The 72,089-nt window shown below is 30.2% G+C and overlaps 6 protein-coding genes and 1 pseudogene across 6 annotated transcripts; 3 read left to right on the forward strand and 4 right to left on the reverse strand.

The window, feature by feature from the left end:
• The window catches only part of LOC114194225, a 753-nt pseudogene extending 436 nt beyond the window's left edge, over positions 1 to 317 (forward strand).
• Positions 318 to 12,424: 12,107 nt separating this feature from the next.
• Positions 12,425 to 19,708, forward strand: LOC114193550 (kinesin-like protein KIN-7N). Its single transcript, XM_028083391.1, has 18 exons — positions 12,425 to 12,633; positions 12,719 to 12,808; positions 13,760 to 13,878; positions 13,976 to 14,089; positions 14,195 to 14,276; positions 14,378 to 14,445; positions 14,543 to 14,620; positions 14,707 to 14,849; positions 14,945 to 15,047; positions 15,137 to 15,217; positions 15,821 to 15,889; positions 15,961 to 16,020; positions 16,157 to 16,297; positions 16,497 to 16,787; positions 17,289 to 17,381; positions 17,819 to 17,977; positions 18,071 to 18,337; positions 19,274 to 19,708. The coding sequence occupies exons 1-18, from the start codon at positions 12,483 to 12,485 to the stop codon at positions 19,622 to 19,624; spliced, it is 2,460 nt and encodes an 819-aa protein (XP_027939192.1). The 5' UTR covers positions 12,425 to 12,482; the 3' UTR covers positions 19,625 to 19,708.
• Positions 19,709 to 24,429: 4,721 nt separating this feature from the next.
• Positions 24,430 to 25,917, forward strand: LOC114195512. The gene is made up of 3 exons (XM_028086011.1): positions 24,430 to 25,050; positions 25,136 to 25,215; positions 25,325 to 25,917. The coding sequence occupies exons 1-3, from the start codon at positions 24,611 to 24,613 to the stop codon at positions 25,879 to 25,881; spliced, it is 1,077 nt and encodes a 358-aa protein (XP_027941812.1). The 5' UTR covers positions 24,430 to 24,610; the 3' UTR covers positions 25,882 to 25,917.
• Positions 25,918 to 26,339: 422 nt separating this feature from the next.
• LOC114194145 (pre-mRNA-processing protein 40A) lies at positions 26,340 to 41,505 on the reverse strand. The gene is made up of 28 exons (XM_028084223.1): positions 41,324 to 41,505; positions 40,377 to 40,425; positions 39,639 to 39,974; positions 39,352 to 39,537; positions 37,529 to 37,596; positions 37,310 to 37,379; positions 36,412 to 36,464; positions 36,259 to 36,316; positions 35,793 to 36,157; positions 35,634 to 35,694; positions 33,854 to 33,952; positions 33,677 to 33,745; positions 33,517 to 33,594; positions 33,262 to 33,348; positions 33,153 to 33,187; positions 32,946 to 33,051; positions 30,920 to 31,000; positions 30,740 to 30,832; positions 30,625 to 30,678; positions 30,429 to 30,545; positions 30,257 to 30,355; positions 29,285 to 29,332; positions 29,101 to 29,193; positions 28,302 to 28,409; positions 28,150 to 28,214; positions 27,937 to 28,039; positions 26,873 to 27,169; positions 26,340 to 26,773 (listed from the first exon to the last, which is right to left on the reverse strand). The coding sequence occupies exons 2-28, from the start codon at positions 40,407 to 40,409 to the stop codon at positions 26,639 to 26,641; spliced, it is 2,997 nt and encodes a 998-aa protein (XP_027940024.1). The 5' UTR covers positions 40,410 to 40,425; positions 41,324 to 41,505; the 3' UTR covers positions 26,340 to 26,638.
• Positions 41,506 to 44,464: 2,959 nt separating this feature from the next.
• LOC114193281 (protein BUD31 homolog 2) lies at positions 44,465 to 46,930 on the reverse strand. Its single transcript, XM_028083011.1, has 4 exons — positions 46,664 to 46,930; positions 45,873 to 45,974; positions 45,589 to 45,776; positions 44,465 to 44,897 (listed from the first exon to the last, which is right to left on the reverse strand). The coding sequence occupies exons 2-4, from the start codon at positions 45,964 to 45,966 to the stop codon at positions 44,742 to 44,744; spliced, it is 438 nt and encodes a 145-aa protein (XP_027938812.1). The 5' UTR covers positions 45,967 to 45,974; positions 46,664 to 46,930; the 3' UTR covers positions 44,465 to 44,741.
• Positions 46,931 to 49,015: 2,085 nt separating this feature from the next.
• Positions 49,016 to 49,918, reverse strand: LOC114193677. The gene has a single exon (XM_028083564.1). It carries the CDS (start codon positions 49,853 to 49,855, stop codon positions 49,406 to 49,408), a length of 450 nt encoding a protein of 149 aa, XP_027939365.1. The 5' UTR covers positions 49,856 to 49,918; the 3' UTR covers positions 49,016 to 49,405.
• Positions 49,919 to 63,025: 13,107 nt separating this feature from the next.
• On the reverse strand, positions 63,026 to 67,206 carry LOC114194340 (growth-regulating factor 1-like). Its single transcript, XM_028084501.1, has 4 exons — positions 66,497 to 67,206; positions 65,570 to 65,788; positions 64,896 to 65,250; positions 63,026 to 64,255 (listed from the first exon to the last, which is right to left on the reverse strand). Exons 1-4 carry the CDS (start codon positions 66,894 to 66,896, stop codon positions 63,409 to 63,411), a joined length of 1,821 nt encoding a protein of 606 aa, XP_027940302.1. The 5' UTR covers positions 66,897 to 67,206; the 3' UTR covers positions 63,026 to 63,408.
• Positions 67,207 to 72,089: the final 4,883 nt, after the last annotated feature.

The following is a 72,089-nucleotide window of genomic DNA, read 5'->3' on the forward strand; positions in this document are numbered from 1 at the left end:
AACCGGTTATGCTTAACCATGCACCAGAATCTTCTTCTCTCCGTGGAGAATGAACGTCTTAGATCCGAATCCGTGACCCTTATGGCTACACTCTCAAATCTTTATCAAATTTTAGCCACCATGATTTCACAACAGTAGTATAGTGTCACTCGTAAACTAAAATGTAACAACAACAACAAAATTAGACTATGTCATTATGTGTATATGAATATCACATTGAGTAGTAAGTACGACGTCGTTTAGTATCTTACTGTACAATAAATTAAGCTCTTCTTCCTAATATACTAAATATCCCACACCATCAAATTTTTGTTGGGTGCATGTGTTCAAGTCAGAATAATTAAGCTTTTCTAATTTCGTCAACTTTTTTTTTTCTTTTAATACAATATGAAATTAATATATACATATATACACACAACATGCATGTGGTGGTTTCGAGAAACCCCACGTTGTTGGAAGAGGAACGTAGAGAGATTTTGAGGGTCTCTCTACTTTTTGGTGTTGTTGCCACTTTGTTTTGTCTTAGGTAGCTTTTGTAATCATATTGTAAAAGATTAATTAGTGTCTAAATTAAGGAGAGGGTGAGTGACAATTATTTAAGTCTCTATATGATGGGAATCTTCAAGGAATATATGTATGTATATATTAAATATATGTGTGTGCATGTATTTGATGTAAATATAAGGTATAGTTATGGGTCAATGATGGAATTAATGTTATATAATGTTGTTTCTTCTTTTTGTTGTGTCTTTTGGATTTGGATAATCGTCAAGTATTGTTGATTTGACTATGACTTGAAGTGGACAAAGATATTTGGTTGATCATGCCTTCTGCCCTGTCCAAAAGGAAATTATTATATATATGAGAAAAAAAATGAAAATATTATATGAAAAAAGGGAAAAGAAAATAAAGAAAGTTGCCCTAAAAAAGTGATTAAAGAAGGAAAAGAGAGGTGTGGCCAAAATTTTAGCAATGAGGTCATAGAGGACCCCCCCAACATGTGAACAACCCTGTTAATCATAAGGGATGGAATTACTTTACTTTCTTTTTTCTGAAGAAAAAAAAAATGAAGTTATGTGAAAAATAGTTTCGTATCAATGTGATATTGGCTACAATCACACCATTCGATCCATGCTTATTGAATTAAAAGTTGGGTTTTTTTAAGTGGTTACATATTTGCATTTTTCTAACCAAGTTGGGTTATAGAAAATATGTTCTTTTAACCAAGAAAAAATGAATGTATATATCAATTAAGATGGATTATTTACTACAAGAGTGTATGGAGTATTTACTACAAGAGTGTATGGAGCGTGGAGTTACTTCACAGATTTGTCCTTCAAATACACCTTGAAGGTTAGAGGGAGAGTAATAAGTATTTAAATTACGTTTGATCTCGACTCCTAAACAATGTGAGACTACTGGATGTACTGAAACAATGTTTAACACCATTTGTAATAATTAATTTTGTTATATACAAGCATATAACATTACGTTGTTGGATGTTTCAGTAAAAGAACTTTCCTGTATAAACTCCATATATAGTAACATATTAAAATTATATGAAGCGCATAAAATCAAACTAAACATAATAAAAGCACATAATATGTTATTATCTTTTTATTGATATTGTATTATGTATATTTGAGATCATCTTAGTCTTTACATAATAATTGTATAAATCATGGAGTGACATCTTAAGATCAACCAAGTACTCCATGGTCATCTTGGTATGTTGTGAAGTCATCTCGACCTTAAGATGACTTGTATATGTTCTCAATCACCTTTAATATATATATATATATATATATATATATATATATATATATATATATATATATATATATATATATATATATATATATATATATATATATCTTACAATGGACGATATCAAGTAAATCTCATCAGTCGACACTATATATGTCAGCCTAGTTACAGCTAAAATCATGTCGATCTCATTATTACATTTCAATATGAATGATATTAAGAACTAAATTATTTACCAATATTATTAAACAAATTAATTCTAGTAATTATCTATATAAATCAGCCTCAATCAGGTAAGAGTCCATAAACATAGTATTTAAATCTAATATTTAATATAAATAACATTATTCACGAGATAATTAATAAATTTGTCATTATTACTGCATTTATTGCATTTCTTATTTCTTGTCTGACTTGAACACAGAGTATCATTGCATGGACAACTCACATTCAATTCTGGCGAAGAATACATACCAACACATTCAAATTGAATATAAGAGAAGAATTGTTGAAAAAGGAAGAAAGAAAATCATAATAACAATCTTTACATAGTGAACTCGTAAGAACATATATAATAAACAACATAACACACTATTTAGAAAATCATGCATTATAATTAACAATATAAAATCTAATGCATAACTCTGTGTACATTGATTATTGAGAGAACCATTTTATTATTTTTGGGTTTAAAGACATTACTTTTTATTCAATTAATAGTGGACAATTGGGATTGATTTTGATAGTCAAAATTGATTGAAAATGATGGTCATCTCTAATGGTCGTCATTATCTTCTTAACAGAGTGATCAGTGGTCTAGTCCAATTTTTTCATCTAAAAACATAAGAAAATTTCATACAATATTCTTTACTATAAAGTAAAACTCGTCTATTTTCACATAAATAAAGGTGATATATATAATCTAGTTGGTTTCACATATATTTCTCACAAAATATTTTATTTCTCTTATACAAATCATAAAACTTGGACCAATACATTAAGTAGTTGACATAAAGAATCTATAGATGGAACCAAAAGTTGCATTTGTTCAATGTTTTCTAAAGTTATCTTTTCTAAAATTCAGTAAGAAAAAAGTAAATTCACATCTTAAAAAAGAAGAGGTGGGACAGATAAACATATCCTACTTAAATGAGAGGTTAGACATATGGGCCAATTTTAATATATATATATATATATATATATATATATATATATATATATATATATATATATATATATATATGTATGGTTCACTTCTCAATGTGTTATTAGAATTGATATATGATATGAATTGTGACCTAAAATTTAATTTTATGGTAAGGTTGATATATAATATTATGTCAATATATAACAATTTTATGGTAACGTATAAGAAAAAAAAAAGGTATATTATTGTGTTTTATTCTTTTATTTTTATTTGTATATATTATTTGATAAATTATTTCTATTTAATATATTTATTATTGTTGATAAAAAAAAGTATTTAAGATTTAATCGTGCTAACTTATTTTCTATTATCTATAACTTAAAAAAGAAGAACTTTAATAATAGAAGAGTAACATATTTATTCTTGTGCGTGATAAGATAAAAAAAAAAAAAACTTCTAACATTATTTTGTAAATAGAGCTGGAATTGTAGAGAAATGAAAATTGGATATCTAATATAATGTTTCAAACATTTTAGCTATTATTATTATAATTATCAGTGAAAACACGAATGTGTATGTATATTTATTTTTTGTTTCTGATAATAAAATTATTATGTAATAATTTTTATAATTTTATTGTAACTAGTTGTTGTAATATATATATATATATATATATATATATATAAAATAAAAAACTTATTATTAGTATTATATTAAAGATAAAATCTTTACAAAATATAAATAAAAATATTTTTATTTATAAATTTTTTTTCCACTGTAGACTTTGATGAAAGATACATGACACACCTTGTAAAGTATGATACATGTTCAGTGTTACATTCTACGAATTTCATCCACAAATCCACCCATTGAACCTTATCACGCGTCATGCCAGCTTTTAAAGGTTTTCATATCTTAGTACCAGTACCAGTGTGAATTTGCAATAACTTTCAACAGCAAACATCATCTTTTATGCTATTTTTTTTTTATTTTATTTTTTTTCCGACAAAGATAAATATTTACACAACAAAAAAGAATATGTATAAATAGTGCTTTAACTCTTACGTACTCACCAACTTGCATCATGCAATCAATTTGAAAAAGAGTGGTAACATCATTAATTAAAGTTGATAAACTAAGACATAATAACAAATCAATCACATTGATGGATTTGTACCTGGACACGTAATTCATTTTCAAACATTTTCACTCAAACGTGTATAAAAAAAATTCTTGCATTTCTAATTTTATTAGATATATAAGTTATCTTATTATAAGGATAGTATTTTCCTTGGCCAACAAGAAAGCAACTTCTACATTAATATGACACATTATAATTCTTCTAATTTTTGGACTTATATTCTTTTTTTATTCATTTAAACATTAAAGTAACTTTATAACTACAGCTGTCATCTACATTATTGTTTAGAAGACAAAAAAAATAGATGAAAAAAGTTCTAATCAATTTATATTTTGCGTATTACATGAATTTACTTAAATTTATTTATAAATTTCACTTAAAGTTTATTTTGTTATTGTGATGAATTTGTTGATCTTAATCATTCCTTGCTCATATCGGAATTATACTAATGGTAAACATATACAATACATCATAAATAGAGAACAAATGACAAACACATAATCAAATAAGATTATATTGAAGTCAATCTACGGTTGTTATGATATTAAGGATACACTCATCAAACATACAATATATGCAATAAGATAATCCATTTGTTTATAATAGGACGAAAAAGTTTCTTCGGTGTATGGTGTTCTTGAGCTTTAAGTCATACAAAATAAGAATTGTTAATACAAAACATTCTAAATACAAATTTATATGTAAAAAGTTAATTTCTCAATAGTTATTCAACCGATGAACACGGATCTACAATTTGTCTTTGTTATTGATTTGGTACTTCCTATAACTTTTACTATATTTTAAATTTTAATGTTAAACATTTGATAGCTAAATTTGAAAATTTATATGTAAACAACAAATATACGATATCAAGGATGAACAAAAATAATTGAATAAAGACATTCATACATTCTCTTTAGATAAAAAAAAAAAACATTATATCAATTTTGAACATAGAACAGATATTTAGACAATTAACTCAATAAAAAACTATATAAACATAATTTAATTAGGTAAAAAACTTTCAAAAGCAAAAACATCCAAATATGAAAGAACATGTCTTTGGATCACTAATGCAAAGATCCTAAAGTCCGACATAAATATTGTTATTTTGTATAATAAAATGATCATCTCACATTTTTCAAGTGAGATACTTTGCATCATAGGTTATATCATTGATGTTATATTAGTGATATAAATGTCTCATTTTTCACTACACTATTAAACAAATTCATATTTTTTTGTCAATTTTGTTTTGAATTTTTTTTTAAATAGAAAATATTTATAAATTTTGTTATGAAAAAAAATTTACAGAAAATTGCTGTCAATTTTTTTGCAAAATATTTTGTATAAAACACTTTTCACAACAAATTTTGTAGAAAATACTTACGAATTTTATAATTTTGTAGAAAATAATTACCCACAAAGGAATTACCCGCCAATTAATATTCTTAGAGAAAATAGCAGGAAAAAGTTTTTTCTTGTAAATTTTTTTAACAAATTTGCAAAAAAAATCTCATGTAATATGAAAATTTTTGGTAGTGTAGTGTAAGCAGTGGCGGATCTTCAGTCAATATTTTGGATGTCAAACTTTTTGTTGATTTACCCTCTCAATCTATTTTTTCGTCAAAAAATGTCAAGTCCTCTAGTTTTTTTTAGTCTTAATTTTGTTCTGATTTTTAAACATTGATGCAATTTGATCATTTTCGTTAAATTTCTTGAAACGGAGCAATAATTTTTCATCAAAATTGACACTAGGATTATTTCAATTACACCAACAAAGGAAACCATCCTTATTCACAACTTCAATTTTGATAAAAAAAAATTTATCCAATTCAAGAAATTTAACAAAAAAAGGATCAAATTGCATTATTTTTTTTAAAATCGGGACCAAAGTGAGACTAAAAAAAATTGGAGGACCGAATTGATATTTTTGAAAAAAATTAAAAACAAAAAATGTAATCTCAAAATTTTTATATAAACTAGTAAAATATTTTATTTATTTTTTTATGATAATAAAAAATAATAAAATTATAATTATTGTTATTATTATAATTATAAAATTAAATATAAATAATTTTTATAATTTTACTATAATTAATTTTCATTTATAATGATTAAGTTTAAAAAAATCAAATAAAAAAATTTTAAATAAAATAAATGATCACTTAAAAATAAATATTAATAAAATAATTAATTTTATTTAAAAATATTTAAAAGGTAAAATTGAAAAATAGATGTGAAAAAAAAATGTTTCCTTATATATAGATATAGATGTATAAAAATGTTTTAAAAAATATTAAAATTACAAATTTTTTAAAAACACAAATTTTTAAAAAATATATATTTATAATTATATATTAAATTATATAAATATAAAAAAATTTAGGGACCATAGCCCTTAGTCACAACAAACCGCCACTGAATGTAAGGATTCTTAAAATAAGTAATATAATACTTTAAATTTTATAGACTAACATTTATAATTTTGAATATGCCATTATAATAGAAAATTAATATCTATTACATACATTTTGTAAGCTTTTATTGAAGATGAACCATTGGACACAAAATAAACTATATAAATTCGTCACGATCAGAGAAAGTATTTTCTTTTATGCATTATAAATTATTAAATGATTTGATTTAGTTTTACTAATTTAGTAGTAACCTTCGTTTTTTACTAAACTAAAATGGACTTAAGTATAATTTGTTGAACTTTAGTAGTTACTATGGCTACAAATTTACATATTAGGTGTAACTATGATTCTTGACATTCCTAGTGTTCATCAGTAATATGTCATCATATAAAAAATTACTAACTTTAATATTTATTGTTTTTTTTAATTTGTAATTAATTGAGTTCAGAAATTTATGTATAACATTCTATCATCATAGGTAGAGACATATGAAAATAAAACCAATTTAAGAAAATAATGTCACATTACTTTGATCTTAATCATGTGACACTTTTTACATTTGTTATGATGTAGAAAAGCCACATATTGTTGCTTTCTGTTAAAACTAAAGAAATATTATATATTGATTATATCTATAATCAAAATATCACATCCAATTTTTACATCAATAAAATTTATCTCAATAACACATTGGATATAGATTATGAAAAATAATTTATGGAAAAAGTATATATTTTATGTTAACAAAGTTAAAAATAAGTTCCAAATAAATTCATGCTAAATATCACTCTTACTGCATGAAAAATTTATTAAAAGAGAAAAACATGAGTCATGATAAGATTACATCATATAAATATTATTTATATATATATATATATATATATATATATATATATAATATCTATTATAAAAAACAAAAATTAATTAAAAACATGAATGAATAATAGTAAATCCATGATTTTTTTCACGAAAATAATTTCGTACTTTGAACTTTATATATCAAGAAAAGGCAAATTCCTCAAATTATTATAAAAATACATCATTAGTCAACAATTTAATTAAGTTTTAAGTTTATTGTAAATTTGAATATTTTTAATTGAATTTCTATCAAGTTCTTTTAGTTTATTAAGTATTAAACATTTTATATTCTTTAATTGAATCTTTGTTGTTTAATCTTTCTGATAATTGAGTGATGTGATTTACTCATTACTTGCTTAATTGTATCTATTTCTTAGAAATGTGAGATTTTGTGAACACTATAAACTGATATTATCGTTAATATAAAACGATGAATGACTTCTATTATCTTCATTGGATACATGTTGCATGTCAACAATGGTGATAGTGAGAGTCTCATAATCGCTATAGGTGATGTCGTGAAAATCAATAAAAGCATGGTAAATGTATTATCTAACACTTTATTTATGAGGTCAACTAAAATTCACCAATTATTTATCAACATTAATATCATTTTTATATTAATCACATAACATCACATTTATTAATATGTGAAAACAAATGAACTAGATGATGGAATAAAATAACATTCACGTCGCTTAGTTGATGAATAAATTTACCCGTTGAGACAACTCAATTAAAAACTATAATTTTTGTAATATTTAATAAATAAAAAATATAATAAAACCTCAATTAAAAATTGGAACTTAATTATTTCTTCTAAATAAAAATTGTACTGTACCTGACCAACTTAACCATATAAGTAACAACGAACAATCCCCACATATATGCCGGAAACAACTAAGGTACACGGCTCAGGCCGGCATAAACCTAAACCGGCCTCAACTCATAACAAAGGTCACAAAAGGAACGGTCAACCTAGGATAGTACACGAACACACGGACAAGGACGACATAAGTCAACCCAGGACAGTACACGGACAAGGATGACATAAGCCAACTAGGGAAGTAACCAGATCAGACCACTCCAAAAGACTTAGCGAAATCAAAGCCCTCTGATATTCAATAACCTGTCATTAGAAACAACAAAATCAATATTAAAATGTTATATGAGTGTGTTCACTTGTGACGATTAATTTGGGGAGGGAGATAATAAATTTGAGTGTATTAGAGGATAAAATTTATATTTTTAAGGGATTTGAGGGTGAAAGTGGGTAAATTTAAAAGTAAAGTCTTTGAATGATTTAATTGATGTGTTAAATTAATAATTAAGTTTAGTTGAAAGAAAAACAAATTTATCAAATTATCTCGGATATTAAAAAGTATTTTAAAATTATATTTAGATGAGTTAAATTTATTTTATAAAAAATATTTAATAAATAAATTGAAAAAAATATTTGTATAAAAAGTAATAAAAATACAATATATTTCCATATTATTTTTTTAGTAAATAATTTAAAAATTTGATATATTAATTATTGTTGTAAGCATAATTTTAAAATAAAAAAGAAACACATATACACATGAATAAAAAGTTTAAATGAGTTGAAGGTATAATGACGTGAACTATTACTACACAGCTTTTGGATGTCTAGCAATGGCAGAACATGTGATTAAATAAAGCTTCATTTAAGTGATGAATTCCATGGATTACTTTCAACTTCAATTAACACAAATATGTTATATGATAATTTTTTTTTCAATCTAGTTTATTTTATTTTAAATAATGGTTCTAGCAAGTAGTTTAACTTCAAACTACCTAATTAACAAAAAATAAGAGTGATGAATAATATTTTTTTTCTTAAATTACTCTTAAAATAACTTAATATATCTTTGTGTTCATTTTTTTTTATTTATTGTTGTTTCATAATATCAATCATTGATTTGGATAATAAAGATGGACATGCACATTGAAGTCAAGTCCCCTTAACAAAGTTACAACCACTTTTTGATGATTGGTCGTTTTTTATCCAAATGCAAAGAATCGATTTGGAATTCAGATTTGTAGCCCCCATGAAATCCACACAGAATCACTCTCGTGAAATTAAAAAATTAAGAAAAACTTTAAAACAAACATTCATATACAAAACTATGTAATTGGTGAGAGTTTAAGAATATTATTATTTTACTAATTGACATGTGATTTTTTTTTTCTTCCATTTTATGTTTGTCTTCTACCTCTAATTTTCCATTTATTTCTTCACAAGCAAGTTTTAAGAACTCAGCAAAAATCGTTGTTTGGTTGGAAAGAGTAAATAAAGAGGTGTCATCTTTTGACCTAGAAACCATTAACTTTAGTTCTAAAAAAAGAAGACATTCTACACTACAATATCTTATAACAATCTATGATTTTGAATTATTTATTTAGGGTGAATCTTCCTTCTTTCTAACGGATAAGAGGGAAAAGTATTTACTATTTTAATGTTTGGGTCACTTTTATGTAAATGCGTATGTTTTGAAAATATATAAATTATGGGACATTCTTTATATATGTATATTATAAGAAAATTTATAAATAATGATAAATTTTAGTGACAAAAAATAATTAGTCATTTGTTGACTAATTTAAATACCAATCTATAATTACAAATTATTGATAACTAAAATAGTTTATAAATTAATCTTTATAGTAATGACTATAGTTAATGATCTCTAAATTTGTCACTAATATTAGTTACCCAATTTTTGTCTACCAAATGAATTAGTTCCTAAATTGATTACTAATTTAGAGACCAATTTCTTTGATTGTCAAAACCTGGTAACTAATATTAGTGAGCAATCTATATATCAATTCACTATAGTGATTAACTTAGACATCAATTTAAAAATTATTTTAGTTACCAATAATTTTTAGTTTATAAGTTGATATCTAAATTGATCACTATAGTGACTAATTAATTTTTGTCATTAAAATTGATCATTGTTTAGAAATTTTATTATAATGATAATTAAATTATTATATATATATAAGTGAAATATTTTAAAAAAATAATTCAGTTAGATTTTAAACTTAATGTTATTTTTTAAAATGTTATTATTATCTATTATTCTAACTAATTTGTTGGAGCTATTAAACTATCTTATTAATTGAGTTAAATTTAAAGTTAATAATATAAGTTTTTATACTAAGTACTATAAACTCTCTTTATATTCAAGAAAAAAATCTCGATATTCTATTTAAAAAATAAGAACCTGGTTTAATCTATCAAACACATTAATAGAGATTATTTTCAATACTCAATGGTGTTATGTCTAAATAAGTAAATATATAAATTATTATATAACTTGAGTTAATTTTTTTAAGGTTTAGGATTTTAGAGTTATAAACATTTTAGACTTAACTTAATTTAACGAATATCGAGTTATATTTTAGTTTATAGTTTTTCTTAATACAAAAGTATCTAATAAATTTTTAATTAATAATAATTTCACCTGTTTCCTATTTTGAAAGCAAATAATTCAGTACTGATCACTAAGTGCATTGGTGAACCGGTATGATTCTAGGTTACCTTTTGAAAATCTTATAAATTTAACATTTTATGTAATACGCGTTGCTTAATAAATAAGAAAAGTAAATAAATATATGATTTTCCACATACTGTTTGAATTTCATGTAGTCATAACCAATAAAAATGCAGTTATTATATAATTTATTGCCAACTTTATCCTCCATGCATTCCTTTATTCATCTGAATTTATGATAAAAAATATTAAAAAATGTAATTGAAGATGATATGAAAAACAAATCTCAATTTAATGGGAAATTATAAAGTAACATGGAAATATTTTAAAATACAGATAAATATAACATCAACTATTACAAATTTAATTAATGCACTATAAATATTTTAGCTATGATAGTAAATATTAATAAAATTAATTATTATAAAAGCTAATAGAATATACAGTAATCAATGCACTACACAAGTTTTACATCACCACGTAATAAACAATTGAATTTTAAACTTATTAAATTTATATAACAAGATTTTAAATTTGTGGATGAGTTTATTTAAAATATATATTTTTATATTATTACAGATTTATTAATACAAAAATATTAAAATTTAATAGAATGATTAGTTATATTTTTAAATAAATATGTCTTCTCTTATAAAATATTAAGTTTGTTAAAATGTTAGTGTGTTCATAGTAACAACAACATTAACCTACCTTGTTTTTTGTAATCCACAATCCATTCTTCTACACCTGCTAAGATAATTTATATATGGTTGTTTCCAACCAAGCCTAGTGTCTTTCTTAATCAGCTCAGTAAAAGCACTCCAAATTTTTTTAACGAATGTTGTTTGTCTAAAATTGAATCCTGTTATAAACACATGTATGTCCCTTTTTTGGATTTTTTTTTTCACAATTTTTCACTTTTTCTTTAACTAAAATGTGTTCATAACTTTTTCCCAATATTTATCTCTTTGATGCATTTAAAAATACGGTCAACTAAGATAATTATTACTTATGCATAATTTTATAATATGACCTATATTAGATCGAATAATGTAAAATTCTAATAAACCAATTTCAAAAAGTTCCAACATAGATATGCCTGTTTCAGACATAGTTCATACTTTGTAGGGAATACTAATTCTAGCTTAAATTAAAAATCAAGAATATATCACTTTAATAATTATTTTAGATTGTTAAGTTAAAGTTAAAGAAAATTGAAATATATATATTTTTTTTAATTTTCGGATACATCTTTTTAAAGATAAAATCATAAAAGTAATTTTGATTTTAAAACGGACAATATCTAATAAAATCTCAGAGATATTATGTAAACGGACATACAATTCATGTGTTATTAATGTCTTTTACCACAATTTTTTTTATTATTTATTTACACATTTTTGATAATTTACTTTTTATATTTTTAATTTTTACTTTTATTCTATCTTGGCGCTCCTGGTTGGCCCACTTGTGTGAAGGTCCAGAAATTAAATTCAACGGTTGGGCCGCGATCGACAAGGGTGTTTCCGTCAATGCACAGAAATTCAAACGTAGTGAAAGAGAGAAAAGGATCGTAGCAGTGCCCGCTCTGTTTGTTGCAGAACAGAATCACTGAGAAAAGCAGCAAAATGGAGAGGATCTGCGTCGCCGTTCGCCTCCGTCCTCCGGTGTCCGAAGATTCCTCTTCCGCCGTTGGAACCTTCTGGAAAGTCGAAGATAACCGCATATCTCTTCACAAGATCCACGGCACTCCTCTCTCTACCTCTTCTTACGGTTTTGGTACGTCATCGTCATCGTCAATTTCTTTCTCCTCTATTTTTTATTTTCAAATCACTCTTCAATTTTCCATTTCTAACTCTTTCAGATCATATATTCGACGAAAGAAGCACCAATGCTAGCGTCTACGAGCTCCTTGCCAAGGATATCATTCACGCCGCGCTCGATGGCTTCAACGGTATCCAAATTCGATACTCGTTCACTTCTAGCATCTACTACTCTTTGTTATTGTTATTTTAGTTATTTTGGTTATGATATTCGTCTTAGTCTTAGCTTAGCTCAAGTGGTAACCAACTGAACAATGCTGTATTAAGATTTTCCAACGATTCATGAAGTTACATAAACTTCGCCGACATTTTTAAAATATTAAGGGGATAAGGAGTGTAGGTATGATTTTTTTAAACATTCAAGGGTGGTTATTACACGATTAGAAATTCAGGAAGAGTCTGTGTAATTTTTGGAAATCCCAAGAATGGCTAATATAATTTATTGTAAGATTTATGTTATGCTTTGGTTGTATTGTTGGAGATCCAACTTCAATTAGGAATAAAGATAAATTATTGTAATACATAAATTTGATGAGATTGAGATAGAGATAAACCAGCTTACTAAGAATTTTAGCAGTGATAAACGCATATTAAAGACTGTGTTTACTAAAGTCTATAATCTTCCCGTAGAGGAGTAAAGTTATAATTGGGATAACTATAGCCACTAAGTTAAGTTGAAATGAAGTGATTTTATGTTTAAATATTTTATTCGAAAATTAAGTCTCATCATCAAGTTTTCTTTCCAATTGTTTCAACTAATAAGCAGTTTTTCAATGGACTAAAAGTCTGAACATTTTCTTAAGCGTAAAATAGGGATAACTACAGCAACTAAGTGAATAGCTTAACGTAAAGTTAGTTTTAAAAGGAATTGATTTTATGTTTAGATATTTTATTCTAAAAGCAAGTCTCATTATCTAGTTTTCTTTTCAATTGTTTCGTTCGACTAATAATATAATTTTCAATGGACTAAATGTCTGAACGTTGACCTAAAATTACTAGTATTGTGACTGATGTAATTAAATTTTTGTAATTTCTAAATATGAATGTTGATTTGTTGAGATCATGTCACATGCTATGCTCAGGAACTGCATTTGCGTACGGGCAGACCAGTAGTGGCAAGACTTTCACCATGAATGGTTCTGAAACTGACGCCGGAGTGATTCCTCGGGCAGTTAGAGATATATTTGCGACAATTGATACGGTATGTTTAATACTTAGTACGAAATTGGTTTAGTTTGTTCAAGTTTGTGATTATTTATGTAATGTTGATGTTTGGTTCGACCAATTCGGTGCCCCAGATGTCTGATCGAGAGTTTCTGATCCGAGTTTCCTATATGGAGATCTACAACGAAGAAATTAACGACCTTCTCGTTGTCGAAAACCAGAAATTGCAAATTCACGAAAGTTTGGAGGTTGCGTAGTTGCTATATGTATTCTTTTTAAAAATTGATGTGCATTTACACTATAGAAAATGTATGGTATAAATGGGCTGACTTTTGTATTTTAATTTTTGCCAGCGTGGAGTATTTGTTTCAGGGCTGAAAGAGGAAATTGTAAATAATGCTGAACAAGTGCTGAATCTCATTAAAGCAGGGGAAGGTTTGTGTTTATACTGATACATTTTTATAATTTGCTCTGAAGTTTGAACGTATATGCATGCTTATTTTTAAGTTGTTGATTGTTCTTTGATACTTTTACAGTTAACAGACATTTTGGTGAGACAAATATGAATGTAAGGAGTAGCAGATCGCACACAATATTTAGAATGGTATCCCGCAAACTTTTTATTTGCGAAACTTATGTTTATCAGAAAACTTTTCCTCATAAAATTACCCCTAACTCATTTGCTAAAATGAAATATGCAGGTGATTGAAAGCAAAGGAAAGGATTCCAATTCTTTCAATGATTCTTCAATTAATGATGTTGTTCGAGTTTCAGTCTTGGTTTGTATTATTTTTTCACACCTTCCTTGTCTATAAGAAATTCTTACGAGTAATTGGCATGCTTATTGTGGAGTTTGTGGAATTAGAATTTAGTAGATCTAGCTGGTTCTGAAAGGATTGCCAAGACTGGAGCTGATGGAGTACGTTTAAAAGAAGGAAAATATATTAACAAAAGCTTGATGGTTTTGGGAAACGTTATCAACAAACTAAGTGAGGGTTCGAAGCAAAGGTATATAGTTGTTTGTCCAGCCTCCTGTGCAATATTTTAATTTTGGGTGCTTTTCACAAGATAATAATGCTCCGCCCCTTTTTGTTTCATGGCAGGGGGCATATTCCGTATCGTGATAGTAAATTAACTCGTATACTCCAACCTGCTCTTGGTGGTAATGCGAAAACGTCCATTATTTGCACCATAGCACCAGAAGAGGTAGAGGCTTTGATTTCGGTTTTGCGTTGCTCTTTTCATCTGCTTGAGGTCAACAATATTTTAATGCAAATATTCGGCAATCCATTCAGATTCACATTGAAGAAACAAGGGGAACTCTTCAGTTTGCCAGTAGAGCCAAACGCATAACGAATTGCGTTCAAGTGAATGAGGTCTGTGTATTTTCGGTGTACCTCGTAACTTTTACGTTATTAAATTTTATTTTCGGTCCTTAAAGCTTCATATTGCTTGTTGAATAGGAACTCGGTGTAGGTTTTGTACGTGCATATGTAGTCACGCCTAGGTACCATTAATCGTGAAATGTTTACGTTTTACAATGTTAAGTTTCCACCATGATGATCTTACTGATGATGCGTATACCTTTTACGATGTTGAATTTTTTTTCTTTCTTTCTTTCGTAATCTGCATAAGTACCTTTTACGATGTTGAATTTTTTTTCTTTCTTTCTTTCGTAATCTGCATAAGTACCTTTTACGATGGTGATTTTTTCTTTCTTGCTTTCTTTCTTTCCTAAACTGCATAAGTTTGAAGAAATTTTAAAACAATTTATACATTTCACTTGGGTCAAGCCTGAACTTTTCTCTACATTTCACTTGTTTTTCTCAGGGAATATAGTTAACATATAGGTACTTAAATAATAAACCTTCAATTCCTTCGCAGCTAGTTATATGCGCTTAGGGTGTGCTTTCATGTGCATGCCGGTACTTGTTTCTAGCCTATATTTGGCCACTGTCTTGACAATAGAAATTTTACAGATATTGACGGATGCTGCCTTGTTAAAACGGCAACAATTAGAGATAGAGGAACTACGTAAGAAGCTTGAGGTAATCATCTCCTGATGATAATTTGTACATTCAAAATAAGAAAATGTTACATTATAGAAATTTCTTTTCAGGGGTCCCATGCTGAGGTGCTCGAGCAACAGATTCTTAAACTCAGGAACGATTTGCTGAAGGTAGGTCTGACCTTTCAAATTCCTATGCACTATACATATTTAGAGCCATTAAAGTTCATTCTAAAGCGTTACCGTAAACTCTGATTTGTATTTTTGTATTAGTTATTTAACTATCTTCTCATATCTCACTGTACAGTATGAAATGGAGCGTGGGAAACTTGAAATGGAACTGCAAGAGGAGAGGAAATCACGTAATCAATGGATTAGGGAACAACAGATGAAATTTGAAAATTCTACTACAAAATCTTTCTCAGACTGTGGGACGAACGACAGTCAGGTGAACCTCGTTTATTTGAATGATCATTATATCTGTATGTTAAACTGAATTGCATAATCACTTTTGTTCCATGGGAACAATTCACAGTTTTCCTTTCTGTACCGCGTTGTAGTTAACATGATTTTCATTCTCACTTTTCCTGATTTTTTTTTTTATCAGCATTCTCACTTTTCCTGATATTAACCATTTTATTCATTAGGGACCGGGATTTTTGAGGCACGGATTTATGGAAGAGTACAGTGACATTAGTAGTATATCTCAAGGAGATATTTTCAAATCTCCGAAGGCAGATCCCAGTGTTTTTGTAGTCAGGCGATCAAAGTATTCAACGTTGCCAGATCAAAGCCCCCTTCCAGATGCTTTCTGTAATGTGGCTGATGAAGATATGTGGTTGAAAATGAACAACGGTTTTGTTGCAGATCTTGATTCCCTTCAAACTACTCCTCCCACCAACAGAAAAGTTCAATCACTCCCGACAATTGATACAACTGTGAGTACATATGTATTAAGTTTTTCTCCCCAAAAAACTTTCTTTTATGTGCTCTTGCATTTCTATTGTTTCCCATCCATCCTCATCTCCCCCAAAAGGAACAAAGTTAAGAGTAAAGGGTAGCCCTATACAGTTTACACGGGTTGCCCTCCACAACTGAATATACAAGAGATAGAAGAGAAATCGGTGTCTGGACATACATAGAGGAGATTATTTTTTATTTTTTTAATTTGTTTGGTTGATGGATTTTTCAAAATATTCTTTGTTGAATTATTAAAGAATCATAGACTCACCTGATCATGATCATGTATTAAAAGGTTTTACGAAAACTGGAATTTGTTGTAAACCATTTTTGTAGTTCAAATGTTCGGTAAGTTTACGCCCGTGGATTGCGTGTGGCTTTTAATTATTACATATTATGATATTAATATCTTTATTAAGTAGTATATGATGCAATTTTTTTGCAGTCGTTATTTAGTTTCTTTGACCCGTGTTTGTCAGGGTTGTACAAGTGCAATTGAGAAGTATGAGCAAGAGGTTCAAGATTTGAGGGGACAACTGGAGCTAGCTAAAGAAAGGATAAATGAACTCGAGGTCAGTATCTGATGGATATCCTATCCCAACATATTTTTGGGAAATTTAAATTTTGACCATAGAATTGTAATCAATCTAGAAGACCACTGAAAATAGTGTAACCTGATTTATGAATAAAAAAGGATAATTCTTCCAGTATGACGCTACAAATTACAATTGTGATAATTATACATATCTCTCATGCACTCTTCTAAAATGTTTTTAATGTCTATATTTTGAACTACTGATACAGCGATATAAAACATCGCTTTTGTAGAGTCGACCGTCCATAAAATACTACTATAGTGAGCTTCCTTTTTAATAAGAATTAACGATATATCATTTGTATTCGTCTCATGTCATTGTTCGTCATGATCTTATGTATTATTAACAGTTGCTGTTTGAACTTCTTTTTGTAATTCGGTATGGTTGGCTCTATGTTAATTGTGTGAATCCAGCAAAAGCATTCGAAGGAAGTGCCATCAAGCCAGAAATTAATAGATGAAGCAGCAAAACATCAACAAGAAACACAACTAAAGCTTGAATTGCCTCTGGGGTTATCTGAATCTGTGGGAAATTTCAAGGATGGCTTTGAGGAGGTTTTGTCAGTAATGCAGGTTGGATGAGTGCACTATATCCCACTTTTCGAACTTTATTTGCTTGATCATTTCAAGAAACAGTAAAGTATTTTTCTCCTGTGTCCTAAACAGAGATGTGCATCGGGTGGCACACTATCGACTGAGAAGATACTTTCAACTGTGAGTGAAATTGGAGCACATCTATTTTCAACTTTGGAAGGTCATATTGCAGTGAATATGGATGGTCAAAGGTCTTCCACTGAAAACTGTACTGTAATCAATGGACAACAAAAAATGTTTCGCGAGAGGATTGACAATATAATTGCATCGCTGGAGTTATCGAAAACCTCAATAGCAGAAGAACTGGAGAAGAAACATAAGTGCAGCTGTGAACACAAGGTAGTTGTCTGCTCACAAATATCAAGATATCGATCATCAATCATGGTTTTATTCTTTGTCTTATTTTTAGGGCATCTTCTGTCTTCTTTAAGAATTCCATTGCCATTAGTACAATAGTAACCGAAGCCTTGCTTGGCATATGTCCAGTAGATGAAATTGAGCAAATGATTAAGATATATAGTAGCTTTTCACGGGGTTGTCCTGTTTATAAAACGATAAAAATCACCGATGGTTCATTTCTACCTAGTGGAATATGTGTGTAGTATAAGTATTGTTAGAAATAGAATGTTGTTTATCGAGTTCCTCTCGTGGTCTCCTTGTTGCAAATAGAATTGTTAGAAATACTGAATTGTTATACATACCCTTCAAATCTATAATTATATGTTGTTTTCTTTATTATAATAGCCATCAAATGATGGCAATATAGTGTCTGGCTTCTTTTGACAAGAAATATTGGAGAAATTAGATACTACTGAAAAAATTAGAAAGATTGCAAGATTCCATTTCCTTCATGTTACAACTTACAAGAGTCGATTTGATTCATATTGTGCTAGCTTGTCTTGTCCATAGAATAGTCAGGACCTCCAAAGTCAACTTGTTGAATGTGGCTAGAGCTTAGGGATATATATTGGGTAGGAATAAACAGTCAGGTTAATCACTTTTATAGTTACAAATTTGTATTGACTTCTCTTTAGCTCTTTATAGAATGAAATGCCATTGAAGAGAATTGTTGAGAGATTAAAACTCAGGCTGAAGGAAGCCGCTAGTTGATTGAAAGTCTACAGAGATATTTGTCGTTAGTTTAGGCACTAATCTGTGAACTAAGTTTTCTAAAGACTGGCATAGGTGAACATATAGAACTGCATTCTAGCATAAAATGAGATGAAGTATAGTAGGTTGTTCTTGATTATCCTAAATTAAATTTTTGTGACAAAGGGCTCTGGTTTGGGAGGTGAAACTGCTTACTCAAAGGAGGATTTATGTGAAAGATATGAAAGCATGGAAAGGGAGTTACAGCTTTTGAAGGTCGAAAGAGAGTCTTTGCTGCAGAAGTTCTCTGAATCATCTGAGAAACTATCAATGGTTTCCAGTCAAAAAGAAAATGTTTTGAAAGATTTAAATACTGAAGTGCTGAGAAGGAAAAATCTAGAAGGGGAAGTTAAGCAGTTTGCCGCAGCTTTTGCTAGTCGTCAGGAATCACTCATTTCCTTTCATAGTGATCTTAAGACCAAAATTGAGAAATGGAGAGCTCAGACTCCAATTTCAGTGCCCAAATCTTTTGGGTGAGTAGTATATATGTTGTGAATATTTGAGTCTTGAGCAGTTCATGTATTAAATTTATTATTACAATCATTTGATTCTAGCCAAACCTAAAATATTCAAGGATTTTAGTTTGTATTTATTTCACATAAAAAAGTATTTTCATTTTCTCTTGCAAGTGATGCCAATAGCAAACTTGCCGCCTGGTTGTGCCGTTGTGCATTCTTCGTACCTATTTTTCTTTTGAAAAATAATTCATAGACACACGGACGCTGACTAACGTAACTTATGGATTATAAGAGAAGTAAATGGTATAATTTTTCACAACTTATGTTCAGTTATATATTCACATTTTTAAGTTGATTTTTATGAAAACGTTAAGTAATATTTATAATGTGTTGTTAGTGGAAATTTGGGATGACTTTATAGGAGACTTTTAGATTGAAAGAACCAGTTGACTTTCTTTATTGCCTAATCAATAGCATTTAACTTTCAATTTGAATAATATCAATTCAAGATATTTGAATGTAAATTTACAAAGTGTAAGTTTCACCAAGTTTATGAAGAAAAAGAAAAATATAAGCTAAAAATGTAAAAGCTGAAAAAGAAAACTCAAAATGAAGATGTCGAGAATTTAAAATTTAAGATAGATATTGTTTGTAGGTTCTGGGTATTGTTTGTACAATGAATTCATCAACAAATGACAGCAAACAATTACTCGTTTTCAGAGATTTTTTTTGGTAATGGTCAAGAAATGTGGTCCAAACAGCCAAATGTTCAGAATAATCTATACACAAAAGAATCCAAGTTAACAATAGCACTATTTTTTTTCACCCACAGTAAAATTTGTTACTATAATAATGTGAAAAAATTAAACTACTCGTCGTACAAAAACATGATGAAAACTTTGTAGGTTTTTTCTAACCATTGGTTAACGAGAGAAAGGTAATATATGCTTTCTCTTTGTGCGAAAACTCACCTGTTTGTATCAAATGAGTCAAAATTTGGTGAGTTAATTTAGCTGAAGGCAAAGAAATTAACATATTTTTTCCATACGGTTATGAAGAAGTTGGAGTGAGAAAAATGATATTAAAATTGGTAGGCTTTCTCATCTCGTTGATGCATTGTAAAAGTTTGTGAGTGAGACACAAAGTGACAAAGAAGGTCTAGATGGTGGTAAAGGGAAAGGTATTGAATTAGATTTTGACTTGCAGGAGAATAGTACAAAGTTTGTGGTTCTATCCATCTCAAAAGTTGGTACCATTTATTATTATCGCATTGTCTTTCATCAAACTTTTGCTTCTAACCATGCCAATTGCACTCCTACTCCTTCAACTTTTCCAATTTCGATTTAGAATATACTACAAAAATTAATTCAAGAAATAACAATTATCTCTTGAAGATTTGATATAGAAGATCTTGTTGAAGATTAAATATAAAGTTCCCAAACTTGTGATAATAATTTGATAACATGTATTCAATAATATAGCCACTCAAAGATTTGATAAAATATTATCGGAGGTGTGAAATTTGTTGGAAATGCAATAGTTAAAGGAAGGGACAACAGAATCTCTATATGTGTTAAGAATTTTTTGTGATTATTGTCTATTTTTTATTTGGAAAAGGTTTCATGAAAAAAAGAAAAAAAAAGGCTTATAATATAGTGTCTTTTGGGTAATATCATAAAATTAAAATTTGAATTTAATTTAACCTAAATTTTATTACTATTTTTGTCCTACAACAACCTTTGAGGGCATTTCTTGTTTTTGTTTTTGTTTTTGTCACATTTTGGAATCCTATGAGGACCACCTTAAGCAGTGATGAATGTTTGAATTGAATGGCGTATGGTGTTATTTGTAGGGTTTGGTTGTTTGCGTTAAACATGATTGCACGCTTCTCAATGCCGTAATTAGACGACTTTCTATTTATTTATTTCGGATTCTCACGCCAACCAAGTTTTGGAAAAGAAAAAGTTATTTGACACCATTATTTTTAAATAATTATTATTTAACATTAATAATTTTAAAAAAAATATTATTATTTGAATAAAATATTAATTTATATGAGTGTCAAATGATAATATTAGTGTAAAACTACCACCATCCAAAAAAGAAATAATCACATTTTTCTAATACTTTGTTCAATTTAAAAAAAAAACAAACAAAAATACTAAATAATTTTCTAAATTTACAATTCGATGTATTACATTTTTCTCATTTTTATTTTATGATTTTTAAATATTTAATGTTTTTTATATAATGTATGGTAATTTTCATGATAATAATTTTAGAAGTGATGTTAAAATAGTTAGATTGGGGTGTATTTTTCATCTCTCTTTGGTTTGTGTTATTAGTTTTGATATTTTGTTAAACTTAAGAAGCAACAACCAACCAACCAATTATTCTTGCAAGAAAAAGAGAGTGGACCATGGTACTTGTTGAAGCTGAGAGTGGAAAACAAAATTTTAGACAACATTTATAATCTACAAATTGACCAAAACTCCAACTAACACATGTTTCCATGTCAAGTCATGGGAATGATTTGAAACACCAACACAAAAAGAAAAAATTTAAGATTAAATATCTTTTTAATTTCTAAATTTTGATACCAAATTAAAATTATTTTATGTTTCAAATTTTGGTATAATTTAGTTTATAAATTTTAAAAAATAAATAGATATAATTCTTATAATATAAAAAGTTAATTATTTTAATATTTTAATTATATTTTACGATAATATTATAACATTTGATATGTTTCGATTCAGATACTAATTTTAGTTAAATTACAATAATTATATTTATTTATTTTTAAAATAAAAAAAATTGTATTATACTCATATTATTTTGATACTAATTTATGAATTAAACTAATATTCTCTCTGCAACTTCTATCACTTAAAAAAAGCCACTATTTAAATTTATAAGATTGTAAATTAGCATGTCCAACAAAAAGTTTGCGAATTATAGATATGTATTTTTTTTAAATATAAAAGTTTATTTTCCTTCTCTTCAACTTATAATGATCTCACCCAAAATAAAAAATTATTTGTGTATTGCTTTTGATATTCAATCCTTATATTTCTTATTTAAAATATAATGATTAATAAGAATTTTATTTGTAAATGTTTGTATCATTTTGCATTAACTATTGAGGTTATTTCAATTTATAGAAGATAACATGAAGTTCCATTAAACTTTCAAGAGTTTTGTAGCATATGATAATTTTATTAAACTCAAATGGATATTAATACACGTGTTTTCTTAAAAAAGGAAAAAAAAAAAATTAAAGTGTAACATTTGCTTTCGTCATATGGCAATGTCCTTATATTAATTGTAAAAACTAAAATATGAGACCCAAACATTAGACTTTCTCCGATAAGAGTTATTCGGATTAGATGGTACGAATGAATTTGTACGTTACATTAATAATGTGTTTATTATGACTTTTTAAGTTGTAAATAATCACGGAGAAAATCAAGAAAGATAATGGCTTCAATTTTAACAATTCAACGAAAAAAATTGAAATCATTAAATGAAGGAAGATGAATAACCAACTAATTAAATCATAAAACATATTTAATTAAAAATAATTTGAATTGTGAATTTAAACCATAATTAAAGCGTCACGACTAGGAGAACTCTTCAAACTCACTCAAAGTTATAAAAATATAACCCATGAGTCACGAATTAAGATAAAAAAAATCAAATTATTTTAAGCAGACTAAAAGTATGATAAAATAAGGTATTTTCACCATTATCATATATTAACATATGAATGAAGTCTTGATAATGCAGATAAATATGTTTGAATTGGTGAAACAAGTACACTAGAATGCTTAGAGAAAATTGTCAAAGATGTCACCAAACTATTTAACAAAATGAAAAATAATTTGAGAAACTATTTAACAAATTAAATATATAATATTGTACTGCAATTGTTGAAAATATGCGACAATTATATGTATTAACTGTGACAATTTTTATTATGGTTTACACGATTAATTTATCAATCACTCTAGTCATTAGTGATCATTGATATGACTTTAAAATATACTTGATAAAAGAACATACATACAACAAAGGTAAGTTCATCCACAATTTCAAGCAAATTCAGTGAAACATGTTTAGCCATTGGTCATGAAAAAATATAAATTCAAATGTAAATTAAATATTTATTATTATGTAATTTTTTATAATTTTTAAATTTATTATGAACCCAAAATAAATGTAATGATTTTTTTCTATTTTCAAACGTTAGTGAAATAAATAATACTTTGAGCATTTTTTTTAATTATAATTATTAATTGAAATTAAAAATAAAGATATAATTTTGTGACAAAAACTATAAATATTTAGAACAGCATGTGAGATAAAATTTAAGTTCTTAATGAATTTTCTATTGAAGAAAAATATATGTTAAGTTTATAAAAATTAATGTAACATGTAAACAAGTTAAGAAATTTATGACAATCTTTAATAAAATAAATTTGTTATTGAAGAAAAAAAGAACAAGTTAAATTTATAAAAATTAATGTAACATGTAAATAAGTTAAGAATTTTATGACAAACTTTAATAAAGGTTACTGATGCAATATATATGCATGTTATATAATAGTCCTATACTAGAGCCAGAACAGGACAAAGAAAAATCACAAGCCAAACCTTTAAGATAAAATGATTTTATATTATTATTTACTTACATTTTTTACATATAATAAATGTATGCAACTAACCACACTCGGTGTAAAAAAGAATTGTTTATTTGTAATAATTAAAACTTTCGACATTTATTATATGTTAATTTAAAAGTCTGAAATTGGAGTTAAACATAGTAAATATAGGGAGAGTTTGGATTAAGATTGTGATTAAGAATTTGTATCCTATCTATCTGTGTGGTAGCAGAGACTGCCAAAGCTTCTTATATGGCTCTCTTCTCTATCCTCATTTTAACTGCAAAATCTTCTCTACTCCTTCCATTACACTTTCAAACCCTTCAACACACTCACCTCAAATGGCCTCACCAACACTCCAACCACAAAAAAAATTAGCAGAGTTTCTCAATGACGAACAAGAACCTTTCATCTTACAACTTTACCTTTCAGAAAGAGACTATTCCAACCGGTGGAGCTCCAATGGTGAAGATTCAACCAACACTTCTACCTTAAACAGAAAGAAGAAGGGTCTTCTCCCTTTTTTCTATCTCCTAAAAGCCCTATATAAGAAGCTCTCTTTCCCCAAAGAAACCAAAACTGTTCTAACCAAAGTTCATGAGTGTGACCAGAGAAACAAACATGAAGGGCTCGATCACATTCTTCAGTTTTCATCAGATACCAGATTTACTATGTTCAGTTCATGCCAAGATATTGATGAAGAAGGAACCTCCGTGTTCTCACATAAACAGCAGCACTTGTTTTATTCCCACACTTTATACAACATGGCACCGCAGCAGAGGTAGGACTCAAATTCTTAAATATTTTAGCAACCTCAATTTCTTACGTTAAGAAAAATTATTAACTGGTTTTGTTGCTCTTACCAGAAACAGAAGGCAGCGGCAGAGATTGATAGAAGGTGGTGATGAGTTGCTGAGAAAGATTCATGTACCAAGAGCTCCAAATGGTAGGTTGTTTTCTTTGGCTTTTTAAAAACCAGAATTGAATTAAGTCTTTGACGAGATAATGTTGTATGTATGAATGAGATAAGATTATTGTATGTGGTGATGGAACAGTGATTGAGGATATGAGGAGAATGCAACAGAGAATACAAAGTGGTGGTGGTGATATTGTGGCGAAGAAAATCAGAGGGGAGTCGTTGTTATCAGCAGCTGGTGGGTGGGGTGGTAGAGTTGAGGAGACAAAGAAGAGAGGGAAGTGTGGAAGTACTAGGGTTGTTGTTCGTGGGACTAATGATGTTTCTCAGATGTTGAAATCTAAAAGGGTGTTGCATAGGATAAAGAAGATGCTGTTTGATTGTGTGAAAGATATTGCCATAACGCTTCCAACGGAAGAGGACACAAAGAGAGGTTACAGACAATTTATGGGACCTCTACAGATTGGAAAGCTCCTTCGTCAGAGAACAAACAAATGGGACCAACAAGCTGTAGCTCTAGGTGGACCAAACATTACTTACTTATTGACTTTGGATTACATGAATTCAATCGTGGAGTGGAAAAAGTTCGAACCCCATGTCAAGGACATCACCATTGAGATCACCGATGCAATTTTAGATAGCATCTTCAATGAAATTGTAATAGAAATTACTGGAACTTCCACACTAAATACGTGATATTTCTTCAAATGTCTTGCACCCTGACACATTCAAAACCCCCGTGTTGAATTTGGTTGTTCGATCATAACTCGGCTAATTTCCCATTTGTCGACGTTGCATTCTATCTAAGATCACTCGGTTTATAAATTAAACTAATTACTTTTTTAAAATACTTTTCATCCGAACTTGGCATCAATAGTGAAATGTGTTGAAACCAAAATATATAAGAATCGTAAGAAGCTTTTAAAAGTAGCCAAAGTTTATTTATAATCGAATTCGGAATTAACAGCCTCATTTCACGTCAGTAGATGAATAATGATCCCTTCGCCCTGAATTATCGAATACAAATATAGTTACAAAACCAAACTTTAATCTGATACTAACCCGCGTTGTTAGAGAAGTCAAATGTGTAGATTATAAACATGCCACCTTTGATGTCTGCAGATTTTAATTGTTGCAGTAAAAAAAACTTCAGATACTCTAACGATTCAACATTTATTCACAAATCATCTGCAGACATTGAGCATACAAACTAAAGTTTATGATACATTTAATTTAAACTTGCATTTGCAGTAGTACTCAGCAGCACTCTTGGTACAAATTCCGCGGCTATAAAATTGTCGAAACTAAAACGAGGACTAAAAGATCTCTCTTTACAATCAAGGATTCTAAATTCACAGCTGTGTCCAGAGAAGTGAGAAAGAAAGTGAATATTCTCTAAAGATGGAGGTTAAGTTCTCCATCTGATAACTGCAAAAGGGTTAGGAAAGAAGAATTAGTTTTCAACATCGTCGCCGAGCTCTCCGTCTTCAAGTTCCTCATGCCCCCCAGATTTCCTAGATACATCCCAGTGCTCCCTCTTGTGTCGTCTGTGCCGGTTTTCATTGTCTGATTCAGGAGAGTTTGCATGCTGCAAAAATATGCTCACACATTTCAGATGCCTATTCCTGAACCATAAAACATAAATGATGAAGATTTAACTAAATAGAAATTCAAAATCAGTTCACACCTTCCGAGACTTCTTGCGTTCACTGCCATGCCTTCGTGATTTTTTTGATTCTTCCTTATCTTCCTTTTCGGAATCCACGTCATCTATACTGCTCTGATGCCTTTTCCGATGCTTCCTTTCCTTATCCTTTTCTTTTTTCTTCTCCTCTTTGTAACCATGGACGTCAGCCATGTCTTGATCACTATCTGTTTCATCCTTCCTATGGCGTTCCTTTGACTTATCCTTTTCTCGTTCCCTATCTTTTTCTTTTTTCTCCTTCTCCTTCCGTTTCTCTTCCCTTTCTTTCTCCTTTTTCACCTGCAACAATTATTTATAATGTTAAATATCATTCCAATATAAACACTAAACTACAAATAATCAATATCAATGCAGTTCCCCGCCAAGCTCGATTTGTTATAAGGTGCAAGGATATACAAATGCTTCACAAAACACCATCGTCTAAAACTGCAATCTTATGATGATTAGAAAACTGGTACAGAAAAACCAAGGGCAATCCAAGAACAAAGGTTTAAAAGAAATAAAAAACAGATTTGTTTCCTTGATTGATTTTCATCTTCAGGACCGCACACGTACACTATTAAAAGAGGACATACGATTCAATATCTCATCTAAAATCAAATTGTAAATATCAGGGCAATTTCAATGACAAAACCAGATCATTCCAATATAATAAAAACTTGAAAGGTGAAGCCTATGATAGTAGATTGTCTTAAAGAATAATACAGATGCTACTATGATGAATCCTACAGAAAATACAAGTCTATGATAGCAGATCTGTAATTTGAATAATAGTTTAAGATTTTAGGCATTTTTGTAATGTTTCAATTCTGGGGATATTTAGATGAAGATAAGGATATTATTCTTATAATTTATATTTAAGATGTTACCAATTTGATTTTAAGATTAGGATGAAGCTAACATATGAATGCTTTGTTAAAGCTCTATATAGAGTCCATGAGTAAAAGTTAACCAGCTCCATCACACAATACAACACTTCATTGAAAAGTAGATTTTCTGCATAAAAAAATAACAAAACGAAAACCTGAGATAATAAAATCACGCACCTTCTCCTCTTCACGCTTCCGTTCCTTCTCTTTAGCTTTTTCCTTCAAGTATGTGATGTATTCTTCAAAAATTTCTCTACTATAGCTTTCGTCCCCAATTGACCTATGGGTAAGAACAGGATGGTAAAACACCAAACAAAAAGCCGTCCATCATGGACACGCTGTACTAGGAACAATTTCTACGGGTACAAGAAACAAAAAAACTAAACATACCTGTACTCTTGAGTCTCCTCAAAAAGTGACTGGCAATCCTCCCATTTTGAGGAAGTAGTGATATCCTTAAAAAGTAAAATACGATGCTTAATATTAATTTATCCAGCCAAACAATGTAAAACATAAATCAGCACTGGTAGAATCTTATTTACCTTGAATGTGTATAACAGATTAGTAAAGTCATCAGCAAGGCGTTGGCGCTTCTTGACTTCTTTCTCCTCCTTCTCTTTAGCTCTCTCTAACAACTCCTCAAATACAAGCTACAAAAGAGAAGCAAATTGCCTAAGTCATATAATCCATATTGCGAAGGCATATACAACATCAAACATCTGGTTAACAGCAAACTATTAATAGAGATTTTTTCCAACATGAACAAGGGGCCCCATGCCATTTAAGATAATCATAAGCATCATAAGGAGTTGCATATCACAATTGAAAGAATGAGAAAGTAAATTTTAAATTAAATTTACAAGCTCAACAACTATAACTAAAGATTTTACATTTCACAATAGATTTAATTCCATATCACTAACCTGCAAAAAAAAGCCTTAAAATTATATGCAAAATTAACCAAAAGAAGGTAAAACTACCGGAACACAGTCTACCATTGTCGATAAATAATATTGAGCTTAAAAAATTGTCTTTCAATTTTCTATATAGCAGCAAAAGTTAATGAGACGTCAAAAGCAAATAATGAGGTCCTGATATTGCCTTGCACTGTAATAACAGATGTTACTTATTTGGATACCTACTGACTCCAACACATCACATATTGAGCTTAAAAAATTGTCTCAATTTTCTATAGCAGCAAAAGTTAATGAGACATCAAAAGCAAATAATGAGGTCCTGATATTGCCTTGTACTGTAATAACAGATGTTACTTATTTGGACACCTACTGACTCCAACACATCACATAATTTATATTTTCAAAGATTACAATTGAAATCAACCTTTAAATTGATGTCAGATATTGTTTGGCATGCAGCATCTTCCAACACAGCAGCCTTAAACTCCTCAAATACTGATGTAGTTACCACAGTGATCTATTTCAATGAGACAGGAGACTTGGGTAAGCATGGTTTGTCATCAAACATGTTACAGATAAAACGCAATGAAGATCTTTTTGGTGCCTACCTTGCCTGACTTAATTATATCTTTTATGAGTGTCTTATCTTCATGATACTGTAAAAAAATCATGTCAAAAATAGATAATTCAGAAACCACTTTCTCCACACAAGCACGCAAAGAGTTACTATAATACTCTAGGTTGGCAACTAGGCATTACTGAATAGATATCATAATACTAAGAATTTAGTACTTCATTACTTAAATTCAGGTCATCCCAGAAATCTTCAATAATGACACTAAATTTAAAATTTATAAGGGCTCTTAGCTCCTTGAATTTATTTTAAATTACTTGAAGTCAGCAAAAAAATACTCTAAATACAAATGGAGAGCATTTACTTTCTTTCTATTGGCTTGCTGGAATTCTCGGAACTAATCAACTAAACATGGTAGGATTTAGTCAAAACGGAATTTCGGAATTTCACGCCAGACATATTGCCTAATGAATGATTGACTAAAATAACAGTAATCCAGCAGCACAACCCATGATAATATCCTTCAAGTTTCCAACATCAAATGTGTAAGCAGGTTATACCCAACCTACAAGCTTGCTCAACTCAACCCAACTACATCTTGTGAGGGTTGAATTATGTCAATAAGTTGGGTTGGGTTTCATTTACTGCATCCAATTTGATTTGGGTAATGGGTTTATAAGTTTCAAAATCTAATAATTTTGCCATAGAGTAAATAATTCTATAGTTGATCATACGAAATATTGTGTTATTAGTATTGAGACTAAATTTTCATATCACAAATCGTTAAAAGTTATAGAAGTGGTCATACTTTTTAAATTATTTAACCCAATTATATTCGGATTGGGTTGCTAAATAAAAAGACAAAACTCAACCCAACCCAACTCAATAAAATTTAGTTAGGTTGGGTTAAAAACTAGACTAAATTCAACCCAACCCAGACCACCTAAACCTTTATGTCAAACACATCATCAACATTTAAAAGAAATTACTAGAACAAATTTGACACCTGTTTCTCAAGATCCTCTGCAACATCCTCAAACAAATCTTTTGGGGTGGAACCCAGTGTATTTGATGCAACAGCTTGATATTGAGGTAAATCCCTGACCTACACAAAGAGGAAAACATACTTTATTTTTCTTTCCATGTTATTCCATCTTTCATTGTAACAATCCAATTACCTTCAAGCAATATTCTCGCCATTGAGTTTTAGCAGTAAGAATTCCAGTAGCAACATGTTCTTCAAGCAACTTGCGAAATGCATCACGGTTTTTCCTTTCACCCCGACGGACTCGATCCTATATCACAATGATAAGCGCATATACATACAAGCATATTTACTAAATCATAACCACTGATCATACACTTAAGCCATACCTTCTGTATTCGTCTCTGTTCCTCTTCTTCTTTCTCCAAGTCCCGAATATAGTCCTGCCAAAGCCAATCTCAGTTCATAGATCCATCATAGAAGACCAACTAAAAGACAATATACCTGAAAAACTAGCAAGCGATCAATTTTTTCAAGACGCAAGTATCTATCATCATCCTCTAACCGATCTTGGATTTTACGCCAATGACTATTCACCTAAAATTAAATACAAATAGTAAGGAGATGATTCAAGGACATAGCAACCATAACAACTAAAATGAACTTCATATTTAAAATGTGCACCTTCACATAATCACAGGACTCCAGAAATTTTCTATATTCTGCTATATTCTGCCGGTGTTCCTCCGCTGCATTTTCCTTCTCCTAAATTTTTCACAGAAAATATAACATTAAGAATGTCATGAAATAAATTTGAAATATACCTGCACAAATTTATCCTTTCAATTTTAAAGAGCAACTTGAATTAAAATTGGGAGTTAACTTGCCACCATCTCATTGCTATATTTTATTCTAAACAAGAATTCACTCTCCCCAGTGCCAGGTGCCAATTGCCTGCTGTGCACTCTTTGGAACAAATAGAACACAGTATTCCAGAATAAGCAAACCTTTTGTCAACATTATAAGCATCCACCCCTCACTTCCAGGAATAGACAGACCCGCCCCAGATTACAAAACAATAAACAGTAGCAGACTCGTCAACCTCCCCATCTGTTCATAGTTCCAAATAATAAAATGAGACTAGAAAGAGGTTCCATGATTCTTCTCCGTGCACTTAATTCACACTTAGGACAAAACGAATTTGGATCTTATGTTAATGCTAGCAATTTTACAACATCCAACTCCTGAGAGAATGGTGACAATCAAACATCTCAGCATGCAATTTGGACTACTCCAAGACGTTAAGGAAGTTAAATGCTGGATAACATCAGAGCAATAGCCTTTTTGCCATTTGTTGTAGTTCTTACATATTTTGGGAATGAGCTTGGACTTCAGTGTATCAATGTGGCTAATCGTTGAGGTTTCAAATTATTCTAGTTATTATGAATGGGGCTTATATAATGAGAAAACTATTTTCAGTCATTGGTTCGCTTTGGCTAGAAATGCTTGGACATTAAATTCTAGCGTAAATATTAAGTGCACTATTTCTTTTTAATGTAATAAAGAGTTTTATGTTTTTGTAACAAATAACTAACTTTTCAGTAGTCAACAATGCACTTGAAAACCATATTAGTATCTTGCACATCCTACACAGAATTATAATCTCCATCAAAGAAAACAACCAAGCTTATGACAACATTCCACATAAAAATAGCTATTATTTTTCCCATCATGAGATTTAGGACATGCAGAGGGGTAACAAAATAATATAAGCCCCGCGCAAGTGAGGGCTAGTGAGGAAGGGAAGATGTAGCTTGGGGCAGAAAAAACCTAACCTACAAAAAGGGAAATGGAAAGCAAGGAAGAGTACAATAAGGAGGAAGGTAATAAAGAGGGAAATGGGTTACAGTTTAGAGATTGAGGTATATGAAATTAAATTAAATGGAGTTTTAAAAGGAACAGGGTGGGCACCTTCAATAGTTTAAAGCTCTATTTATGTAATAACTGCATTCCCTCTGTTTCTTGAATCCATGTTCAACAGTGGAGAACTGACGTGTGAATTTCAGTTCTGATTATAAGTCTCTACAATCCATGACTTCATTCTATTTTTAGTTTCTTCTCACATGAATTACAGAAAGTGGTTCAACTTTAACCATAATTTTAATTACAATAATGATACATATCTAATATACTTGTCTCCATGCCATGAAACAGACAAGAAAATAAAGCAGCCATAAACTGCATACAAAGTCACGGTTCCTGACAAAAGGCAGTCAAATAAAAACCTACAATGCACTGAAAAACATGTGAACAAATTACAAAACCACAAATCCCTTTAAATTGTGTTTACAACAAAAAAATGGCTTTTGAATAAGATGGAAAGATGCAAGCTTGACCAGTGCCAAACTAAGTTGAGCTTTTCAATATATTTACTCAAGCCAATAATACAATTCAAATTATTCGCTACATTATGAAATAAACACACAACCCAAAATTTAAAGTTCTAGATGTGACCATAAAATCCACTTAGCTGCCACAAGGCCCACTACCCACCAAATAAAACAAGATTCTTCCTCAAATTTACATTTAAAGAAAATTCACAACTTAAGAAAAACAATTTATGCAGCTTTCTTGGTCAGAAGATCTACATTTAAATGGTGTGTCATGAATGCAAAGGTTCATATGGAAACAAAATGTAACATAATCTCACCTTCCTCTCAAGTTCCACCATGTAGCTTTCAAATAAATCTTCTCGGTCTCTTGGTCTTTCAACAGCATTATATCTTTCATCATTTTCAAACATACTAATGGCTTTGCTGATTACAGTAAATAATTAATTAGAAAATTGAAGTTGAATTATTTCAACCTAAGGAGACCAGCTAAAAACAAATTGTTACCCAAACATGCAGAGACATACCTCCATCTCATGGAGGATGTAAGTTCCTTGCACTCCTGAAAGCATAATATGCAGAGTTAAGTAGTTAACTAATAAAGAACAAATTAATCAGGTATTATACTCAACATACTTCCAACATCTTAGTGAATTCTTCGCGGGCTCTTTTCTGCTTCATCCGTCTCTCTTCAGCCTCCAGCTTCTTCCTTTGGCCCAAATACTGAAGAAAGATTAAATTGATTCAATGTTACAAAGCCAGACAGAATCGTTACAAATTCATTGAAAATGATAAGCAACTATGTCACGTAACTGAAATACTTGGTTGATGCAAACTTAAACATCAACTTCAAGATAGTGCATAGAATTTGCTGTGAGGCTTGTTTCTCACCTCGTTAAAAGCTTGTTTTCGCTCACCAAGTGTTTTCAGGGCATTATATCTTTTGTCATTGATGATTTCTCTCATTGCCTGAATTACAATTAAAAACTAAAAGTTAGCATTTGCATCACAGACAAAAAAACAGTAGAAAAATGAAAGGAAGGCCATCTACCTGTTCCCAGGTCCAATCAGACTGAACATTCACAGATTCCAGAAGCGCTTTAAATGCATTTTTTGCTTCCTAAAGCAGTAAATAATTTATGTGGCATTATATATATATAAATAGAAAAAATAAGATCTCTTAAAAGATTTATTAATGAAAGAGAATTTCGATGATATGAATTCTTACCAGCTTATTTGCGTATACCAAAGTTTCATCATCATTGGTTTTCTCCTCAGATGGAATCACATTATTCTTCCCAACCTCAGCCGATGCTTTTTTAGCTTCCTGCAAGAGTTGCAAGAAAAAAATCTGTAGACTAAATACAGATTCTTAATTGGACAACAAATTAACGATATTGTCTCCCACAAGCTTTCTATTATCAATGATGATAAATGTTAAACTGCAGCCATGGCAGTTACTTAAAAGATTTCATGTGGTGGGACATGGCAGTCACATACCATTAGCAGTCATGGCAGTTGTAGTTTTCATCCTCTAAATTTCAATTCACAGTAGTTGCTAGGTGTTTCCAAACAGACTTAACCTTTGGAGTGATTAAAAATACAACAAAGGTGCATGGACTTCAGATGCAAAAGCAGAACCACCAAGATCAGGAGCCTTGATAGGAACTTGAAAACTATTTGAAAGGAAGAGATTCAGGGTATGTTTGACTGTGCTTTGGTTTTAGTTTATAAAAGAAATCAATTTTAAAAGAATAGGGAGTGAGGTAGTAAGATTTGAAAGTGCAAGAAAGAACTGTATAATAGAAAACTGGCACGAAATTGCACAGAAGAAAAGGAGCAATAGAAACTGAAAATAGAAAACCAAAACAGAAATTTTCGGTTTTCCTGTTTGTGAAAACTTACAAAGAGACATTAGTTTTGTAAACAGTTTTCAAACATTTGGTTTTCAAAAACATCAAAATATTTTTTGCAGATATAGGAAAGAAACAGACAATGGAAAACACAAATTCCATTACACTCATTGTGGAATTTTAAGAGACTGGGTTATGTTTGGTTTCTATTTTCAAAAACTGTTTTCAGTATTTAGTGCCAAGGAACTAGGAAACTGGGTTATGTTTTCACTATTTTCAAAGACTGTGTTTCACCACCACATGCAGCAGCACTCTAGACGAGGCACACCCTAGAGCTAGGACCACAAAATAGGAGAATGAGAAAACATCTATCGGTGGTTTATGCTGTTTTGGTTTTGTAAACAGTTTTCAAATGTAATAAAATTTTCATGACAAATTAATTACGTAGTAGCATGAACTTAATTTAGGAAAATACTCTTGAAACAAATAAATGAGAAGGAAATCAAACAATTTTCAACATTCTGAGTTTGGTATTGAAGAAAGGGAGGGAGGGAGGGAGGGAAGTGGGTGGGGTTTGGTAGGAAAGAAAAGAGCAGAAACGCGTAAAAAACGTAGGTCCGGCCTGCAGGATATGTTTCCATACAAAAAGGAAGAGTAGGAAAATGTGAAAACTATCACAAGCCAACATAAACAATTATGTTGCAAATTAAGCAAAGGATGAATTTTTAGGCTCCACAAAGATAGTCGATTATGGAGGCATTTATATATAGTTTTGTTTTCATAAATACTAATATCCTGTAAATAAAATTAATAATAAATAAATATTAATAATGAATAATAAATAAGTATCACCAACGAATGAATAAGAATAAGAATAAGTAAACAATATTAATAAAAAATATAATTTTCAACATTAAATAAAAATCCTCTTATTTTTTTTATTTTTTACTTTTCTTTGATAAAGAAATCTCTACGTTCATTCTCTTTCATTTATTTCCTTCCTTACCACCAAACAACATCTATTTTCACTCTTTCTGTACTCTCTTACTTTCTTTTCACTTCCAGTACATTTCTTTTCTGTCTACCAAGCAGAACATAAGAATCTGTACATGCTAATTAATGATAAAAACAAGCCCCATCAATTACAATAATTACCTCAATATTAGGAGAAGATCCATTTGCAGGAGCAAAATCTTGAGATGCTTGATTTTCAACACTGCAGAAAATTTTGAATACACAAGTCATTATTGGAAAACTACAACTCAACCACACAAGAGGGAGAAAACAATGAACATGCAGAACAGAGTTGTATACATGGGTGGCATTTTGGATAGTTGAGGTGAGTTCTCAGGTAGTCCTGAGCTTCCCGCAACTACTATAGGTGCAGCAGTTGTAGTTCCCGCACTGCCTGGTTCAACACCTGTGGTGCTTGAGGTAACTGTAGAGTGTGAAACAGAGGTCCCTAATAATCCAGAAACCAACTGCTGAGAATCGGTTGATGCAATTGGTGTGACCGAAGATGGGCTGGAAGCAAGCCCATTTGATGTCAAAGAAGGATTCAAGCTAGCTGCATTAGCTGTTGTTGGTGTTGCAATGGATGAGACAACAGCATTGGGTGTATCACTTGTTTCTGACTGTATTCCCTGGTTTGCAGCTTTTTGTGCCTGCTCACGAGCCACCTGAAAGAAAATATTTCAATTTGAGACAAGAAAAAAAAAAGTTGAAGTGAATAAAATTAAAAACAAATACAAATATAAGCATGTAATCATTACTAACAAACCTGAAGTTCCTCTGGTATTGACCACGTTGATTGTTGAGTAACCTTATTGTAATAATACCTGAAAGAAGTCAAAGCCAAAATATAAATCATTACATACTAATGACAAAAAAAGAGGCATAAATAAGATGTCATACAATAGGAGATAAAACACACTTTTTTCCATCTGCAGAAGTGAATTCTTTCCAAACAGTCGATGCATCAGCTCTCTGTCACATCCAGCAGAATTAGTAGGATTTGAAAATGCTAAAAGTATACCACCCAAGAAAGATCATGTATCAAGGTTATGATAATTAACTACACGCAGCAACAAGAAACTACAGGTGGAAACTAAACAAATAAAGGAAATAAAACATCCCTGAAAATTGTTAAATGATATTATTGCCACAACTAACAAATTACAATAGATAATACAATAAAGCAGAAGTTGCATATTCCTATACACAAATATGTAAGCCAACCCCAGTGCAAAGCACAAGCCACCACAAGATTGTAAAAAGTGAAGAGAGCAAAGATAGAGAGATGGACAAAGAAAAGGAAAGCATAAAACTTGTATCTCTACTTGTATGTGTGTATGCAAGAACAGAAAATAAACTTGCAAAAGATACAATTGATAAAAGACACCACAAAGAAAACCCTACAAAATTGCTGGAGGAAGGGGATGGGAAGGGTGCTGTCAACCATCAAGTAATGGTATTGCAGAACCATAGCTATACAACAATCTCACATTTTATGTTTTAAGAAAAAATAAGATTGTAAATAGCAAACTGTTGCCTGCCTTGAGAAAGTGCTAACCCGCCTTCACAGTGACCATATAGAGCAGTTGTTAAAATTTCTCCTGACTTGCCATGACATCTACAAATCAGTGGAAGCACATGCACATAAAAGGATATTCGCACCATAAACCTTCTATGATCATTGTAAACATTGTAGAAATGACCAACATCCATATAAGATGCCGGTCTGATTGACCACCTTACACTTTCAAAGCATGTTCCACAGTAATAAAAAGTGACATTCACAAGAACATCAACAAATTACTAAAACCACTCACCTCAATAGGTGACATCAATTCCAAAGGTTTCTCCCAACTTGATTGCCTTGTCCTCTTGTTGTAGTAATATCTGGTTAATTTGAGAAAACAAAAACTTCTAATTATAATTCCAAAACAAAAACACAAGACAAATAAATTATTTCAAAAAATAGTTAATGACAAATATACAAGATATTTAGTTTTTGCTAGCAAAGTAGACATGATTATGTTCACCAATACCTTCTCCCATCTGCAGAAGTGTGCTCTTGCCAATCAGATAAGGATTGTTGGTTAGTAGCATTAGTTACCTAAAATTGGTCAGAGTAAAACACTGAGAATTGCAATAATAAGCTCAAATTTCTCAGAAATCATAATATAACAGAAGAATAAATTAGTTACTGAGAAGAAATGTAGTTCATTGTATCACATTTAAAGAAAGCCATCACCAAAAGCATCTTGGGCTACTGAGATTCAATTAGCTACTCTCAAAACAAAAATTTGCCTCAAATGACATCATCAACAGGAAAGTCACTATTCTATTCCATGATGGATACCTAGACCCAGACACAGAAGAAAATGAAAGGCAAGCGAGAATGCAAGTTCAACCAGACCACTGATTTGGAGAGTTTACTCCAGGTATGAACAAAGAGCAATAACTACCATGAGACGGTTATTGTTAGGAGTATGGCAGTCAATATGACAATGATTCTCAGAATCTACAGTGCAATAACTGCAATTAGGAAGTTATTGCTATGAGTAAGTCAATTTTTGTATAGTAATTTTTAGAATGTAGAGAGTATAGTACAATAACTGCTGTAAGCCAGTTATTGTTAGGGAATATTGCAGTTTGTACACTACAATAGAGTTAGGAAATAGGGAGATAGATATCTGTGCATGCAACACTCTGATGTTTCAGGTAGAAAGTCTAAACTCCAGTGCAACATGATGTAGCCAGTAGGAGCTTCATGCTCTGGATGAAACTTGGTTCAGTATTTACTAAATAAAGTAAGTGTTACAAATGTGGGATTTTTTCATACCACCAAATTTATGTAACGTGACTTAATAAATTTCCTCATGTGTCTGATTACTAATTACCAATAACATATAATTCATGCAGCTATATTTGAACAATCCAAAATCCAGCGGCATGCAATATAAGGATCACATTAGTAGATTAGCTTAACGTCCATAAAAAATCGAGGAACATACAGATATAATGAACTGATCCTATTGCTTTCTTTAAAAGTCAGACTCATGTACACATTCTATGGAAGCAAATAGTGGTCAGCCATTTGGAACACATGAATCATTTCATTCGTGTGGGGTGGCTTTGATATTGCAGCAGATGTGACTATGTTTTGTGGAAAAATCATGGTGGCTACACAAGCAAGTAGCCAGAGTTTCAACTTCTGGGTTAAACCGTGTCCATGAGAGCGAATGAATTCGCCTGTTTTAACGTTTTGTTTTACTTTTCTCTTAAAAGAATTTTGTTTTCAACTTTTGGTTTATAAATTTTGTGCCGCCATTAAGTCTTTTATCCCCCACAATAACTTCCCTTTTTTTATATGAACATTCATCCCTTACCAATTCCTCTTTTTAGCTCCCAACTTCTCACAGTTTTAACCCTTCTTCGCCAATTTCTTCTAGTCAGATATTTTCCAAATTATGTTCTTAATCTCTCGTACACCTCTTATTTCTTAATTTACTATTTAAATTTGCATATTTTTCTGTTTTACAGCCTTTTATATATGTATGATATAAAACTATAAATTGTGTATGTGTTCGAGACTTCACAACAGCAACCATCCCACTAGCTTTTTGGTGGTGGCCTCTCCACACTGGTGTAGGATTAACAATGTATTGCACACATCTATAGGAGGAAACATAGTATAACAACTAAAATATAAAAAGCATAACAAAAAGGGAACTCCACAATTGGAATTCCAACAAGTTGTCATATATATGTAGAGCTTGTATAAACAAAAGCATTTGAACTCTAGTGGAAATTACTGAATAATGAACACAAAGATAGTACTACGCATTAATATCAACAAAACACTTACTGCATCAGTCAATGTAGCTCCTGATGATTGCAACCCAGCCGGCTGCACAGATGTAGAAGGTGCAACACTCTGAGATGCAGATGACGGCCAAGGTTGACCACCAGGAGGAGCAAGCATCTGAGGTGGATGCTGGTATTGGGCCAATGCATTTGCATTATCATGCTGCTGACCATATGATGGTGTGAACTGAAAATGTACAATGATGTTAGAGTGTAGAAGGTACAAAGTAACTCAAGGGAAACCTACCAATATAACAGTAAAGCTTTAAAAACTAAGGCAGCACATACAGTATATGAAGAATGAGGAGGTGCTCCAGAAACAGGTAAGCCAGGCATATGATTGCTTAAAGGGGGAACAGTTTGTGAATGAGGTGGAATGGATGACATTGGTCTGTTTGTCTGCATATATGGCATGGGTATAGGTTGTGATGAAGGAGCAAGATGACCAGGCTGCATTGGTCTTGGAGTCAACTGCTGCATTGGTTGAGAATATTGCAGCTGTTGACCTTGAATGACAGGCATTCCCACATTTGAAGAAGGAATAGCATGGCCTGCAGGTCCAAATTGTTGTGGATTCATTGGAACAAATGGTTGTCCTTGCTGAGCTTGAATGACTGGCCGAAACTGCAGACGAAAAGACACGAGTGATGGAAAAATTATGATAGATTCTTATTTTGAGATCAAGAAATTGTAGTTAATATCATGAAGAATAAAATAGAATTTGCAAAAATAAGGATGAACCAAAACATGGAGGACCCAACCATCAGACACAATGGGAGAGAGAGTCACAGAAAAAATTGAAAATTAAAAAACATCATTTTTAGCAAAAGTAAAGACAGCATTAACTCAACAGAGAAAACACATAAAAAGAAGTCAGACATTAAGACTCGAGCTATTGCTTCTATCACCATTCGACATTACCATAATCAAAGCAAGTACGTCACTAGACACAAACATTACACGTTACCAAACAAATATTTCATCGTAACAAGATTCATGGTAGGTATTGAGAGAGAAATACACTACCTGCATGCTGGAGGGCTGAGAATTATTGGCCATTTAACACAAACAATCCCTGCAAAGAAGAAACGGATGCATCAATCAGCAAAAAAGCAATTGCATGTTGAAAGCTTATTACATTGCTAAATTAGTATGTCTTTTTGATACATGGTAAGAAAACCTTGTAGACAACATGAATACTTTCCCAACAACGTAGCATTTGACAGAGTTTTACCTTTGCTTCCTAGTTCTATTAAAGGTTAATGATCATCGAGAAAAGCTTGCATTCTAACTGTTATTATGCCATGTCAGGAAGAAAAAAGAGAACAATAGAAGGCAGCCATTAGAGAAAGCAAAATTAATTATTCATATTTTTGGGCACATTTTATCCTTTTAACCTCAACTCATGTACTGTAACTGTGCAATCTCCAGTTTCAGTTTCCATTTCGAGCATAATCTATGCTATAAACCAAAAGCCCTCATTTTCCTAATCGTATAAATAATATATGCAAACAGAGTGGATCATCGACATGATTTGCAAGTAAAAATAATAACAGTAAAAAAAAAACAACACATGTAGAATCGCTGCTCATGTATATCTACAGGAACTTTCCTCATGCAAAATCATCTCGAACTCTCAACTGACTGGAATTTCAAAAAAACGAAACAAACTCTCGAATGTTACAATGTCCCTGAACACTTCACACAGATCAATCACACTAGGCAAATAGTTTTGTATCTTCAATCCTATCAGGGCCCAATCGAAGACAGCAAATAATGTCACTCATTCAGAGGAAAATAAGAGAATCAAAAATCTTTAATTCTACCAAAGTCTAATCGAAAACAGCGATGAATATCGTTCAGTGGCGAAACTTATCAAGATTCATTGCACCTGGATAGATCGCTTTTGCGAGCAATCACAAAATTCACCAAAAATACGACCGAATAGAGCGAATAGGGACGAAAAAACTTACAGCTGTTGCAGACAGAAACGGGTCAAAGCTATTCGTCTGGCTGACCTCGCAGAAATTTTGTTGTCGTTTCGAATCGAAACCCTATGAATTAGGGTTTAAGAGGAATTGCAACGACTCAGCAACGTAACTGGGAAAAACCAAGAGTAAACAATTTTGAGGAAGGCGAATGTAATAAAAAAATAAAGACCGAATTATATGTTTATTTATATATATATATATATATATATATATATATATATATATATATATATATATATATATTAATTTATATTCGGTTTGGGATCTATAATTAATAACTATCTCAATACACAAGTCTCTCTTTATAACTGTAGTTAATAATTATAGTCATTAATATAATTTATTTATTATAGTTTTATCTTTTATGTTTTGTAATTGGTTTTTCAAAATTGTAATAAAAAATATATTTTATAATTATTTTTATGGGCATATTTTTTATAAAGTTTGAAAGAAATTATTTAATAATTATGATAAAATTCATTTTAATAATTATGATAAAAATAATTTATTTTATTTGTTTTTATCATAATGAAAAGGTTAAGACACACGTATTTTATTTCATTAGTATTCATAAAAGATATTTATTATCTAATTGTTTAATTGATCTTTGTGTAAAGTAAATAATATTTTGATCGGTGTTTAAGTTCTATTACCTGTCTAAGTTTTATTACTTGTTTAAAATTTTTGAAATAACGCATTAATGACTAGGTAATTAGGTAGTTTTTTAATATACATATGACAGTTAAAATCTTTTGGAATAGAATAAAGATATAAGATAATTTGTTGTCATTTAACTTGAGAACAAATGGAGCAATTAGTATTTATATGATTAATTAATTATCTGTTCTATGTAGACATGTAAGATATACTATAAACATAATTGTTTTTGCAGATCACTCCCTTAGTTAGTTATGGTGAAGGCTTGTTATAAGATACACAATGCAAGAAATGAAGCTTTTTTGTAATACTTTTGGAGATGTCTTGATGTGATAAAGTTTAAACAAACAATAAGGTGGGAAGCATGGGAATATATTGACCAGAAAAGAAGATCAACATTTGAAATAGATAAAAGTATTCTTTTACATCAAAATGTTTTGTTAGTACAAAAATGACATAAATATATTATGATTATTGTAATGTAAAGTTCTCTACGATATAAAAAGAATATTATATATAAAAGAATTACGTAATTTTTTGTAAATTGGATAACACACCTCAAGTTGTCCTATTATTTATATATTTTTATCGATAAAAATAAAAGGAAAAGTAAACTTCAAAAAACACTCATGTGATATTCGTTTTGCTAGCTTTTTATGTTGTTATTGTTAGTTTTGTTAAGAAAAATATCTTTATAACTATTTAACTCTAATGAAAGTGAATTAAAAATATGTGTGGATAAAAGAAAAATTGGGATTCATTTTCAAACTAGAATATTGAGATGTTTCTTTATGTTCCATATCGATTATTATATACTCAAATGTGTTTAATTGTCATGAATTTTCAAGGTTTATCCATGAGAGGTGTAAGAAAATGACTTTCTCATTGTGACTATGGAGAGTGTGTGATTTTCTTAACAATGAGAATAACTACCAACTTAAAAACCTTGAAAATGTTATGAACATTACTATATAGTATATATTAATCTTGAAATGTGTTAAGGCTTTTTATGAATTTGCAAATGACATTGTAATCATCAAACAAGTGTCAATGAAGTTGAGTGGATTATGAATTAGCAAAAGTCAGTGTAGAAAATGGTTGAAGAATTCTACTATATTTTGCTCTCCAATGCATAAGTGTTGTTATAAAATTTACATTGGTAAATTTAAGGTTCAAATCTACTTGCTCCAAATTGCTACTTTTTTTACACACAATTGCATAAACCTTATCTCTTGTCCTCATAGCTGGCTTTGATGCTCAACTTTTCTTAGTTTGGAAACAAGAGAAATTGAATCTTTGAGATTTAAAAATTTAATATTTGTGTTTAAATAAACTGCAATGTTTAAACACCTTTAACATCAAATATTATTTAGACATGTGAGATAAAGATAAAATCATATCAATGATGTGTTATTTCACCTTATGAAATAAATGGAAAAGACTAAATGGAAAATACAAGTTCAAGTTTTTTTTTCTTAACAAACAAAGAACTAAACTACCTTTCTTTTTAGGGCCAGAGAACAAAATGAATAAAAGTAAGTAGATAAAGGATCAAACATATATAGCCAAAAATAAAAGTACAAACATATTTTTCATTTGTGGAATTTAACTAATCTTTACATTAAGTGGCACTACCTGTCATAATTGGATATAGAAAATCATATCTCACCGTTAAAAAGCTAGTTAAAAGTGAATCTTTCAAAATCATATCTAACATAAACTTATTTTGAAACTTTAAATTACGAAAAATATATATATAATATTATAAAGTAATTTTTAGAGATTAGGTTAGTTATTTGAAAAAAAAAGATTTAAAAAAAACTAAACTTAAAATTGTTATTTGACAGACTTCAAAAACTAATATAAATATATTTTTATTAAAAATAGGTTTAATTATTTTTAAAATATAAGATAAAACTTGAAACTTTTCAATTTAGTCTCTTTTAAAATTTTATGATTTATTAAATACTCAAATAAATTATATTTTTCAATTGAATCTTACTGTATAATTTTTCATTTTTCCGATAAATAGGTGATGTGGTTGTTAATTAGATAATATAGTGGTTATTTTCGTCACATATAATGATGGGGTGAATGGGAACTCTTTTGTTGTTGATTTTCACAAGTTTTAAGGAGAAGGTGGGGTGGAAGAAGACTACCAAGCCAAAGAAGTTTGGAGGTTTAGCAGAGTTAGGCAAGGCAAATTGGCATGAAAACTGTTACACCCCCAAAGGTACTATAGTCATCTCTGATATTTTTTTAGCACATATTTGAAGAATGGAAGTGTTAAAGCTCCCGATTTTTGAGAAGATGAAATTAAAATGAAGAATGGGATTGGCGAGTTTGACTTTTGAAGATATTGCAGTCTACTGGATTTAAAGATTAAATTCTCGAATAAGTAGTTGACGGAAGATGCTTCAACTTTGAGTTCTTTCCTCACAAAAATAGTTTACTTCGAAACATTAATAGTAATAATAATAATAAGATTCTTCTAAGCCCATTGATTAAGTTGCACCATGTTAGGCTAACAAAGATGAATAGGCACAAAACTAAGTCAGATTCTGAACTAGACATATAACTAATATACCTAATACATAACACTCATGTAGTAGACAGCAATACAAATGGAGAAATTGTGTCCCATCTGAGTTTCGGACAACAGAAAATAAAGGATCGACGAAATTAGTACGAAATTAGTACTAAGAAACCCTCCACTAACACCAATACAAGAATTGTTGTCCAATCAGTCTCCACTTGCACAACCCTTGCATCCACAATGAACACACTCAATCACCTTCTCCTCCCTAAGTTGCTTCGGAACTCTGCAAACACAAGTGGTGGCAAAATTGTGATCGCGTGGCTGCATGCACCTCAGGCAGCATAGACGTTCATAACCAGGCTGCAATTCGGACCAAAAACATGATGATTTAGGTACTCAACGTCCAACACAGATAAATTAAAATCTAAGTACCAGTAATACGATAATATTGTTTTTAACACTTTTTGGCTGAGAACCAAACACCATAAAACAATTAACATCTTCAAGAAGGCACAAATGAGTACAGCATTAACATATTTTCTCATTTCACAAGTACTCAATATCAGAATGAAAATGAGTTAACTTAATTTTGGACAATCTTGACTTCATAATGTTGTTTTTGATTAAATACGAGTTTGAAGCAATGTGATTTATGTATAAATTTAACCCACCTGAACAAAACCAGCATGTTTATATTACATTAGAATCATGTGTAATCACAAATTTCTGTTTGAAACAGACACAAGATGTTTTTCACAACAAGTTTACAAATGACAAAATCATGGTCAAAAGTTTGTGAGAAATGCAAGCATGCAACCTAAAGCAGTGTAACCTAAAGCAGTGTAGCAGGATGGCTGCTACAACAGTGAATGTTATGTATACAAGATAAACCATTTTCTACTATACACATAAATGCTAAAGAAGCCTAAAATTAAATAGATGATTAAGCCTTCAGTAACAATAAATGCCAGGGATATAATGAATCTATGATAAAAGAAATAGAAAAAACAAAAGCTTTTTCAAAAATAGAATAAAAACATATTTTAGGTACCTTCTTCCACTTAGCAATTAGATTGCGGTCAGCATATCCTTGATCTAGACAGAATTCATACAGTTCTTTAGAAATTTCTTTCCTCCGATGGTAGAGGTCAAATATGTAGCGGCTCTTCTGGTGTGCAATCTTAAATATTGGCCACAATGTCTCACATTTCCTTTTACCATCATGTGGATCATTCTCAGCTGCCACATAAAGGATATAAAACCATTAATTTCTAATTTCATAGAACATAATATAATATAATATTGTAAGGCAAGCACATGATGTAAATTTCCAACCTTCCCTCATCTTTGCTTGAAGTTCCCGGAGTGTAGGCTCAATTAACTCCCAACCCTCTGGGTATTTAACACGATTTGTCTTTACTTTTGGCATTTTTATATCTGTTGAAGGAAACATGGGACCAAAGGGTCAATTTCGATACATTCTACTGAGCACTTCATACAGATCAATCACATACAACAACAATTATCTATTAAACAAGAAAATTATCACAACACAAATAACCCTGCAATATATAATAACATAACTGATTCAGTTCAGGCAGGTTCAGAAAACTAGCAGCAGAGTTTTATTTTATACGAAGAGCACATATAATGGGTCATAAAAAGCTATGTACATGGACTATATGCAAGATCTATACATTACATTCTACAAGAATAAAAGCTTTCCCTTCTATCAGATTAGGTTCCCTATCTTTCTAAATGCCCTCCTTCCAAGTTCAACGGACATCATCAATATGATTGTTGCTTTAAACCCCTGAATGTCTAGCAATGGAACAACCAAAAATTTCATTTACATTACTCGGTATTAATACAATAGAAAAAATATTCTTGGATAAGAGGGAGAGAAAAAAGTGCAGTGGCCGAGGATAGCATATCCTCCAAAGCTACGAAATTGAAATTGGGGGAAAATTTAAGAATGAACAGCGATTAACGGCAGCATCTACAGCAATTACGATTCACAGAATGGGTCGTGGTGGTCGGAAATCACGAAATTTAGGGTTACGAAAATCAGGAATTTAGGTTACAAATCGGAAGAAAGGGAACCAGAACGCAAATTACGAACAAACCTGTCTTTGCGGTGGTCGTGGCGGTCGGAATCGTTCGCCAATCGCAGTCCGATGGTGGCTCTGCGTTCTCCGTGCACTGCGCTGTTTTCTCGCTGCTGCCAGCGACGTGGTGGATGTCACGGTGGAGGAGAAGCAGGTATGGCCAGCGGCGACGTGGTGGCCAGCGTGTTTCGTGGTGGCCAGCGGCGACGTGGGTGGAGGAGAAGCGAGTATGTGTGTGGCGCAGAGAAGAGAGCGGAGAAGAAGAGTTGCAGTCTCGCAGTTGCGGAGAAGAATGGTTTTTATCTGCACTAATTTTTATTATTTTTTAAATAACTAATTTTCTTAAACTAAAGCAATTGTCTTTATCATTTTTATTTAAAATTTAAGTATTTTTCAAACTATAATAATTATCTTATTGTTTCATCTTTTTTAATGATTATTTATTTAAGTTCAACCATTTACTGAATTTTAATTATCCGGGACACATGTTTCCGGTAACTACTAATAAATATACTATCTTTATAACAACGAGTAACTATTAATTAAAAGATATTTTCTATAAAGACTCTCTTACCGTTTTTAGTATTCATATTTTAAAACTCAATTATCAATATAACTTATTGTATTATTTTACCTTTTATATTGTTGTGATTATATTTTTAAATGTCTACGAGAGAAAAAAACTACTTCTAATAAAATTGTTGAGTTATCAAAATAAAAAGTAAAAATGAGAAAAAAACTACTTCTAATAAAATTGTTGAGTTATCAAAATAAAAAGTAAAAATATGTAAGTATTTGTATGTTCTCACACCTCATTAAACTCAAATATATAAAATTTCAGTGAATATTAAAATTAATCTTTTATTATTTAAAATTTGATCTAATTTAGTTCATCAACTTTAAAAATATATTAATTTAATTATTTTAACAAAAATTTATTATGATTATTTAATGTTTTAAATATATGTATGAGTTAACATTAAAATAAAAATAATGTATAAACAACTAAAATATTTTCAACACATCAAATAAATATAACAATGATAAAATAATTAAATTTAGTCAAAATCTCTTAAAAAAGACTTATTCAAACTTTTACTAAAAATTAAAGACAAAAAAGTATATTTAACTCTTACATGTCTCCAAATTTAACATTTATGTTTAAATAGACGAAGATATTCGATTGCATTTTGTCAGATAATTCATTTGCCATGTAACTTTATTCTTATTGGCTTTTATGTCCAAGTAAGACTCCTCACCACAAAGGACCTTCTTGAACAATGTAAAATAAATGTTTTTAAAATAATCAATTCTGAAAACATGTAAGTTTTGCTTATTGACATAAGAGAAAATATTTATCTTTAAACGTAGACAAATTAGACAAACATATAGAATATATATATATATATATATATATATATATATATATATATATATATATTTTTTTTTTTTAATTTATTAAAATAAGAGTAAAATATAACTTTAGTATGAGAACTATTATTTAGTTTTGTTTTATCAGTCTTTAAACGGTAAGTATATGTCCTTTAAATTCTTATTGAATTTAATTGATGGTGTATTTAAATTTCCAAATGTTCGATATTATATGTTTTTAATAGATACATAGAGTTGCTATGATTTTTAAAATAATATCACTTGTGTAAATAAAAATAATAATATTATATTACCTGTATTAAAAAAAAAAAAAAACTTAAAGAATAAAAAATTTCATCATAATTTCTTACTTTGAAAATGACTCAGATTGACTTTCTAATACCGAAAGATTATTTAGTTAAATATATGGTATAACAATATGTCACCAAAATATTATGTTTATTTTATAAATGATTAACTAATCCATTGAACTTAAACTTCACACTAATTTCATTACCTTTTTATTAACAAAATAAGTGCAAAATAATTTTCTCAAAATTTTAATCAAACAATGAAGTGACACTTAAATTATTTACAACATCACTTATATTCATATATTTGTTAAGAAAATAACTTCATTGTGGGTTATGATTTGAACTTTTAAATTTCTTTTCTTGTCCTGTATTGGTCATCCATTCCAATAACTTCTTTTGGTCAATATATCAATAATCATACTTTATACTGACCACTCAAGAATCAACTCATGTATTAATTCTACCATATCTACATGTTTTTAGAAAAAATTGTTTTGATGAATATCTCTGACGACTCTTGTAAAAGTAAAATAGTTTTAACAAAAAACAATTTTTATATTTTTAGAAGAAAGAAAAAATAAATAGTAATAAAAGACAATATTAAATAATAGTAAAAATAAGTGTGGTGTCAAAATACCATCTTTTTAATTCTATCACATTCTTTTAAGAAAAATCTATTAGTGAATTAAGGTAACATATCTCATAAATTTAAACTTGCCCCTATGAAGTTCTCTAACATGTTCAATTCCTACGCAGATAAAAGCAAAATTACATGAACTGTGAAATAAGCCATAGCAGGTTATCAACTACACCTACACAACAAGTAGTATTTAGAAATAACTATAGCCTTTTTGCAAAGTCATACATTTACCACTGCCTTTGAATTTCTAGTCAACAATGGCTATCGATAGCATAAGGTTCAGCAACCATCATCATACAGAAAGCATACATAACAGCAGCAGAAATATTGCAACTTTGATTATTCTTCACACATCTATTATACCATATATACCTTCACTTGTAACTTGTGCAGGAATCACCCCAATAGAACACCAGATTAAGAAGTTACAACATATCAATCATCATCTAGATGAGAGATCCTGAGTAAATTGGTGTCATGAACGGTGCAAGATCTGGTACATGAGAAAAAGGACATGCTTTTCCTTACCCTCGACTCGATTCCATGTTTGATAAACTTTTTGTTCACCTTGTTGCCACTTTTCTGATTCTTGGTGCACTCTTTGAAAGCTGCTAGAAAAGGGTCTCTGTCCTGAAACCAGAGACCCCTCTTGGAGGAAGTTCTGTAAAAAGGAGGCTGAAAAGCACAAGGAGGAAGTGGAATTTGGAAATTATGAACATGGTTTTTGGGAGTGGCTTCTTCTGGTGTACAAGGAGGGGGTGGCAACTTCGCCAAAAACTCTTCCTCTTCTGGGATGAGAGTTTCACTTGTTACTTTGGACACACCAGGTTTTTTTTCCCATGAGAAGGTTATCTTTCTGGCTGAATGATCCTTTGGTTGACTCATTCTCTCAGTTTTTTGCTAATGGAACAATGACAAGACCCTTATACTTATATGTGGCGTGAGGACCTGAGGTGGTGGTGGAAGAGTTATTTATTCTATGATGAGGCCATCATAATTTATTTATAGATTTTTTTGGTCCACTTCCATCACAGTGTGTGTAATGGCACAGTCTCAATGGACATTGGACAAGCACATAAAACGTAAGCATAGAAAATTTTAGTTTTGTGGTTTGAAATTAACTTGGAAAATGATGACACATGAGTTGGGCAAAGAAGACCAAGTTCACACGGGTTTTACATCACTCAGAAGAAGACAATAGCAAGGAGATACAAGAGTATAAGACAAACCCATGATGGTTGACTTGTTCCTCCTCTGTCCTCACCCCTCACTTAGTACTATATTAGCTCAAAACAAAGTTTTCAAATTGCACAATCTAGACCAATCAGTGTGTAGCTTAGCAGACGCAAAGCTCATCCAATTAATCAATGATTTCAACTTCAAATCCTGGTTATACACTTGCATCACTCACAGGCTTATCTAACTTGAACAAAACTGTCTCTATAAAATATACACAATGTGAAACAAAATCTATGTTTCTGTAAGATCACAGGGAAACATTATGGCTATTTGTCGTTTACAAAATCAAATGCATAAAAATGCTCACAGCAGGCCAAGGTTCTAAATTAGATAACATGAATCAGTTTTTGGTTGCAGAAAATTATAAACTAGTCAGGGACTATGCTCTTGCTTTCTTATTTTATTCCACCAATCATTTTCTATACAAAAAAAAAAGACCAAGGTGCTTCAATTGTCATATATGATACTTACAATAAACAATAAACAAACCAATATAAAAGGCTAAATGGCATGAAGAAAGAGTTTGGAGAAAGTGGTGTGAAGAGAGATCGATCTCAAAGCATATAACATTCCTGACTGACATCATGTGATTCATGTAGCCGACCACCTTGTCTGACTAGATATGATGACAGAGTTTTTTGCAAACAAAGAATTGAAGATATCATCATCATCATCATGATCCGAACTTCTATTTGTGACTACAAAACATCATTGGAGTGTTTGCAAGAAAGAATGTTGACATACTTCCTTAAGGTAGGCCAAGATCTAATGTTTTTTTGGACCCTATTGCTGTGTTGATGTATAAAGGGGCTTTGAGTGCATTTCTTGTAAGCTTCAACAAAAGGGTCTTCCTCCTTCTGAGTCTCCATCCTAAAGGAGCTGATTCTGAGCGAGCTCTGCACAGCACACAGAATCTGAGACTCCTCCTCCACTTTGTGTCTATGATCTAATGATGAACATGGAGGAGGCTGAAGCACCAAGCCAGAGCCATTGTGGCCATGAGCACTGACTTTAGAGAGACCAGGTTTGTGTTCCCAAGAGAAAGGAACATTAACTATGTTCTCTTCATCGTTGTAACCATAGTTGTTGTTGTTGCTGCTGTTGTTGTTGTTGTGCTGTTTCATGGTGATGATGATGATGATGGAGTTGTTTTGGTTGCAATGTGGAAGTAGTAGTAGTGTGTGTAGGATCTTAATTAATATAAAGGGGCTATGCTATGCTATGTTATGTTGCTATATCACGTGATTTGTGATTAATAATAACGGCTAATCTAAATTCTGGTGAAGAGGGGTTATAGCTTGTAGATTAATCTACAGAGAGAAGACAAAAGATGCAAGTATGCACTTCACACAGCACAGGTTTCCGTCACGAATCATGATTGGAACTTGGAACTAGGAAGCGTAGAGAAAGAGCTTTCTTGTTAATTAACCGTGACCAAAACATTATGCGTCAAATTTTCAGTTTTTGGTTTGAAAAATTCTAGCAAAAAAGAAAAAAAAAAAACACTTCGTTTTCGTCAAGAATAACTCTAAAATTCTCAGCCACTTGCCACTGTCATCTTCTACAGTGAAATGGACTAGAATTCTGAAAAAAGAATATTTTAACATCAACAACGAGTTTTATTATGGACTTTCGAAAATCAAGTGGGAATGTTCTGATGTATCGTCACAATTTTTTAAGGAATCTTATTATTAAGATATTTAAGTAATCTTAAATGACTGTTAGAAATAAGTTCAAAGGAATACAAAAAATGACACTGAAATTATAATTCAATATATTTTTATTTTCTTGGTTGCTCCAACATTTGCATCTATATATATTATGTAATGATTATCTAGGATCTTCTCTGTTTTTTCTTCCCTTATTTTGCTTCGTTACTATGCAAACGATCCATAGCAGAAGTACCTTGAACACTTCGAAGAATATGTCAAATTCAATGGATACCAAAATGATTAGATTCCGAAATTCTCCAATGGGTATCAACTATGTTGTTTTCGTTTGGGGTACCAAAGGAATAAATAATCAAGTGCACTAATATTCTTGTGTCCAAGAAAAGCAGAATAGTAGGTTCGAACATGAAATTGAGACTCATTTAATAAATAATAATATTCATCATAAAAAAATTAGTAATTTGATAGATATAATTATTTTAATTCTTATATTTATTTTTGCAAAAAAGAAGAATCTGATCATTTTCTTAAATTAAATTGATATTTGAAAATATACATGTCAAAATTTAGGTGTGTCATATATTAAAATTTGGATCATCTTTTAACTTTAAATCTCTTTGATTTTAATACATTACAGTTTTAATATAAAAGATGACCTAGATATTGACATGTGACAGATGCAGACATATGTGACAACTTTAAATGTTGTTAATGTCAATTTGACGGAAAAATATCACAGTGAGATTTTTAAAAATAATAAAATTTAGATCATTTTCTAACTTTAAATCCCTTTGATTTTAACATGTTGCAATTTCAATATAAAAGATGATCTAAATATTGACATGTGATAGATGCAGACATATTTAACAACTTCAAAAGACGTTAATGTCAAATTGACTAAAAAGTTCACATCGAGTTTTTTTAAATAAAAAAAAAAGAACTGGTAAAAAAATATATAGGGATTAAAATAAATCAAAGTACTAAATATAAGAATCAAATTACTGATGAAGTCATTTTATTAATTTGAATTTTGACAAAATTGATAAAAGAAGTCATTCTTAATTTTCATATTTAAATTTAATTTAATCTTATAAAATTAATTTATTAGATAAAATTGAAACCTTCGTTATGTATAGGATTATTTTAACTAATAGAGTTAAATGGGGACGTGTAAAGTTTTGTTGAACTAGTAGTAAGGTTTATTTAAACGGCTGCAAGGTTGGTTAAAAAGTAATTTTCAAATTGAATGAGAGTGGAAGATGTTGATTAATTTGAAGTAAGCTATGTTGCATATATATGTAGTAGGTTTGCTTCATCAAGGAAATTTGTGACTATGGTTTTAAATTCAATACATTTTATTTCCTTTCATGGTTTTGTATCATATACATGCTCATAAAATCTAGCTCTATGAATATATACACGCACCTATTATGCCCTAATTGTCAAAGTGTTGTTATTTATTCAGCTGCAACTTTTTTTTTTTCTCCTACCATCTAAGACGTTTTTGTTAATTTTAAATTAAAGGATAATGAATATGTTTTCTTAAACAAAACCATTAATAGATTTAAATATTTTATTTATTATAAAATCTTAATTTTATAAATTTTTAAATTATTTGTATTTTCTTTCGGTTTATAGATTGATTTTCTATCATTTTTCAAGATAAGATTTCATCTTTGAGAAGACAACAAAAGAAAAGAGATTGAACAATCATACTATAAAAAGGGGTAAGTTTTTTTTTTTGGTTTTTGTTTTTTGTTAGATTCTTGTCTTAAGAGTTGAATCAAATTGAGGATAGGAACATTAAGTTGTATTAAACTAATGTAATACTTGAATTCCTAGGATTTTGCATTAAAGTTGGTTTTGGAAGTCCATGTTTCCTTTTGCACTATTCTGAAAGCTGGAAGTTTTGGTTTAAAAGAATTCTTAATACATGAAACTACCATTAAAACTACTGCTTACATACATTTGTTAAATTCATGTACATATGTTAGACTTTTATCATATATATATATATATATATATATATATATATATATATATATATATATATATATATATATATATTCTGATGATGATAATGATGGATATTTTGATATAAAATTCATTATAAAGATATAACATCGATAAGATTTGAATTAATTTATATAAAAAAATTGATATAATTGTCAATTCAAAATTTTAAACTAATGAGTTTATAATTATTTTTATTTATATATTACTTAAATTTTCATTTATACTCGATTTGAAGCTTCGACTCACATTTAGATTCTTAACAATTTTTCTTTTAAAAGTGAGTCTCATCAACATAGGTACACTATCCCAGTGAGAACATTTTCGAGGACCATGAATACCTCACATCAAGGGTTCTTCGATCATAACAACTCCCTGCATACTTTTATAATGACAATAAAGTTTATCTATGTAGTAAACAATGTTACACACATCTACAATCTTAATTGTCAAACCACTACTCTCCCAACAATGTTACACACATATAGACTCTTTCTCAACTTACACACATAATCTTCCTTATCTTCAACAAGAAAATTATAAGTTGTTTCATGTAAATATCTTCCTCCAAATTACTATAAAGGAAGTTGTCGTCACATCCATATGTTCAACCTTCAAGTGAAGAGTAGTAGTTAAATTTAGTATAGTTCTAATGAATAACGTTTTTACCATATGTGAGGAGATATCATTAATATCAACACTTTTTCTCTATCTAAAGCCTTTCACTGCAAGTTTGACTTTGTATCTTGGAGATGTAGAATAAACCTCAAGCTTCACCTTGAAGATCTACCTATTCTTTAAAGCTATTTTATCCTTAGACAATTTTACCAAGTCATAAGTGTGATATGGAAAAGATTTCATCTCATCTTGCATTGCATCAACCACTATTATTTTTCTTCACTTTCCAAAGCTTCTTCAAAACATTCATGTTCACTACCATCAACATGATATCTAGAAGATGGTTTTCTCAACCTATTGACCTCTTGGTGACATGTGGTAATTCAAACGTATCACCAAGATAATCATAATGTACTATATAATGTTCCTTTTGAGCATCATAAATCAAAACCTCTAATTTATCTCCAACTTGTTGATCATCAACATCACCATGTTACTCATCATTTTGAGCATCACCTTTAGCATTATCTAAATTTGAACAAGCAATCACATCGAATTACTAAAATTTAGATTACTATCTTTCTCAAGTGTGGTCTTCTCCACCTTGTTAATATCTTTAATGGTTTAATCTTCTATGAATTGCACATCATGGCTTTTGACTAACTTCTTCTCAATAGAATCATACAACTTGTAACTAAATTTATCTTGATAATAGCCAATAAATTGCCTAGTCTTTCTAATCATCTTGAATTTTTCATCCTTTAAAGTATAAACAAATAGCTTGCAACCATAAACATACAAATTATAATAGCTAACATTCTTTCCAAACCAAATTTTGTCGAACACCTTAGTATTCAAAGCAACCATAGAACTAAGATTAATAACATGTATGATTGCAAGCAATGCCTCTCCCAAAAAATGCTTAGTCAACTTTATTTCAAAAAGTATACATCTAACTCTTTCAACCAAAGTCTTGTTCACTCTCTTTGCTAAATCACTCAACTAAGAAGTCTTAGGAAGAGTTTTTTCACGTTTGATACATGTTGCTTGTAGACATCAAAGGGTCTACAACATTCACCATCATTACCAGTATGAACGCATTTCAACTTCTTTCCTTATTGTGTTTCAACCAAACCATTATTTTAAACTTTTCATGTACTTGATCATTTCTTTGAAGTGCACAAACTCGACTTTTTGGAACAATCTTGTGTAAAAGTAACAAAGAAAATTGCACCACTAAATGACTTTACTTTTAATGAGTCATAAACATCAAAATACACCAATTCACGCAACACCGACATACTTAAGGGATGATGCTTCTTAAAGGATGGTTTGTTTACCATCCATGCAATGACAACATTTCTCCAACCCTAAACTCTTCAATTACAAAAGCTCATCCATTTTACCTATGCAATTAAGCCCTTTTCCAGTTATATGAGCAAGCCTTCGGTGCCACAAAGATTCTTCCATACACATTACATTCACAACATCCTTATGAATGAAGCTTTACTCCAATACAATTTAAAACTTTTCTTCCCTCTAACCATAACCAAATTACCTTTTGTGAGTTTTCATTTATTGGAATCAAAGTGATTGTTATAACCACCATCATTAAACAAATGCAAATAGATTACATTAAAACGCACATTATGGCATGTTTGACTCCTCTGAGTAATGCAATCCCATGTTGATTTGCAAGTTGTTGGAAATATTTATTATAATTTAAAAATTAAATAAAAAAATTATCTATTGTTACTTATACTTTTATGTACTATTAATTTTATGCGTAAATATTGTTTATGGGTGAAAATTTCTTTTAACTATATATTACATTTATTTTAGTTTAATCAAATTTATTACTATTTATTATTTTATTTAAATTAATTTATTACTGTTTACTATTTTATGTAAATTAGAGTTAATTATTTACTCTCTTCTACGTATAAATATCATATAAATACAATCTATATGCATGAGAAAAATACACCATAAACAAAACAACTTACATAAAAGTTTTTTTAGTGTTCTATTCTATATCATCTTTTAAAATATTAGTGTTCATGAGATTTAGATATCTTTCCATGTATTCAATCGATCAATCAAATAGTTGTATCTTGATAAATGAGCGCATATTATTCTGTCTTGCCTTATGTAGTGTGATGTTTTCTTTACAAAGATAATACTCCGTGTGAAGCTCTTTCTAATCATTTTTTTATTTACAATTTTATCCTATATTCTAATTATCTATTATAAAATTTATTTAGCTTGATTAATTCTATTTTCTATATCTCTATCTTATTATTATTTTCTATTTTTGTTTTTATTTCTAACTAAAGCAAGCATCACTGATGGAGAATTAGCAAGTTATTCATTAAGAATAAGTGGACTTGCAACTTACAACTGACTAATAGTGACATATACACAACAATTGGAATTAGAGACAATGAAATTAAAAGAATTGAAAGCTAAGAAGTATCTATTTCAAGCTATTACCCGATCCATCTTGTAAACCATTCTGATGAAAGAAACTTCCAAATATACAATACAAAATTAAGCAATTAAATCAACCTAAAGTCGGTTAGCTAAAAAACAATGAAAAAAAAATGTACAATGACATGTCACATGATAAAATAATCCGTTAATTTTCTCTATTGCAAGAGTGATAACAAATGGTAACCATTATTAAAGTAGTTATCCCTATGGATTAATATTCACAATTAAGATTTTGTTGGGATTTACGTTTGAAAAAAGTATTATGAACAATAATCATAAGTGTATTCCAATCGATTTCTAAATAACATGTATTTAGATTTTCAATAATTAACAATATTTGATTAGATAAATATAAATAAGTTGAGAATGACCTAATTATTTCTCCACTTATGTCATACTCAATATACTTAGGAAGATCTATGTTGAGGTGTTAGCTAGAAAATTTCGATTCATGCATGTGATTAATTAATGAAATAGTTGCAGACAAAGAGTTGGAATAATTAGGTACAGAAAGTATGATGAAACAATAGATATTCCACCATGTGTGGCTGTCTTTTACATGACATATTGGTTGTGATATTCTACCCACCGATGGGGAAAGTGGTCACTAACTAGGGCATGCAAACTAATGGATTCTACAATACTGTTTGAGTTCTGATGTTAATTTTGAATGCAACCTTGTTAATGGAGGAGAATGCTTGTCGTGACATTGGAATCATTGCTATAGATGTTGAGAGGGTATTTTCATGCTCCTTAGGTCAACAATCCCTTCGCCATTATTCATGCTTACAAGGTCATCACTTCCTAGCCACTCCCCAAGGAAAAGTTAGATGGACTTAAGAAGGGTAGATAGATCATGCATCATAGAATACTAATTATTATAAATTGGATTAAATATATCTTTTATGTTTTAAATTATTGACTAAAATTGTATTTTTTTTTCCTGTTTCAAAGTATTAATTAATCTCGTCCTTATATTTCATAAAAGAATGCAAAATATCTTCGATATACACATCTCCTTATAACTTTCTCTCCTCAGTGCAAAACTAATTACTCTCTTTGCCTCGCTTTTCCGAACGAATTAATCCCTTTGATATTCCTTCGTTTCATCCTACCCTACCTTCTACCAACATCAACACTCTTGTTGACAATCTCTCTCTAAAGTCCTTCACCATTGGAGTCAATTCTCCTCTCAAACTACACAAAGCTCTTATTTGAAACTTAAGTCTTCAATTCATTTGTTGGAAATCTCACATCGATTACAGATAAAACAATTACATACTATATAAGTGGATACAAACCATACAAGTCGGTTTTATGGGGTTAAATTAAACTTAAAAGTCTACTTCTTAGCATGGTATCAGATCTTGTCCCTAAATCCACTATGATGTTAGTTACAATTTGTTTACATTCTTTTATAAAATATAAAGACAAAGTTGATAAACATTTTAAAATAAAGGAACAAAATACAATTTTAATTACTAGTTTGGGAACGAAAACATATTTAAAGGTTTGTAAATATAAGATTATTCCTTTTAGCATAAATTTGTTTAAGATCTTAATATTTCTAGGAATAAAAAAATATTTATATTGGTATTGTTTGTTCACTTTTATAAATTTAATTTCTCTAATATTAATAAAAAAACAATATTCAAATGACTACACTTTTATATATTTTAAATAAGCTTGATTATTTAGAAACTTGTTTTATAAGAGAAATATATAGTTTTTTTCCTCTTTTTTTGGTAGGTCAGCACAGCTGGTCAAGTTTTTCAGTCAGATTTTCATTGACAAGTGAGTCGAGACATTTAGGCATACTAAGAAAGGACGTTGAGCTTCTCACTTACAATTTTGGTCCAAGGGTATTTGACCAGGTTGAAGCCCAAGGCCACAACAATGGCCCATTAAGAAGTCCACTTAGCTGTTATTGGGTTTTGAGCCCAAGGTTACAGACCACCTTGAATTCGAATATCTGCATGCAGGAACATGACAATAAATTAAAGGCGTATACCTGATGCAATTTAAAAATATAACTATAGATAAAAAAAAATCGAACAAATTGCTATTTTTAGAAATTTATTTATTTTAATTTGATTTTTAGCTCATTTTAGAAGTTAATGTCCACGCTATTTTAAACATATTGCTGGTTTGGGTTTGATTACTTTTAAAGAAATACTCATTTTTCTAATTTTCCTATGAACTAGACAATGATTATTTCTTAAAATAAGTTTAACCAAAAATAGCAAATACGCTCTAAAAAAGTTGGTGTATATGTGTACGTTTGATCTAGGAAAATAAGGGAAATAAAAACAATACATGTTTCTTAAGTTTTTTAACAAAAAAATAAATTACTTTAAAAAATTGCATACAAAGAAACATAAAATACCAATGCCACGAAAATAAGGTTAATTTAATTATTTTATAACCAAAAACTTACTTTTCTTCTTCACCTTTTGTACTTTTCTTTTACAAACACCACATTAAACCTTCTATATATATTCATCCCTTCTAATACTTTCCTTGCTACTTGAAATTTGTGTACATGATAAGATAAAATTTGAAGGCAATTGAATAAAAGCAAATATAGTTGTCCAATCTAAAGCATTCAGAAAAAAGAATCCCTATCACTTAATAAAAGTAATCAATTTTTGTCTTTAAATAGCACAATGAATCAATAATTGAATTCACACGGTAATCTATACATGGTGGCCAATTTGAGTGCATAAAGCCAAACCATTGAAAGTGTACTAAAAATGGAAAAATCAAAGTACCTTTCTTTTTTATGATACATGGTTTTGAGAACGGATTGTTTCATAGAAACATGCCAAACACTTCACTTTTAGTACACAACTATTCCGACATTTTCCTTGTTGGTTCCCTCGGATACAACATTGTTTCAAAACCATACAACAATGGAACAGAACATATAGAGTGCTATGAGCTACTGCTTGCAAAATCACCACATTTTTCTCTTTCTTCCTCCCCCTTTTTATTCTATTTTCGGAAATTGGTGAATTTCTAAAGTTAGATTGAATAGTAGTTTTAATTTCCATCTGTAACATTTTATCAGAGGGAACAAAATTAGCTTGCAAGACAAATAGATTAGTTTTTTGTCCATGGCATGTTAGTAGTAACCTATGCATTGAAGAATTTATTGAGTTTTTATCAGTTTATGTGTTTGACAAGGAGAAACAACAATTTGAAGTTACCATTTTTAAAAATCTCAAATTTAAAGTAGTGTTAGATTCTTCTCCTCTTCATATTTTAAAAGACAGTTTTTTTTTTTTTAGGAAATAATATAAGAAAAAAAACAAGTATGCAACTGCAAGTTGCTGAATTATTACATATGTTAGTAACTCTTTCATAAAGGATATGGGTATATTCGTTTAAAGTAAAAATGTAAAAATATATTTAGTGATGATAGTCAAAGCAGAAGTAAAATCACACAAAAAATTGCGATATAAAACTTAAAATAAGATAAATTAGAAAAAGATATCTTCTTTCTTGAAGAATATTAGAGAGAAATCAATTATTTTAGGGTTAAATATGTTTTTGATCTCTTAAAGTTCACTAAAGATTGAAATTAGTCACTTTTCAATATTTTAGCATAATTTAATTCCTCAACTTTAGAAATGCGTGAATTTAGTCTTTTCAACCAAATTTTGTGAAATCTATTTGATGTTTTTTTATGTTTCAAACGCGTTTCATGATAGCATTTGAGTTGTTCACACCGTTTAATACATTTTTACTTCAATGTTAATTGAGAAACATGTTTAAAGCGTTACATAAACTAAACAAAATTTAGTTAAAAAAACTAAATCTACTCATTTCTGAAGACGAGAGACTAAATTGATTCAAAGTTTTGAAAATGGACTAATTTCAATTTTCAATTAGTCCAAAATCTTAAAGCAATAAGTTTATAGGTCGTATACCTTATATGTTGTTCAACTTTCTCATTTCTATCCAATGTGAAACTCAAAATTATCACAATTGAATCTCCAATATTATAAAAATTTTCTAATATCTTGAAGGATAATAAAAAGGTGGGAGAGTGAATTTGAATGAAAAGCATTAGCATGAGAATATATGAACAAAGTCTTAATCTTTGTTGATCTTAGATGCATGGCTTTGATTCCATGTCTCTCTTTGAATTGAAGAAGATAATGTAAATGTTAAAGATAAAGAAGAATAAGAACAGTGTGCTCCTTATCTGAGAACTGTTTGTATGAAAATTCTTGATACCCAAATGCAAAGTATGTATGGTTTGAGTGACAGAGGAATGGGAAGGACAAAAGGTTTTATGGTCCATTTTTTTGTGTCTAACTTTCACTTCATTTTACTTTTCCTCAACAGTGATCAAATGGCACGTTACTCCCTATAAAGAAACAATAAATGGGCATGGAGTATGGACATATATGATATATGAAGCAACCCATAACATAAGATATTGTATTATACTATACATTGGAACATCATGGTGTTTCTTTGGATCTTAGGCTGTGCTGCTGTAATGTTCGAAAAGGACAATATGCAAAAAACTAATGCACACACTTCTCTTTAGAGACAAATTTTTTTGGTGTCCGTTTTCACTCAACTTATGCCACATTCATTTCTAGAGATTTCGGACTTCCCTAATACTTTATACTTTAATTTTACATTTTATTTTGAATTATTTTTTATTACAATTACATATGTTGTCATGTTTCTTACACCAGATTGAATGTCTTTGAACCAAACTAAATATATGATATCTTGCATTATGAGTGGAAGATGAATAATAAATAGTTTAGTCGATAGCATATGAAAATTAAAAATAGTGTAACATAAAATAGAGATTTATGAGAGAATAATAAATAAAAACTGTTATTATTGTTGTTATGTATTAAAAGTGAAGATGAATTTTAAATTTAATTCAATTTTATAAAATTAATTTATAAAGTGACACGTTTGAATCGATTATATATATATATATATATATATATATATATATATATATATATATATATATATATATATATATATATATATATATTATAGTTTAGTTTTTATAGTTTAATCTTATATTTAATTCATGTATGACTTTCAAGATAGAATTATGTGAAAGTTGTATAGTTGAATAAACTATTACCTCTAAAAGAAAATTGTATGTTTTTATGTTATGAGATTGAATAAAGATGGTACAAGGATTGAAAGAGTGTCTGAAGGTCAATCTTCCTATTGCGATATAATATAGTATTAAGTTTTGTAGATTTATTTTTTTAATGCTAAAATTCTATTAAGTACTTTGTGTTGTTGTAACCCAAATAATAAATTAGAAATATAGGAATATATTTAAGTGATTATTTGTTACAAAACTAATTTATAAAATATCTAGTTTATTTTTTAAATGTATTGAATATAAATAAATTTAATATCATTTTATATTACGGGTAAAACTCATTAACATTGATGCACTATCACATAAGATCGTATTGGAATTTAACACAGACATTGCCTTAATTAAAAAAGCTACATTAATTGCTATAAGTAAAAAAAAATGTTGATAAAATTAACAAAATCTTGTCTAGATAAGCTTCTCTTCATGTAGAAATAAAATGATTCATTGTTTATAATCAGATAAAACTTCACCCACAAGAAATTAGAAAGAAAACCTAATTAGTTAATCCAAGTCGAAGTTGATCGAAGTTAAACATGAGAGAAATAGCTATGTTCCATGGTAAAATATAGAGAGTAGTACAACCTTGTGAAACCAAAAGATTTTGCAAGATCTTAAAGTGAAAGGGACAGAAGCAAGGGCAAGCACAACGCAGTGGTCCACATTCCACAAACGCCAAATCATTCCCAAACAAACAAACTTTAAAAGCAGAACAACACTTCAAGCTTCAAAACCAGGAATCAGAATTCTCTATTCCATTTAAGACCATGACAAAAACTTGTGTTTCTTGCATTAACTTTTTCTAAGTGCATGTGCTCACTCATATCATTCACACACATTTATACAATATACATATATATACTATAGTAATGCAAAATCATGGTCTCAACTTGACCCCAAAACCTGTCCATCATCATCATCATCTTCTTAAAAAACAACCAAGTCCAAACACTCCAACCAACATCACTTACAGTTGAATACAAACTTTGCCAAAATGCATGAATAGAAAGAAACAAATTCAAGTCAAGCAAACCAAAAACCTACCTACACATCCAAATTATGATGAGGGCAAGGTATTAATAAACAAGAACACATATTTCCAAATTCTAAGATTACCATATGTATTTATATATTATAATATATATAAACTTCACTAATGATTAAAGTCAAAAGAACAAAGTTCTTTTCTTCTCCTTCCTTCTCCTCTTCTTCTTCTTCTCCTTCTTCCTCATTCCACCAGTTGTTGTGGTTCACAAGGCATTGCAGAGTGTGGTGGCACTGGCACCTTCTTTCATGTTGTTGTTCTCTGCCCTTGGACTGCTTCCAGCACTGCTATTGGAAAGTGATCCAAATGCTGTTTTTTGCAACACCCCATTAGGAGATGACCCTAGTGGAGGACTACTGTCCCACCCATCTTTCATGAGATTAAGGGCAGAAGTGTTCTTGCCACAGTGATCACTTCCATTGCTGTTGTTATTACTGCTACTCAGGTTCAAAACCTCACCAAGAGGACCACCCATAGAACTCTCCCAAGTGATTGGAATCCAATTGGCTTGCCTAGTGTTTGACTCATTGGGAGCTCCACTTCCCACTCCCAACCCCATTTGAATAGGGTCTAACTCCCTTGAAAGCCTTAGTGGTGACAGTGTGAGCTTCTCATTAGAGGGTGAAGAAGTAGTGAATGACATGAAATCTGAGGAAGATATTGGTATGGAGATTGATAACTGAGTCCTATCTGACTGCATGTTGTCAAGTTCAGGCCAGACAGAAGAACGGTGATGGTGGTGATGATGAGACTGTGGTTTTGGAGAGTCATCGATGAAGTGCCTGAGAGAATGTTGCTGTTGGGACTCAGAATCATCCTTTTGTGAAGATGATGAACCAAAGCTTCTCTTCTGTGAAGGGTTGAGCAAGGAATCAGAAGTGACAAGCCCAAACTCATTGTTGTTCCTTGAGGATGATTCATCATATGGGAGTTGGTGTTTATGAATCATGAAAGGGTCCTTTGGTTTCAGCTCAAGAGTTGGAGGCACCATGGGAAGTGCATCCTGCATCCTCTCACTAGCGTTGTTGTTGTTCTCTTTACTCATAAACATCCTGCGTGCAAAGGAAAAACACTCCATAAAGAATCAAAAGCATTCTTTAAAACACAGATAAAGTAACAGAATTTGAACCATCTTTTTTTTTCTCTCCCTAACACGAATCTCAACTCAACCACTATTTACACGACCAGTCCCTTTCTGCCCAAAAGGGTGATGGAATACTAGATTCTTTGATTCTATTTTGTGCAAAGTCCTAAAGCCCTACACCAAGCAAAAATATATCACATAGATCTGCACACACTACCTAAACAAACCACAACGAGGAAACTCTTACTTTAGTCCTCAAGTTCCAACTTTAAGATTTCCTTCACTTTACCCATCACTTTAGGAAAACAATAACCCCCCATGTTGGAAAACACAGTAGAAAAGCACTTGAACGAATGACAGATATACAAAACTTGAGGCCAAATTTAGAATCTTATAAATTCAATATGAGAACTGCAGTCAAACTTTCAATATTCCCACAATATGTTCCCGTAACTCGGAAGAGTATTTGAAAATATGTTGTAGGACCACACTGAAATTGAACCTTGAATTTAACTTAAATGCAGTGATAGAGTAAAGGACTTTTAACCAACACAGTTATTCAACCACAGACATGATTATTGATAGATAGTTTGCGAGTGGTGACTGACCTATTGATGGTGTTGGCTGGAGAGGGATGAGAGGGAAGAGGGTGGTGCACATTGGTGTGTGCGAAGGTGTTGTTGTTGTTGTTATTGTTGCCGGGCACCACGATGGAGTTTGAGGAAGCATTAGGAGGAGGAGTGGTGGTTGTTGTGGTGGTAGTGGTGGTGAGGGCATGGCCTGATTGGCCTTCCACAGGCTTTCTTGAACGATGGCGTCCTCTGTTCATGTGCCGCTCGCAATACTTCTGATCAACTACGGCATCTCTCGAGCACCGCCATTTCTTCCCATCTGTTCTCCTACACCTCCCTGGCTCAGGGTCTGTGTTGTTCGAGAATCCCAGATGGAAACCTCCCCATCCCACTGCCACACAAAACATCAACAACAACAACATCGTCATCATCACACCAAACAACAACAACAACAACATTCGTGAATTGTGTCTAGATAAGACCATAAAACTGTTTTATACTATGTTGCTCCAATTAGAATACAAATTCCAATTCAACAATCTATCCCTGATTGAAAAACACCATCAGAATATTCAAATAACTACAATACATTAACTCAGTCCTCTAAATCATATACTAAAAACAGACCAAAGTTAATTAACTCACTTCTCAATGCAGGTTACACGATTCTTTTTGTTTTAGGGGTAAAATAGGAGAGTTTCATTACATACATGTGTTGGGTCTGAGGAGGCCGGTTGAAAAGTTGCAGAAGGCAGCAGAATCGAGTGCTTTTCTGATGGGTATGAGAAGATGAGTGGGTACAGGCACGTTTGCGGTGATGTACTTGTAGATCAAAGCTTGGTGTTCAAGTTCCATCCACTGTGAAGGCGTGAATGGCCCTCTCACACCAGCCAAAGCCCCATGCATGCTTATGCTTCCCGAACTGTAACCTGAGAATACATATCAACACACGATAAGCTCAAAAAACATGCCAACAACACTGTCGAGATTGACCACTTTTAAAAAACAGAACACACACTCACACAAAAAAAAAAAAGTCACTTCCTAGCTTAAAAGAAAACAGCCAAAAGAGGGGTAGCAGAAGTTCAATCAATGGCGTGAAACCTTCAATGATTTGATTTTCTTTACTTCCCTTGATTTCCAAAAAAAAAAAAACAGTCAAGTCAACCTTTATTTTTCGTGTGAGGAAGACATGAAAAGTGGAACAGAGATATTTTTTTAGGGAAAGAGACTATACTATTTACCACGACCAATCAAATTTTGGACTTTATTTTTTTTTTCATATAAGGCTCTTCATATGTTTTTCTCATTTGGTACCCTCTAGTTTACCGTGCAATTTTTTTACCAAAATCCCTCTTCCTAAAACGGGAAGAAGTGGAAGATTTCACATCTAGGGAAGAATTTTTGTTTTACTTTCTTGTGACATGACTCGCAAACAGAGACCACTCATGTATTTCCATGAAAAGACCCTCCACCGGTACTGTAGAATCAGACCGTAACAACCCACATAATATTTTGGCTCCCCACAAGGGATACCATATTCCAAGTCCAAATCCAAAAAAAAAAAATCAGTCCTTTATTAATTAACAATTAATGATTATTATTTTCCTGAGATAAACCCCGTAATGAAGTAGTACCTGTATTTCTGCTGTAAGTGGACAATTGGTGGTAAGAAAAAGGCAATGTAGCATTTAAGGAGGCCTTGTCCATCATCAAAGGCTCTGATTTTGGTGAAGAGAAACTCAGCATTTGTGGTTGGTTGTGGCCCTCAGAGAAAAGGGTGACATTAGATCTCAGCAGGGAGTTTCTGTGGTGAAAGAGCATTGCTTTGGATGGCGCAGACATGTTGTCATCAGTTTTAGGCACTTTTGAAGTTCTCCACTCATCTTCACTTCCTGTGCCAGATCTCTCTTGCTTGAGCACCCCAGATCCGTACCACTTGTGTTTTGTCTCAGGATCTGGAGCAAGAGAAGAACCAAAGGCGCAACTGCTTTCTGAACCCACCAACCCCTCCAAACCCACCACCCCAAGATCCATCAAGACAAAGAAATAACCAAAAACAAATACAAAAAAAGAACACACAGATAACTAGAACTAGACACTGATAATAGCATTAACAACACTAGGCTTCAAGGAACAAGGGAAGTGTTGGTGATGGGGCATCTCTTCCTCAGAGGTTGTGGACAACAACAAGGAGTAGAGTACACAAGTTGTTGCTGCTCCCTTTGGAAAAGTAAGGCACATCTCATGTGGGTGGAGAGAGAAATTCAAGAAGAGAGAGAAAGAGTAAGAGAAAGAAAGAAAGAGAGAGAGAGGTGACTGTGGAAGAGGGGTGAAGTAGAAATAGAAGATATGCTTGACACCTTAAAGCTAAGCTAAGCTGAATCTGGAAACCGGAAACCACACTGGTTTTGTTTTTTTGGGAGTTGATGTCTTGGCAAAGATAAAATAATTGGAGAGATAGAGAGAAACTGGTGGGGAGCAAGAAACTGACTCGACAATGGTTTACAAAAATATCATCATTTTCTCTTTCTCTTGCAAAATCACATTTTTCTTCTACTCAACACAATCTTAATCAACTCAAAAACATCATCTTAACTGTCAAAATTTCCTTTTCAAGAGACGCTAAGTTAATCTTATATCTCACTGTGTCCAGAGTTATGCTAAATACTAAACAAAACAAAAACTTTACTCTTACATACGAACTTATTCTTAATTTTATTCTCGTATCCTATACCAACTGTCACGGGATTCCTCAGGTCTAATAAGTATTTTTCAAGTTTAGATTTTGTTAAATATTTAACACTAAAAATAATCCGTAGCAATTACATTTAAGAAATGGTCTCAAGTTCAGATAGTATTTAATACGCAAAAATTTGACCGATATAATTGTCTTACTTGCTTCTTCTGTTAGAGTATTTCCTACTAAAGATTTTGTGGATTTTCAAAAAAGGTTTTGTAGGACATCCTAATCCAACACCGTGTATTTGTATGGCACCATACACCAAATTTGATGACAAAAGAATTGAGTATATATATATATGATGATATATATTATTATTTTTTTATATACTATTGGAAGATAATATTTAATGTTATTATTATAGTATGGTATACTGGTTTTTGTTTTGAGTCACGGTCTACTCTACTCTACTCTAGACTGTCCTGGGAGAGGGCATTTATGGAAACCTACACAGCAAAACCATGGGATGTAGCTGTACTGAGAAGGATGTGAGTGTCTTTTTATGTGAACATGTTTGGTTCCACAACCTTTGTTGTTCTTTTCCATTTCACTAATCTAAAAACCCCAAATTCCACTTTCATGATAAACTTTGCACAACAATGTTGTTTTCAACACCCCATTACCTAGTAAAACAACTCAATGTGAACATGTTGAAGTCTAGAACCGTTGAAAGCAATAGGGCTATTACCATGAGATGAAAGGATAATAGTAATTAATGTTGGATGGGAATGGACATAAAAGAAGAGAGAGAGAGAGAAAGAGTGTAGTTATTAGTTTTATAAGCAACAATTATGGTTCTGGTTTGGCTTGCGATGTGCCTCACTTTTCTTTAAGTTAAAAGGGGTAATAAAGCAAACAGGTGGTGGGTTGCATGAACAAAGATGCATTGGCACGTGACAGTGTGACACAATCCTCACTCAGAAAAATTCTACCTCATCTCTGTCTTATTCTCCTTTCAATCCTCACTCTCTTCTTTTGCCCATGTCCATATATACCATCACAGATTTCTATATTTCATGCTCATTCTTTCTCTTCCTATGCATCACAAATTTGTTAAAAAAGTAAATTTTTTAACCCACTTGAACGTTTCGTTTATATATTGTAATTGAATCATATTTTTAATGATTTTCAACTAAATTTGTAATCTGAGTAAAATATTAGGTGTGAATATGTAGAGTGGATCTATGAATATATCTCTTTTCATTGGGCAATGACATAACTTGAGTTCAAAGGTAAACACATGCATAGCTAGTGTTCCCACCATTGCTATATATAATAATATAGTGATAGATCACAGTTTTGTTCTGCTTTTAAGGAGAGAAAAAGATACTTGTTTCATCTTTATTCCTTCACAAACCTAAATTTTAATTTGGGTTTCAGATTTTAATGAACATTTGTTCATATATGTTATGTAATAAACATTGAGAGGGAAAAGGTTTTGGGAGTTTACTATAATGGAATCTTTTATCTCTTGAATAACGCTTCTGATCTGTATAATCAAAAAAATAAACATGTGGTGTGATTATAATCATTTTAAAACACATTTTTTTCAAATTAAAATTTTTTGTAATTAACATTAAAACTTACTAAGTATGGTTTTTTTAAAATATTTAACTGCCTTAAACTTACCTTTCATATTAATAGACGTTTTAAACTTTAATTTTATCTTATTTACTTTCTATTTTTATTTATCTATTCTGATTTAAGTTTATAGTTTTACATATAAACACATAAACTCAATTTTAGTTTTTGAATATTCTTGTATTACATTGGGATTAAACTTACAAAGGATAAATTTCTCTAATTTATTTATTCAAATCCTAATAAACTATTAGTTTTAACTTTATAAATCACTTTTCCAAACACTGAAATGTAATATTTTAGAATTAAGAAAGCAAATAAATATTTTTTTGTATACTTTCAGATTAAAATAGAACTGCAACAATGAAATAAGAACATGAATCAATGAAATTTAAGGCAAATAGATTGCATCTAGTTTGACAGAAATAATTATTTGTAAAATGATTGGACTTTAAGAAATAATTAAAATGCAAAGAAAGCTTGTGATATTTGTGTATACAACCAATAAAGATATAAATTTAATTGAAACAAAATTAAATTTTTAATATTTATTTACTACCAAAAAAAATTAAGGACCAATAGAATAATATTAAACCTCACAATATACATTTATAAAGAGGTAAAATTTAGGAACTTGAATACAATTTGTTTTTTTCACTTTTATTCAATAAAATTTTAATTTTTTTTTTAACAAACCAAAATTATATAGTTGATTTAGTTTAAAAGAAAAGTTCCACAAAATTTATTGAAGAATAAGAAAATTTATACATAGTACATTTATGTATATTTATTATGAGTTTTATAAGTGAAAACCATCTCCATCAACCTCTCCTTTAACATAGTAAATAACCCCTTCCATTAAGATATTCTCCCAAAGTGTTAACCCTATTAAAGGGCTATAGTTTGTATCTGTCCTAAAGCATTCCCAACATCATAATTATGAATCAACAACACCACTTTGGTCAAACCAATTGGTTTTTGCTCAATAGTCAAATAAATTGTTACTAATTGTTATTATTAATCTCATCTTAATTATTTTAATTACCCATTTGATCATGCTAGCTAATTTATTAGGATGTCAAATTCACACTTGAGTTTCTTTCACATTATATGCCAGAAAACAATGGATTCATGAAACAAGTAAAAGTAGTTTTTGTTTTTAAGATGAGAGGTGATTATTAGTTTAAAGAATTTTTCTACTTGGTATAAAAATTTATATTAAATATAAATTCTGACTAAAGCTGTAAAGGTATGTTATTTAACCAATTTATCAATTCATTGAATTAAATAATATCTTGTTATTTAAATTCTTTGAACAAATATAATTAAACCAGCAAGGGGAGTGGAATCTTTTGTAAATTATTGTTCAGGGCTTTCTCAATGTTGAAAACTAATCTCACTAGTATTATAATAAGGATGATAATTAAATAAATTTGTGATGCCACTGATAATTTTTTTAGTAAGTATATATAATCATGCAATGTGTGAATGCAATATGTCTAGCCATTACATCATTCAATTGGACTATTTTTTTGTTAACATGTATTAGTTATTAAAAAAGTGAATCAATATTTATATTAATAATATAATCATTTAAAAAAAATACAAAATTGATGAGAGATGATCATGAGAATTGTATAAATATATTTTTTTTAACATGTATTATATAGATGGTTAGGATAGTAGTGCATGTGTAGTATGATTTAGGAAGATTAATATAATGGAAATCAAAAGCACATGACCATCATATTAATAATAACAATAGAGATAATTAAAAAAATAAGAAGCACATGATCTCCTAGACTACCTTATTATTTTTTTATTTTCTAAGCACATGATGCTCCTATATGGAAAATATAGTGTTTTTGTCATCTTGCATTATTATTTTTTTTATTTGGTAAGATCTTTGCATAAATATAAAATTTTTGCTGAAAAGCAAATGCTAATTGCTCAACTAACTTTTAGTCAAATTGACCAAACACATATCTTTATCAATGTCATAGCACCTATCTGTCTACCTATAAAATAGACATGGAGAAGAGTATTAAATGCAGTTTTTTTTATTTATATATAATTTTTATTTTTATTGAAGTGTATTATAATAGTGTCTTGAGGACACTAGATAATAAAATAAAATAAAATAAATATCAGGATACATAAACAAATATATATATTCTCATGTAGTTTTTTATGTGTATTTTCATATGTTTTTCAATGAAAAGTAACTCATTCTTTTCATTTTTTTATCCATCTTCTTTAATCAACATTTACATTTCGTTTGAAAAATACTGAATATATTCATGTTGATTAATTTAATTCTATGTAATGGAATAGTATTATTTGTCTATAAATATTGAAAGATTTTCCTTCAGATATATTATATTTAATAAAATTTAATAAGTGCATTACATTTAATAATACAAAATTTAAATGCCATGTTGTTTAACTTGAATATATGATATGTAATACAAATATTTAATGTCCTATAGCCCATTTTTTGAACTATACTAATCATAGTATTTATTAAATTAAACATAATAAATCTAATCTCTCTCACATTCTCTTCGTATATACATATTAAAATTGCATCAAAATTTTATTACTTTTACTATTACTTAAAATAATTATGAAACAGGGAATTTCACTTATAATATACTTATTATGATCTTTAGCAAATATAATATATTCATTAAATTTTATAAACTTAAAATATATTGTAATTCTCTGAAAAAGTATTTGTTCGTTATTATTTAAAATAATCAAATGTTAAAAAGTACATGTTCTAATATTAATAACCTATCTATTTTTTATACATATACTTAGTAACTTTGACTACAGATTATGTTTAGTAATACAGTGCTTAAAACTATTCGTCAATAAATTTATATATAACATATTATTTATTA

This window comes from Vigna unguiculata, chromosome 8 (assembly GCF_004118075.2).
Source record: "Vigna unguiculata cultivar IT97K-499-35 chromosome 8, ASM411807v1, whole genome shotgun sequence".
In the NCBI taxonomy this organism is placed as follows: domain Eukaryota; kingdom Viridiplantae; phylum Streptophyta; class Magnoliopsida; order Fabales; family Fabaceae; genus Vigna; species Vigna unguiculata.

Bases quoted from the DNA above. Each gene is read 5' to 3' on its own strand.
- LOC114193550 (XM_028083391.1), top strand. From the start codon at position 12,483: ATGGAGAGGATCTGCGTCGCCGTTCGCCTCCGTCCTCCGGTGTCCGAA. The intron at 14,850-14,944 runs GTATATAGTTGT...GTTTCATGGCAG, and splicing joins AGTGAGGGTTCGAAGCAAAG to GGGGCATATTCCGTATCGTG. The intron at 17,382-17,818 runs GTCAGTATCTGA...GTGTGAATCCAG, and splicing joins AAAGGATAAATGAACTCGAG to CAAAAGCATTCGAAGGAAGT.
- LOC114195512 (XM_028086011.1), top strand. From the start codon at position 24,611: ATGGCCTCACCAACACTCCAACCACAAAAAAAATTAGCAGAGTTTCTC. The intron at 25,051-25,135 runs GTAGGACTCAAA...TGCTCTTACCAG, and splicing joins AACATGGCACCGCAGCAGAG to AAACAGAAGGCAGCGGCAGA. The intron at 25,216-25,324 runs GTAGGTTGTTTT...GTGATGGAACAG, and splicing joins TGTACCAAGAGCTCCAAATG to TGATTGAGGATATGAGGAGA.
- LOC114194145 (XM_028084223.1), bottom strand. From the start codon at position 40,409: ATGGCCAATAATTCTCAGCCCTCCAGCATGCAG. The intron at 37,597-39,351 runs GTAAGTGTTTTG...GACCAATTTTAG, and splicing joins GAGCTACATTGACTGATGCA to GTAACTAATGCTACTAACCA. The intron at 30,833-30,919 runs GTGCACATTTTA...ATTTAATTTTAG, and splicing joins AGTCCTGTGATTATGTGAAG to GTGAATAGTCATTGGCGTAA.
- LOC114193281 (XM_028083011.1), bottom strand. From the start codon at position 45,966: ATGCCAAAAGTAAAGACAAATCGTGTTAAATACCCAGAGGGTTGGGAG. The intron at 45,777-45,872 runs GTTGGAAATTTA...TTTATGTGGCAG, and splicing joins TCAAGCAAAGATGAGGGAAG to CTGAGAATGATCCACATGAT. The intron at 44,898-45,588 runs GTACCTAAAATA...TCCGAATTGCAG, and splicing joins TAATTGCTAAGTGGAAGAAG to CCTGGTTATGAACGTCTATG.
- LOC114193677 (XM_028083564.1), bottom strand. From the start codon at position 49,855: ATGAGTCAACCAAAGGATCATTCAGCCAGAAAGATAACCTTCTCATGG.
- LOC114194340 (XM_028084501.1), bottom strand. From the start codon at position 66,896: ATGGATCTTGGGGTGGTGGGTTTGGAGGGGTTGGTGGGTTCAGAAAGC. The intron at 65,251-65,569 runs GTATGTAATGAA...TTTGTGTGGCAG, and splicing joins CCTCCTCAGACCCAACACAT to TGGGATGGGGAGGTTTCCAT. The intron at 64,256-64,895 runs GTCAGTCACCAC...CTTTGCACGCAG, and splicing joins CCAGCCAACACCATCAATAG to GATGTTTATGAGTAAAGAGA.